The sequence below is a fragment of the Lissotriton vulgaris genome, unplaced genomic scaffold (assembly GCF_964263255.1).
Source record: "Lissotriton vulgaris unplaced genomic scaffold, aLisVul1.2 SCAFFOLD_1128, whole genome shotgun sequence".
Lineage (NCBI taxonomy): Eukaryota > Metazoa > Chordata > Amphibia > Caudata > Salamandridae > Lissotriton > Lissotriton vulgaris.
In genome coordinates, this window is record NW_028243812.1 from 4,356 (window position 1) to 76,444 (window position 72,089).

At 44.4% G+C, this 72,089-nt stretch overlaps 1 pseudogene; it reads right to left on the minus strand.

The window, feature by feature from the left end:
• Positions 1-31,803: 31,803 nt before the first annotated feature.
• Positions 31,804-58,028, minus strand: LOC147668226 (zinc transporter ZIP1 pseudogene; annotated as a pseudogene).
• Positions 58,029-72,089: the final 14,061 nt, after the last annotated feature.

Sequence of the window (72,089 nt, forward strand, 5' to 3'; positions counted from 1 at the left end):
TATAGATGGCACCAGTACACACACCAGATCCTCCTTTTGGTACTTGTCTGTCCAAGAAAGTCCTTTATGACCATAATCATTGATACAAGCTCTCAATGACTCAGGAGGAATACATTTATCCCCCTGCATGACCAATTCAACACCCGCCAAAGTAAGTTCATCCGCAATCTTAGCAAAAGGATGAAGATCATCATCCAAATGTTTTTCCTTAGGCCACCCGTACACAAAGACCCCCTTCCCTCTCTTAAGAGCAGAGTCTGAATCCATCCCACAGAACCTCTCACTTTTAGTAAAACAACCCACACTACAAGCATCCACTGCAGCAATGAGACATTCTTTATCAATATCAACATCATCATTATCACAAAGTTCTTGAACGAGTGGGTTTGTATCTCATCCTCGTCACCAATTTTGTAGTGATCACACTGGAGCAGGTGAGTGTAAGAGCACTTAGTTTATTGACTGTTCATCTCCACAGCTTCCAGGAACTAACAGGCTCCTGGGATTCAAGCAAACACATTCGATCACCATAACCGTGACATCATAATAGTAAAGAGTACAGCAATAACAAGTTCTTGAAAGAATCTTCTTCGCTGCAGGTACCTTCTAGCACACTAGCTCCTTTGTGCCTGTAATTGTAGAGTGATCTTCAAATCTTTCCAGTAACACTAGCTTGTCAACAATCATCAGAAGTTACATTTACTGCAGCAGAGTGGCCTCTACGTAAGATTTTAAAGAAGGAGAAATCAACTCCCTATTTGTGGAAGTTGGGGGTACTTTATGTTAATAAAAAGTACAATTTCCCTTTAAAATGTGTGCTTTTGGTGTAATTTGGTTGCAATGGTAACTTTGCTAGTTCTGGATTCTTCGTGTGATGAGATCAGTGCCATTCAAATCCTCCATGTTGCAACCAGTGGCAGCTCCTCTGCTAAGGTAGAGGAGTGGCACCTCACTGCTTTTTCTCAGTGACACAGGGAAAATTAAATGATAATAATTTGCGTTATTATTTTATTTTCTCCTACTTCCGCCCGCTTTGCGTTAGGGGGCGTGGGGAGGGGAGGAGTGGTAGCACACTCCTAAAGTGCGTATTGCCTGCTTGGCCGGCTCTCTCGGGCCACCCAAAACAGTCTGGCGCACTTCGCATGCTCTCCATGCAGGCTGCATTAAGCCCTACATGGAAAACATGCCCAGGCCCCCAGTCAGCGCCTAAGTGCCAAAACACAGCGCTCTGACAAATCGCAATGCTGCTAAAGCAGCGTTGTGAGTGGATGACTGGGAGCCTAAGTGGTTCCGGTAAGGCCGATTGAGGGAGGACTACGGAGGAGAGGAAGTAGCGAGAAGGTACGTTTTTTTTAAAATTCCAGCTTCCACCCATGTCCTCCCGCTCCACTACCCCCCACATCCTCCCCGCCACACTCCCGCCCCCACCCCCCTACCTCCAATCAGTGCCGGAAACAACTGGTTCCAACATCCAGGGTCACAAAAAACAGCCACTTTTGACCAAGGTTATAGTACAGTTGTTGATTATGACACCTAAAACTAAATTTTTTTCTCTATTGAAAGATTTCCAAGTTGAATCGGATCCCTATGACCCCCCCCCCCCCCCCCAACCCACTTCCCGCATCAGGAACAGACTCACATTAAATCATATTTTGGATTCATTTTTACCATTCTTTGTATCGTGTTCAGGATAAACTTGAGAGTAGGGATGTCCTCTTTAATTGGGATCTCTTAAGATGCCATGCTTTTCCACACCACGGTCAGCTTTGACACCACTATAGAAAGTTGGACTCAGATGGTCAACTTGGCCCTGGTCAGCTAAGAAATCAACTAAAATGAATGTTGTGTTCTAAGCATCTCCTATCACAGTTGCACTTTGAAATAACTGCAACATTATACACCTTTATTTCTATCCTTAGAATGTCTCCCCACACTTAAATCTTTAAACTGTTTAGTGCTAAATACAGGCTGTTAGACCTGACATCATTGGCGTGAGTCTCCCTTCCATTTTTGACGGATTGCCTCCTCTGTTTTGATATGTTTTTGCTGGTTAAATGCTTTGGGCACTGTGCCACTGCTAATCAGTGCCACAGTGCAAGTTTCCCTATGCTAAATTGATATACTGATTAGATTCCATGATTGGGTTATTTGATTTATCTGTCAGCCCCTAGTACAGTGCACCATGTGTGCCCAGGGCTTGTAAATCAAATGCTGCTGGTGGGCTTGCGGCACTGGTTGTGCCACCCACCCACGGAAGCATCTTGTAAAGTGTGTCTCAGGCCTGCCATTGCAAGGCCTATGTGCAGTCTAGCACTTCCACGTCGACTTGGCCAAGTGCACCCACTTGCCAGTCCCTAAACCTTCCCTTTGCTTCATATTAGACACCCGTATGGTAGGCCCAAGGTCAGGGTGCATTGTAAGTATAAGGTAGGACATGCTCTGATGTGTGTGCATGTTCTAATAGTGAATTACAGCCATTTTCGTTTTTCACTATTGAAGGCTACCTGTTCTCATAGGCCAAAATGGGCAGTTAGATGCTTACATTCTTATAATCCTAACTGACTCAGGGAACATGGTAGAAATTTGAATTTAGTATGCCTGAACTCAGAGTAATAAAATACATCTTTTAGTAAAGTTGGTTTTAATATTCTGTGTTTGAAAATACCACTTTTAGAAAGTAGGTATTTTCTTGCCTCACTATCCAGGCCTGCCTCTGCTTGGTTGTGTATTCCTTGTCTGGGTTTGTGAGTGACAGGGTTGGGGAATTCCAGGAGACAGGCTGGGGCAGCCCAGTGGTGAATATAGAGATCTGCATCTAGATGTGAGGGAGGAGCTATACCTGGGACCTGAATAGGGCTGGGCCTTCCCTCTACAATGCTGGCTCCACCCCCTGTGGCTTGTCTGATGTCTTTGCCCTGAACTGTGCAAGGAGAGGAGGAATCATGTCAACACAGTGCTCCAGAGCTGGATCTTCCCTCCCCTGGGCTGGCTCCACCTCCTGTGGGGCGGCTGATGTCTCTGCCCTGCACGGTGAAAGGAAGAAGAGAGTCATGTAAACAAAGTGCTCAGGAACTGATTTGGACCAGGCAGAGGCCTCTCTGCCTTCAGTAAACAAAGGATTTTGGGGTATAAATATTGGGACCCTGATCCCAAGAAATTAGATAACTTCTGGAACAAGAAACCTTTCTGCCAAGGAGAAGAATCAAGGAAGCTGCAGGAGTTTGGACTGCCCCTCTGCCAGTGTACTGGTTGATGGGTTGGCCTGCAGTGGTTCCTTCATTGCCAAGGGAAAGGAGAAGGAACTTTTTAAGGACTTTCATCATCTACAGAATATTCTCCAAGGGCTTGAACTATGCTTGCCTCCAGCTGAAGTCTCAGGGACAAAAGACTTCACCTCCAGCTCACCCTGTTAATTTCCCTGCTGGGAATTCTGACTCCAGACACTTGTGTGCCGCTGTGAGCTGGAAGCGCGACGCATCAAGAAGAAGCGTGTCGCCGCCGCAGCTGAAATCATCGCATCGCTGGAGAAGCGAGCCTTCGCCACATCTCCCTGAAAGCGTGTGTTCATCGAAACTGCCTGCTGTCGCATCGCCGGAGAAGCGTGAAGCCATCGAGAGAGTCGCCATCGCATCACCGGAGAATCGTGTTGCAGGGCCTGTCGCGGCTCCAAAGTACAGAGTCGTCGCAAGGCTGCCAGGGCGTCATCGCATCGTCATTGCATCGCCACATCAAGGGCGCCATCTTCTCGCATCGCAACCGGATCATCGCATCGCATCAATGCGCCATCTTGCGCACCACAACAGGCCCGCAGGCTGAGAATCTACGCCTCACCTCTGCACCGGTAAGGCTCACGATGAGTCCCCTACTCTGCGCAAGCATTGAGGCTGGACACAACCGTTCCCCCAGATCACAGAACCGACGCATCTCCCCTTTTGCAAGCCTTTTGTTTACTTTGCATTACGCATCCAGGAACTTTGCTAAGAACTTTGTCTCATTTGACAGCAACTTGAACTAAGCAACTTTAATCATCTTTTAAGTAATCTTAAGTGTAGTATTGTGGATTTTTGTCGTTCGTGGTCTTGTGTTTAAGTCTATATAAAGAATACTTATTTTTACAAAACCTGTGTTGTGTCCATCTGTAGTGTTTTCACTGTATTACTGTGTATATTCACAAATGCTTAACACACTGCCTCTGAGATAAGCCTGTCTGCTCGTGCCAAGCTACCAAGGGGTTGAGCAGGGGTTTTTAAGGAGTGTATTCCTGACTTAGAAGTAAGGGTCCCTATTTGGACACAGGTGAATACCATTGCCAACTGGAGACCCCCAGATCTAACACTGGCCAGTTAATAGCACCCAATAACAAAAAAACATAAGGTGTGTGTAAGGTTCCTCTGACATCCTCTCTTCTGAGCAGGCATATTTCAAAATTTTAATTAGCAAAAAGGATAAGTGGTTTTTGGTGAACCAATGATCAGCAAGTCAGAAAAAGGACACCCTGCATGGCATCTTTTTGGTACTTGTGGTAGTTTTGAAGGTAATACATCAAGACTACATTTTCAATGTAAAAAATTTCAGGTTATGACCATGGGATTGATGAACTAGTAAAATTACTCCATGACAATATCGACTGAGCATAAGGAGTGCTTTCTGGTGATAAAGAGTATGTTCCTTGTGAATATGTGATGGTACAACGCAATCATTTAGAAAGCGGTACGTTTCATCACGGCTATTACAACGTACGTCGTTACAACGACTTGCGATAGAGGTGATGGACTTAGGAATAGTATGATATACTATTCCAACTCCAGAGTGTGTAACAGTAGGGAAGGTGTTTGAATAGTAAATCATACCATTCCTTAGTGTAGAGCGCCATCCAGTGCAAGTCGTTATAATAACTTGCGTTGTAAGGACTGTAGGAGAGTAGGATCTGCCTCTTATGGTTACCTCCACTTTTTGCTGATGTATCACTGTTTTATAACCGGTTCCAGGAGCCATATGCTCCTGCTCTGGAACAAAACTGGACAAAGGACATGGGTGTAGCCATCCCTCCATCCTGTCCCTCTCCTAGGAGGCTCCCCAGTTTGTCCAAAACCTTTCTTGGGTATAAAGTAGGAAACTTGACTACAGGACTTTAGATTTGACCTGGACTAAGCCCTGAAAGCAGAAACCAAGTACTTTGATGGTCTACACTTGCAGTGAAGTAGTGTGGCTCACTGGTTAGAGGCGGCAGACCCGAGAGCAGAGGACGGCCCGGGACCAGGGTTCGAATCCCGGCGCGGCAGGTTTCTGGACCAGGGTCAGCGGACTCGATAATTCTCTCGCCTCGGTGCCCACTCTGATCAGCGATCACACTCGGCAACTCTGGGCATTAGCTTGCCTCATCTTCACTAACGGCCCCACCAGACCGCCGGGGATGCCTGGTCTCACCCTGGAGATACCCTTAAGGGACCATCTCTCAGGGAAGCCAGGAAGGGTTTCGCAGCGGTCGAAGCGCCTTGGGACCTTCCGGGTAAGTAGTGCGCTATATAAATGCCTATACATTTACATTTACACTTGGCTGGACAACATAAGAATCTCCCTTGGAGTAAAGAGGTTACTCCCCTACAGCAGCAGGCACCTTAACGCATGACAGGTTTGCATCTCTCAAGCTCCTGAGGACTCTGAAGATTTCTGCAACACAGGAGGTGAGTTTCCGAGTGGCCCTGAGGTCAATCTGCCCTCTCAGCAATCCTGAGACAAGCATGCCTTGTGGGGACCGTGCAACCCAAACTCATGTGCACGTGTACTTTTGCAGCAGCATATGCTTTTTGGCAAACCCTGAGGCTGTGCATTTGGGCTACATGTAGTCCTGACCCGAGCAGTACTTCCACCAAAGATTTCCAGCCACCACTCCACGAGTGCTTCGTGGGCTGGTAGTTCATAATTCAGCTTGAGGTCCCTAGGCGATCCCTGGTCTGTTGGCCTGTGAGTCCCAGCGAGGGTAACTTTGATTTATCGTGGGCTTCCCTGGTTGCTCCAGACGTGCCCTGACTCCCCATAGCTTGGAGAGTCTCCTGGACCTTGCTGGTCCTCACTGTAAATTGTTTCCTCTGCCTGCGTGGGTTGCATTTGCCAAGGTAACTAATTTATATAGGCGGTATGCAGGGTCCCTGTTGGGTGCATGGATCGAATGATTGATGACTGCTAATTGGGAGGCTCAATAGTATGCTTGAACCTTGGGTAGAGCTATGGCGCCATCATACCAGCTCCTAATCAATTCCCTGGCTGCTATTCTGGCTGGTTTGTCCTCCCAAAGTAGATTATTGACGTCTGATTGATTGCTTTAAAGTATGATGCAGGGACACAATAGGGAGTGTTCTGAAAGGCATATAGAAATCTGGGCAATTTTGAAGAGTGCTGCCCTTCCCAGTAGGGTGAGAGGAAGGGCCCTCCAGTGCTTGGCATCACGTTTCAGCCGTTGCAGTGGTTCATAGAGGTTTGTTGCTTGAAAGTCGTCTGGATCAGATGTTACATGTAGTCCCAGGTATTTAAAGCTGTTTGTTATTACCCTCACTGTGCAGCTGTTAGGTATTTAAGGTGCGGCCCATGAAGAATACATAGGACTGACTTTCCCCAATTAATCGTGTATCCGGAGACCGCCCCATACTCTTCGCAGGATCACTGACATAATATAGAATACCAAAATATAGACTTACCAAAGTATCGTTGACAAAATATAGATTGCAAAAATATCGAATTTGTATCTACAAACAGGTAAGTACAAAAATATTGAATCAAAAATATCATTGTAAAAAATATAGTTAGTCAAAATATCGCATTTTTTTAATGCCTTAAAAGTAATTTAAAATTAATGAAATATTAAATATAATTAACGAAAACATACTTAAAAATACTTAACCTTAAAATTAATAAATAATTAATTTAAGTAAAAAAATTAAACATACAATTTTATTTTTTAATACATATATATATTAACGTAATATTATTAAAAAATATACACTTTTTACCGTAGGATAACTGGAGGGTAAAATTTACTATTACCACTCCAGTGAGTGCAACAGTAGGGAAAGCGTTGGATAGCGGGAGAGTAAAAATTACTATTCCCACTCCAGAAAGTGCAACTGTAGGGAAAGCGTTGGATAGCGGGAGGGTAAAAATTACTATTCCCACTCCAGAGAGTGAAACAGTAGGGAAAGCGTTGGATAGCGGGAGGGTAAAAATTACTATTCCCACTCTAGAGAGTGCAACAGTAGGGAAAGCGTTGGATAGCGTAGGGGTAAAATTTACTATTCCCACTCCAGTGAGTGCAACAGTAGGGAAAGCGTTGGACAGCGGGAGGGTAAAAATGACTAATCCCACTCCAGAGAGTGCAACAAAACGGAAAGTGTTGGATAGCGTAGGGGTAAAAATTACTATTCCCACTCCAGTGAGTGCAACAGTAGGGAAAGCGTTGGACAGCGGGAGGGTAAAAATGACTAATCCCACTCCAGAGAGTGCAACAAAACGGAAAGTGTTGGATAGCGTAGGGGTAAAAATTACTATTCCCACTCCAGAGAGTGCTACAGTAGGTAAAGCGTTGGATAGCGGGAGGGTAAAAATTACTATTCCCACTCCAGAGAGTGCAATAGTAGGGAAAGCGTTGGATAGCGTAAGGGTAAACATTACTATTCCCTCTCCAGTGAGTTTAACAGTAGGGAGGGTAATGATTTAATATATTAATAAAAATAAATTTAATATCAATACCAATAAAACATTATTAAAATTAATTACCAATGTATTATTATGTAATAATTCATTAATTAGAAATACAAATAAATATTAGTTATTACACATTAATTACCTATTCATAATTAAATAACGAATTAATTGCCAATACAAAATACTAATTAATAATAAAAATGAATACCAATTAATAATTAACAGTAAATTATTTATCAATACTCAAAAAGTATTTTTAATATGTAATTAATTACAATTACATTACTTCCCACCCTATTTCCCTATAAACCCACAACCCGCTACAGAAAATAAATGAATAAAATTATCATAATTATCAAATAATAATAATTAATAAAAATGAATTACCAATTAATAAAAACTAATTACCAATTAAAAATTAATTCACAATAAATTAAAATCAATCCCAATAAATGTAAAAAATTTTTTTTACTTAATTACAATTAAATTACATCCCACACTATTCCCCTATAAATCCACAACCCGCTATGGAACTAAAAATCAAAATTAAATTAAAAATAATTAATATTTGCTAAAAATAATATTTAATTTAATATAATTAAATTACTTCCCACCCTATTCCCCTATAAACCCACAACCCGATACAGAATTAAATTACGCAAAAATTAAATCACATAAAATTCATTACTTAAAATAAATAAAACATGCATTACAAAAATAATATACACTTTTCACACATATACTAACATACAAAACACATTAAAAAATTTGATATCATTAAAAATGTTATATATTTTTATGCGTATATTATATACTTTGATTATTTTGACTTCTATATTTTGACAATCGATATTATATTAACTTACCTTCAATTCAATATTTTTAACCACTACATTGTGTCCATTCGATATTTTGTCCATTCTATATTTTTACTTCGATATTATGGCCATTCTATATATTTTTTTCGATAATATGTCTAGTTACCCCTTCGCATATGTTTAATAATCTATCAATGGATTGTGTTGGGGATGCAATTTATAACAGAATATCGTCTGCATAGAGGGAGATCCGATCTTTATTAAAAATTCGATATATTTTAATGCCTATATTATATACTTCGATTATTTTGACTTCTATATTTTGACAATCGATATTATATTACTTACCTTCAATTCGATATTTTTAACCACTACATTGTGTCCATTCGATATTTTGTCCATTCTATATTTTTACTTCGATATTATGGCCATTCTATATATTTTTTCGATATTATGTCTAGTTACCCCTTCGCATATGTTTAATAATCTATCAATGGATTGTGTGGGGGATGCAATATATAACAGAATATCGTCTACATAGAGGGATATCCGATCTTTCCATTCCTCCGTCCAGCGTAGGCGTCGGATTATGGGGTCTCCTCTGACCCAAGCAGCCAGTGGCTCCAGGACCAGCGCAAACAGGAGCGGTTACAGCCGACATCTGCCCCTTTGTTATATAAAACAAAATATACTACAAAAATACATTAGAGTTCCCCAATGAGTCATCGGGGTGCTCTCACCAATCTTCCAGATCGAGTAGAACAAGGTGTAGGAGTTGTACTGTCATCTCGCCTCGTAGATGCAGACTCAGATGCTTTATTTGGTCACTCAGGTAGACTTTTCTCACTCGTGAGGTCTGGAGACGACAAACATCAGGACAGATGCTTGGAATGAGACGAGTTTCTTGTAATGGACTTTCGACAACATTGAGTGGTCACCATATGCCTTTACTTGTCACAACTCTTAATCAAATGGAGCGTCAGTTTTGCATTTCTGTTTGACTAGGACCCGTCTCTGTCTTCAAAAACCGTGTTGTGAGCGCGTCACTGCTTATCTGGATAGAAATTCGTCTTACTTTTGCGAGTAGGGTCTATGACACGGATCTCAAAAGTGGATTGGTGTGGTGCAGGGGCCAAGGCAGTTGACTTCGGAGCACAAGGTTCAAGGTTCGATCCCTGGCTCCAGCGGCAGCTTAGCTCAGCACCAAGTGACTCACAGCAATAGCTCACCTAATTTCCACGATGGCCCCCAGCACCTTGAGACCAGTAAGGGTGAGTAGTTTGCGCTTTACTAATACGGATTTAAATTTACATTTTATCAGTGTATATTACTCAGCTTGTGGTCTATTTTGGTAACTTTGTCCCAATGGCTCTCAGAAACAGAAAGGTGGCAGGGTTTCACCTACTGTAGAATGAAGAGTTGACCGATCAGCACAATGGACTGACTTGAGATCGAATCCTTAGAGTGCCCTGAACCACTTTCTTCAGGGTGCCCTTAAATCATTCAACAATGCCATTTGCCTGTGGCCCGAGAGGCATGTGTTTCTGATGCTTGACAATCAAACGACTAAGACAGTCCTTAAATTCTCTGCTTTCGAAGGCTGGACCATTGTCAGATTTGAGGATAAATGGCACACCCGATGCTCGAAAAATATCTATCAGCCTCTCAATGGCTTTGTCATGGCTGGTCAATGATAAATCTTCCACTAAGGTAAAACGTGAGTACTCATCAATAACTACCAATAACTACTGCCCATTGGTTAAGGGTCCAAAGAAATCAACTGCAATTTTCTCCCACATCTGTTTAGGAAAATTAGACATATTTAACGGATGCTGTGTTGTCGTAGGCAATAGGCAGTAACACATGTGACATGATTTCAGTTCCTTCTCAACTCGTTCATAAAGGCGAGAAAGCCACACTTGGGAGGTCATTAGGATGACGGGCGGACTTTTTCCGCCTGCCATCCTCACGGGGATTGAGACCGCTCGCCATAAGTGCGGGGGTCCCGTGGTGGGGATTAGGATGCGCCCGCCACAGTGGCTGGTGCATCCCTCATTTTTAACATTGTGTCGGGCGGTGCTCTCTGCACCGCCCGCCACATTGCTAAAAATGCATGTATGCATTTGCATACACGAAGCGGCAGGCACAGCACGGTACCTGACGCTTCGTGTATGCAAATGCTGGGGGGTACCGCAGCACCCCCCACGTCTCCTAGAGTGAAGACTGCATGCCTTTCCGTGACAGCATCGCTGCCACGGAAAACCATCTAACTAAGCCCATTGTAATATGGCTGGCGGTGTCTAATAGACCTAAATCAAACAAAATAATAGACACCAACACCATATTAATCCTTTTCTGCCCCGGCCGCAAGGCGACGGCCTTTCCTTCTGCCGTGGTCCCCCCGCCATACTAATATGGCGAGGGGCATTTAGGTGCGGATGGCGGGCGGATTGCCCCCGCCAGGCCGGCGGTGGCTACCGTCAGCCTGACGGGGGCAATCCGCCTGCCATCCTAATGGGCCCCTAGATCTCTGAGGTCTCTCTTAGTGGTTAAAATGCTACGATGTCCTTTGTGTGCCAGTTTAATTACTTTTTGTCTCAAGCGCTCAGGTACGACAATCCCTGAATCTCTTAGTATAATACCTTCTTGAGGACAGACAGTCCCTCCTGAATTTTAGGGATTTTTTTATATCCAACATTATCTGTGAGAGGTCACTTATTCTTTCTCCATGATCGAATCGCAATGATATCCTTCAGTGTGAGCATGTCTCTGTCTGTGTTAGTAGCAGCAATGATCTGCTCATGGAAAGAGCAGCATGGGTGCTAGACTTTACTATGAAATTGATATATGCTTCAACACTTTAGACATTGCACTGTGACGTTGTAACAACACTCGTGAGAAGTAATCTATGCGTAATCTATGCGGTCTAGATCCCTCCCTGACTTATAAACAATCGTGTAATTATACTCTTGCAATATCAGCTCCTACCTCTCGATGCGAGGGGTGCATCTTGGCTTTCAGATTTCCGAAAATGGTGGGCAATGCCTGGTGGTCAGTAACAAGGGAGAAATGCTTTCCATACAGAAACGCATGCAAATGTTTACAAGCCCACACTACAGCCAGGATCTTCTTTTTTTGGCTGAGAATAGGCATGCTCAGTCTGCGATAGACTTCTGTTAGCATGGGCGAAAATGTGTCTCTGAGCATTTGGATGTCCATTGTGTTGAGCAAGGATCACGCCCAACCCCACCACAGTTGCATCTACAACCACCTCATTATGCAATTTTGGATTAAAGTAAGCCAGTTGCATTTTCAATTGCATGTTTGATTTTCCTGAAACTTCGATCACATTCAGATGACCATTGTAAAGGAGCATTCTTCTTTATCAACTCTCAATATGGGGAACTCACAATGGCAAAATCATAAATGCATCTGGAGCAGGGAGCAGGGTCAGGAGTCATTCCCACTTCAGAGAAACTATGCCCAAAGAATTTGAGTTTGGTTTTGTGAAACTCACTCTTTTCTACATTTGACATGAGACCTGCTTCAGCAAACACACTGCATACTTGTGTAAGAGATTTGCCATGTTCCTTTCTTGTGTCTCCAATGACTAATATGTCTTCACGGTAGTAAAAAGCATGTGCAACAGGTTGACACACTAAAACTGAGTCACCTGTTTCTGAACAATACATAATGAGTTAAAAAAGTAGTGGTGTACTTAGAGTTTTCTTCCAGCTTGAGTTGATGGTATTCTTTGTTCAAATCAAGGCGGGAGAAAACTTTGGAATCAGTCAGCTGTGTAATCATGTCCGCAATGTGTGTACCTGGATGTCTTTCTGTTTCAATTGCTTTGTTGGCCTGGTGCATAGCAAAACAAATGTGCACCGCACCTCCACTGTACTTTTTTGGCACTATCACTATAGCAATATCCATGGAATCAGACCAGTCGAGTACTCAATCATGTCATGCTTTAATAATGTATCTAGTTCTTTCTCAATGGGCTCCCATAAAAGAAACGCAATCTGACGATGTTGCTAAGCAACAGGACGAATGTTTCCCTATTCCATGAATTAAACAACGGGAATCGACTCACTTTTTCTGAATATGCATTGAGGCTGTAGTTAATAGACATCAGTCCCATGTCAGCAGCAGTCCTGAAACTGAGTAGACATGCACCCAATAAAGTACCTTGGAGAACATGCATTGGTGTGGTACAAGTGTTTTCTTATGCCTCATCGTCGCTACAAATGACCCTTGACTTTCCAATGACATAGATATAGCCCATGTGTACACCTTTGTTTTTGAAGGCATTAGACGTGTTACCGGAGACAGTTTGTTGTATTTTTCTGCCGGCATGATATTTCTTGAAGCACCACTGTCTATATTGAAAGCTGTAGGGCAGCCATTCACCTTCAGCCACATCCAAATGAGTTTGGCCACTTCACGTGGTAATCCCTCTTTGACTTGTTTTCTTCTTGGCAAGCTGCATATCCTACATGTGTATGTCTTTCTGCAGTCGACACCATTGAGCATCCATCTTTTTCACTGTTGCTTGATGATGACGCTAAAGAGCCTTTGGAAGATGAATTTGATGACAATTAACTTTGTGAGTCTCTACTTATCTCAACTGATGTTGCTGTTTGGCCTTGTGGGTGTGGTTAGAATGCTTTGGACACTTCTAGGTGCCAATTTTCTCTTCTCGTCGTGCCACACTTATTTTCTCTTTCACTTGGCAGACTTTTATGAAATTAGTTTTCTCTCCTACAGCCTTTACATATCTGCCCGATGGTGGGACATTTATCTTCATGTGGAATTGAGAATCCACATCAGAAACCCAATTTCTTATTCTTCTGAGACATCCTCTTCTGCACAGTCCACTTCGTATTTCCGCTTACTTTTCACGATCAACGCAGATTCATCCTGGATTGTTCCAGCTTGCCAATCTGCACAAACCTCAGCTCTCACGTCTATGAGTACCTTTTGTAGACTGAGTGTCTCTCTCAACATGCATCATTTGAATGATCTGAGATGCAACTATCGATGACTCTGAGACGCATTGCTTCTTCATCATTGAAATCACTGACCTTGCGTACTTGAGGGTATCAAGTCTTTCAACAAACTCACCCATTAATTCACCAGCTTGCTGTCTTGCCTGTTTGGAAATGTACCTTTCATAGTCAACATTCGGCATTGAATTGACCTTGGCCTCCAAGGTTTCTGATTTGATGGTACAACACTTCATCAGCTTGTGATAGTTTCTTTATCATATATTTCACTCCATCACCTGCACAATTATTGAGTACTTAATGATCTTTTTGTCATCTACTTCTTCTAGAGCATCTATGAAGTCATTGAACGTTTCAATCTAAGCAGTCTAGCTGGCACCAACCTTCTGTTTTCTGGTGGTGTTGAATGGTGGTGATGGTTTCAGGAATGCAGCTGAACTGTATTTGCTACTCTTTTCAGCAGCTATTGGACATCTTCATTATTTGGAAGACGTTTTGAACAGTGCTGAATACCACTAGATGTTTTTTTTACTCTTTCTGCAGGGACTAATGTCTTTGTAAACACAAGCCTGTGTTTGCGCTTGAGTCGCCTCGCTGGATTTTGAGGTTGTAAGACTATTTGTCAGTTTTTCGCCGGTGAGTAGACTTTCGTTTCTTATACCTGACTGTCACTGCCTTTAGCATTTCTTTGTACCTGGTTGGCTCTGCCTTTAGCATTTCTTTATATGGACGATGACTCAGTGTTACGCTGTGGAGCAGTATCTCTTCTTCTGCCCTTACCAGTAGGCTTCGGTGGTCATTCTGTGTTCCTCGATAGGGCCTTCACCTTATTCGAGGGCCTTGTACGAGCTAGAATGGTACTTTGACTCCACATACACCAACTTTAGCCACCTTTTTGGGGCACACCTGGGACGCACAAGCACTTTTAATGGAACACAGCCAACCCTACTAGTCACCAGTTGTAGCATAAACCCCAGCTCGGGATCACGCTAATGACTATGCCACAAGCAGAACTCTGTAATACATGTCTTTATTCTTTGGCATGCAACTGTAAACTGAATGTACTGTGTCATAAACGTTATTGACCACACCCAGACACATCCAAATACCCCCCAACTGACTACGTAACTTTGTAGGGAGTTCACCTAGGACCACAAGGGTGCTACAGCCCATGACCATAAAGCACTATAGCGTGCACTTTACGATTGCATGTGTTCTGGAGTATTTTTTCAGTTGTGGAAATGTTTTCAAATGCAATGTGAAATATCAATTCACGTTCCTGTTCAGACATGCAAGTGGACATAGACATGGCATTGTCAGTGTCTTTTTAAAGAATGACTTGCTATAAGATCCTGCATTTTCCTCATAAACTAGTCCACCTCGGCAGTTAGTTGCAAAACTTTAAAGAGCAACACTTCCAGGCAGCGGTGAGACAAGAGTCACAACAGTGAGTGCAGATGGTACTCAATATTAATATGTAGTTATTCACCACCAGGAGTTTTAAAAAACAAGGGCCCTTCACTCCCCTCACTGTATGTGGTGCTCTAGTGTTCCCAGTAAGTTGCACCCTAGCCTGCTGGTAGAATGCCTTGTTCAACAGGCCCTCGTTTTGAGTCATTATGGTGGAGCAAAAAGTTGAAAGCATTAATAGCGGTCGAAGATTGAAACTTTTTTTGCATCTGATAAGAAAACAGAATGTACACTAACAATTCTTCATTTAAGCACAGAATTGTTTTGTCTATCCGTGTTCACCTACATTGTCTTCTCCCTGTCTAGTATTAAAGCTTCCCATTTCCTACTTGTGTTTCTAGCAGAGGCGGCTGGTGACATTTGAAAGTGTAATGTAATGTAATGTAATGTATAGGCATTTATATAGCGCACTACTTACCCGTAGGGTCCCAAGGCGCTTCGACCGCTGCGAAACCCTTCCTGGCTTCCCTGAGAGATGGTCCCTTAATGGGTATCTCCAGGGTGAGACCAGGCATCCCCGGCAGTCTGGTGGGGCCGTTAGTGAAAATGAGGCAAGCTAATGCCCAGAGTTGCCGAGTGTGAACGCTGAACAGAGTGGGCACCGAGGCGAGAGAATTATCGAGTCCGCTGACCCTGGTCCAGAAACCTGCCGCGCTGGGAATCGAACCCTGGTCCCGGGCCGTCCTCTGCTCTCGGGTCTGCCGCCTCTAACCAGTGAGCCACACTACTTCACAAAGTGGTGAGGTGTAAAAGTTTGAGACAAATGTTCCGCAGCGATCGAGCAAAGCGAACGAGCCGGCCCATCATAAAGAGGGTTCAGTGGGTTTTCCCCTAGGAAAATTGTGAAAAATGAGTGAGGCAATGTGTATGTTAAAGCAAATCTTAGAAAGCAAGAAGGTTTATAAAGCACACAATGAGTTTAGAGCACTTTACAATAAAACAGATTTCATTACAAGAGATACCATTTTTACAAACAGTTGCTAGTATTTATGATCATCACAAAAGGCACAAAGAGGTGGGTAGATATTCTATAATTGCTTGCAAGTAAGATTACACTTCTGCACCTTATTTGACTGATAAGGTACATCAATGTAAGACTATAAGCTATAAGTTATCCAGATAAATGTATTTTGTCACTGTGTTTTGCAGATAAAGCTAACGGCACTGCACAACACGTCTAGTAACTTCCTGGCCTAGTGACAGGAACACAATAGCGTGCATGATCAAAGGCAACTGGATCCTCCAGGGATTTCCTTTCCCAAAGATTATTCTACAGCAGAGCAATCTACAGACCAAGGCGGTCTGATCTGTTGCCAGGCAGTCAGTGTTTTGGTTTATGCCCTGAAGAATTGGTTTGAATGTATTGCTTGCATTTAGAAGGGGTGGAAGTGCCTGCTTTTGGCAAACCAGCTTTATTATTTAGGCTACGAGCCATTTGTCAGGCCATAAATACAGGGCTCACAGGACCGGCTGTAAAACTATGTTGGTGAAGAAATACCAGGCTCTTGCCTTTTGATGTGCACATACAACAGTCCATTGTAAATGTTACTTGTTTTATTTCTTCATATGTGCATCTAGCAGATCACAAAGATCAAATAAATCGCAGCATATTGGCAACAATTTTGGAAACGTTAATAGGTCTTTCCTCTAATGAAAATCTTTTAAGCTTTAGGAATTATGACGGAGATGGTGCTTGGGGGCTTAGGGAGGAGGGGTTCTATCTATGTTCTGTGATGCTGGATCGGATCGTTTACATCGGTCGCTTTTTGCAATTTATTTAAAGAATTATAATAGCACGGTGACAGAACACCCAGCTGTGCGGGCAGTATAAAAGAGAAACTGTAGTGGAAAGTAGTAAGCTGTGAATAAATCAAAGCAAGCTTGACAGTCAGAAACACTACATCCTCTCTAATCGTCATTTTTATTATAGTTGGAAACAGCATTTTTTGACCAGTCTGTCTCTGAGCTGAAAGTAATGGCAATGACGTGTGCAGACATCTTGAAACTCACCTCAGCGGGCTGCAGTGCTGATTATAATTAGTAATGGCCATGTGTACCAGCGTCCGACCGGTAGATTATGATTTAAGCACAGTGTAGGTCGGAGAAGCTTAACTAAGGGCCCCATTAGGATGATGGACAGGTCGCCCCGCAGGGCCGGCGGTAGCCACTGCCGGCCCGGCGGGGGCGATCCGCCCGCCATCCCTGCAGAAATGACCCCCCCCTTCCATATTATAATGGCTGGGGGGTCCGCGGCGGACGGAAACACAGGGAAGGCGGGCGGACTTGTCGGCCCGCCATCCTAATTACCCCCTTAGTTTCCAGAATGTCAAATCACTCACAATGAATCAATTCATTTAGAATTAAGCTGCACACGTCAAATTGACAGCCAATATATCTCTCTCAGCCTATACCATAATTAATGAGCATTGCCAGCCATGATGCCACAATCTATCTACAGTTCCGTGGTTCTTGCCTCCACCACCATCACGGCCATGCACAGTCTGATGTGAGTGAGTCTCAGTGCAGAGCAGAGCGCCTTGATGTCCATGCACCATGGTCTTCAAAGTGCTGCACAGCCATTCACCGTAATTAGTTTAACATATTGTGTTTGAGTCATGGCCAGCACTGCGAGCTTACAGGTGCCCTCCTGCCTAGCAAAACACCAACCACTTTCAATGCTAGGGTGTAAGAAGGTATCGGAACGCTTGATAATTCTCTCGCCTCGGTGCCCACTCTGATCAGCGATCACACTCGGCAACTCTGGGCATTAGCTTGCCTCATCTTCACTAACGGCCCCACCAGACCGCCGGGGATGCCTGGTCTCACCCTGGAGATACCCATTAACACCTTCGCTGCTAAGGCAATTCCCCTCCTGTGCTGGAAATTGCTATATTTCATTGTTTTCTGACGAGCTGGGCTCGTCATCAGCACACGACCACTGTGCACCATGACGAGCCCAGCTCGTCATCAGCATCGAAAGGGTTAAGGGACCATCTCTCAGGGAAGCCAGGAAGGGTTTCGCAGCGGTCGAAGCGCCTTGGGACCCTACGGGTAAGTAGTGCGCTATATAAATGCCAATACATTTACATTTACATTTACATTTACATGAGTACCAGTTTTGTTACACAAGGACACATTCATTTATTTTTAGTCACGGGGAGAATAAGTGATTTGCCCAGGATCACAGGAGGTTGAGCTGAGGCCAAGACTCGAACCTGCTGTCCCTGGTCCAAAGTCAGAAGTTCTGGCCCTTACTGTTACACCACATGTAGGTTTGATTTGAACACAAAGATTTAAAAAAATGTAGGCTCTACAACCTAGCAGAACAAGCATTGGCATAGCCAATAGGTCTCGCCTTTGGGACCTTTTAAGTGTTTAATGAAGCACATGCGTACACAGTAAGAAGGACAGTGACACTGACAGCAATAGGGGTGGGGTGGAGGGAGAGAGCTGGAGGCAGAGAAAAATAAGGTGAGACAGAGGTAGAAAGAAGAGAGGAAAAAAAAGGGACCGATTGACAGAAATGGATACAACAGAAGAGAACAAGAGAACAGAGAGAACGAAGGCTAGTGAAAGACAAACGAAGGAATAAAAGGCAAAAGGAAATGGAGAAACGAAGTAAGCAAGGTGAGTAGAAGTAAATATAGGGCGGCGAAAAGAAACAAGAGGATAAAAATACACAGCACGAATGGGAGAGACAAAGAAATAAGAACTGTGGAAGAGTAGAGGGCATTAATGAATGAACACAAATGATTGAAAAAAAGGCAAAATCAAGGATTTCTGCGAAGGATAAAAATGAAGGAAAGAGTGATGAAAATATGAATAGTCCGAGGGACAAAGAAGAAGGAATGAGAGACAAAAAGCAGCAATAGTGTGGGGACGAATGTGGAAAATGAGGAAAAAATGCTAAAGAAAAAATTACCAAACTACATTAAATGGTATAAAGTGAAAGAAGGAGAAGATGTGTAGAGGCAATTCAGAGACGGGTAGGAAGGACATATCATTACTAGAGTACTAGAGTATATACTGCTCATGTGAGCAAGGATAAAAATATCTAACTAAATCAGCAGCAAGTAGCACACAGTGCAAGTATATTAAAAATGTTGTTAACAAGAAAGAGGAATCAAGTCAACATAGGGGATGGGAGCAGCGATACCAACTTTTACCAAAGTGCATTTTAAATAGGGAGAAATTAAGCTCCTTTTTGCATGGGAACATTCAAAAGGTTGAGGTGCGCAAGTCGTGTCTCGATGCCAACTGTTTATTAAAGCGAATGGTAAATTTCCAGTGCAACTGGGCGAGTGTGCACAAGCAGTACGTTGTTGTTTCTAAAAATCTACATAGCTGATAAATGTTGACATTTGAAATGCCACATACAGACTTGCCCGTCTCCACCCCACCCCCTACTCTATGCCAACTTGTAGAAAAGTAAAAGCTTCAACCCAGCATCATCTTCCCTAAAGGGCCACCCACAGCCCTCTCTCTCCAGAGTCTGGTACCTGTTGGATGGGGGGCTTGAGGGGGGGCAGCCGACCGCAGGGAGGTCCCCCCCCCGGGCGATTTGGGAGGGGCTGTGGGGGGGGGGAGGTATATGCAGGAGCATCGGCCATTTTAGGGTTTGGGCTTGTCCTAGTTTGTAGCCCAAATGGAGCCCAAGCATAAATGCTTTGGGCTCCTGCTCCCAGCCACCATTTTAGGTTTGGTGACCTAGTGGCTGGGAGCTTAGACAGGAATTTCTTGTCAGGAGAATTTTGTTGGGATTTATTAGCGCTGTTTTATTTCATTTGCCCGGAATTTTGCAGCGTTGTTCGTGGTGATTATGGAGGACCAGCGAGTGGTTGAAGCGCTTCGTTTGCTCGCTGAGGCGGGGAGGATGGACCTGGTTGTTGGAGGGGGCTTGCGCGCCCACCGCGCCAGGCCTCCGCCGGCGTCACGGCAGCCGTGGCGGCGTGTTCTTCTCCTAGGAAGCGGACAGAGTCGACGGTAAGCGAAAGGGGCCGGTCTCGTACTCGGAAACTGGACCCGTCTGAGGCAGCGTGTGTGGGGGGCGGGGATGTGGATCCCAGATTGCGCGACTCTCCGTGTGTGGTGGAGGAGGTCGTATGGTCGCACCCCTTAGCGGCGCGCGTTGGGAGCACGGCTCGCTTGGAGGAATCTGTGATGGTGCCCGATACTTCCCCGGCTGCTGGTAGCAGGCGGGGGGGGCGGAAAGTGGACAAGAAGCGCTCCGCTTCGCTCACGGCGTTAGAGAGAAGGAATGAGCTTGGTGCGGTTGCTCCTTCGCGTATGGCGCAAAGGGGCTCTGTTCAGTTGGGGGCTGGGCGGCTGGGTAGCGGGCGGGGAGCCGGATTTCGCCGCGCTAACGTCTGGGAGTGATTTGTTGCGAGGACCCAAGTGGGGGTCACTTTGGTTGCTGGCAAGGTTGGGGTAGAAGGATTTTTGGAGACAGGGGCTGCTGATTTGCAAGGGGGACAGGGTGAGTCAAGTATTTATTTGAGGACTGAACATTGGGTTTTTGGTCAGCCCTTTATTGTTCTCTACACCTGCCTCTTTACATGGGGATGTTTTGTCTGTGGTTGGGAGTTCTAAAGGCGAGGGAGAGTGGGCGCAAGTGGGGGAAGGGAGTTCCAGGAAGAGAGGTTTTTCTTTTTCTGGTGTGGGGCAGTCTGAGGTGTGGGAGACATTTGGGGGTACGTCAACCGGTGCGTGGTCCATTTCAGCGGGGAAGAGTGTGGGTAATTTGGTTCCCAGCTCTTTTCCACAGTTAGGTAGAGATTTGGAGCCAACAGGCAATTTCCAGGCTTTGGAGGGCTTAGATACATTTCCCCATTTGGTCAGAAGGATTGCGGAGCCGTAGGATGGATGGACAGTCATCTGGTAGGGGTTGCATGAGGAGCCTGAATGTTGATAGAGGTAGGGGTGAGACGCGAGGTGTAGGGACGGGAGTGGTAGACGGGGCAAGGAGTTGGGCTCCAGCCTCAGCAGTGGTGACGGCTATGCTAGATTGGAGCGAGGATGAGGAGGTAGGTGGTTCTTCCCCGTTAAATGCGGGCAGGGCTGTGCATTTTGGTTGGATAAGACGGCGGCCAGCGGGTGCAGTTTTGCCTAGATGGCAGGGGCTGAGGCAGCTTTGGTTCTTAGGGATCCCAGTACACCAGTCCAAACTTTTTCTTTCCAGGCCTTAGAGCGGCGCGGCGGCACGGACTCGGTAGGGCGTTGTTTGGCCCATTCTCGCCGAGGTGAAGTGAGGGTAGAGCCTGGCGCTGCACTTTCCGAACCACCGAGGGAGCCCATCGCGGTCAGTAAACGAGGGTCCGGCGCGACCTCAATGGCCCCAACGACTAGCAGGTCTAGGTGGTCAGGCTATGGAGCTACAGAGTCAGTGCATAGGGGAGTACCAGCGGGTACAGTCGGCTCCCCCCAAGGAGGACGTTCAGAACCTGTGAGAGCTAGCGTTGGTAATGCAGGGTCGGGTAGGACCCGCGGTGTTGATTTTGAGAATGCTGGGCTTCAGGTGGTGGAGCCGGTTTTGCTTGATTATGATGATGACAGCCCAGAAGAAGGTGAATGACAGGAGATGGAGGGGGGTGGACCCTCTCATATGTCGCATAGTGTTTTGCAGGTTCAAGAAGTGTCGCAGCAGGTTCGGGACGGATGAGAGTGCGGCCCATCAGCGAGGGCTCCTCGGAAAAGGAATATACAGAATGTGGCAGCGCGGCGGTCGGAGTCCGCTAGAGCACTTTCTTTAGAACCAGGTGAGAAGACGGTTACACAGGCCAAACCTAAAATGGTGTCTGTGGGGACAGCAATCGAAGGGGTTGGGGGAGTGGTAGAGGGGAGATTGCTTAAAGGAAAATATGTCAAAGATACGGGTGTGGGCACTGATGACAGAATTGGGGCAGCGGGGGTAAGGTGGAGAGTGGGACTAACACAGATGCTGCTGGGAGTGTTAAAGAGCCGCTGGATAGTAAGGAATTAAAGATTAAAAAGCTGCCCTACATGGGAGTCACCAAACCTTTAATGTTGGTAACAAAAGAGCGCATTTGGAAAGGTGAGTATGTGGAGATATTGAAGCTTTTACACCGGGAGGTCAGGTCAAAGGAATGTTCTAAGGAGGAGGAGTATGAACTGGCTAAGCGCCATAAAGTTCCATTAACTATTGAGAATTGGACAGCGGCTTTTTTGATACATGCAAGCGTATATTGTGAGAAATTCCCGGAGCGCAGCGTGTCTATGTTTAAATATATTGATGTGATTAGGAAAGCGCAACTTACTGGAGGAGGTTATGCATGGGCCCAATACGATGAAGAGTTTAGGGCCTGGATGGCATGGAATCCAGAAGCAAAATGGGGGTTAGATACAGATTTATGGCAGCATACATTGGGGGCAGCTTCAGGTGGCATGACCATTTTTACAGCTAGTGGTTTGCCGTTAATTTATCGGCCCTTTCAGGGCAAGCCCACCCAGGGTGGGGTGGGAAGCAGTTCAGCTACACAGTCTGGAAATGGAGCGTGCTGGGATTTCAACAAGGGTTAAGCACTAGAGAATATTGTAAGTATAGACACGAATGCTCTAGCTGCGGTAGGCGCCACCCCCTTGTTAAATGTTGGGGGCCCAAACCTCCAGCTAGCCAGCAAGGGACTCAGACAGGTGCAGGTACTTCCGCCCACCACAGCAGTTTCAAGGGGGTCGGGAGGTAGAGGGGCGCAGGGCTCTGGGCCAAAGGGCTCTTACACCAGTTAGGCTGTCACAGCTACAACAGGCTTTGCAGGAGTATGAGGATAAGGAAGTAAAACTTAAGCTTTTGGAAGGTTTTCAATATGGTTTTCATTTAGGTTATCTGGGTCCAAGGCAGAGACGATGGGTGGATAACTTGAAGTCAGCATCTGAGCATTGTGGGGTGGTGCGAGAAAAACTGAGCAAATAAGTGTGTGAAGGACGGATGGCAGGCCCTTTTGATGACTGGCCGATACACAATTTGATAATTTCACCTATTGGAGTGGTGCCTAAGAAAGAGCAAGCGCAGTACAGGCTAATTCAGCATTTGTCATGGCCTGAGGGGTCTTCAGTGAATCATTTCATTAATGAGGAGGCTGCCTCGGTTTCCTATTCCTCAGTTGACGTGGCCATGTCACTTGTACTGACCGCGGGCGCAACTGCAGAGATGGCAAAATGTGATATTAAGTCTGCATTTCGGTTGCTTCCAGTCCATCCAGATGATTGGGATCTTCTGGGTATCCATTTTGAGGGAAAATGGTACGTGGACAAATCATTACCGATGGGTTGCTTCATGTCGTGTGCTTTATTTGAATGTGTCAGCACCTTTTTGCAGTGGCATTTCACGCACCACTCGGGTCATACGCTGGTGACGCACTATTTAGATGATTTCTTTTTCGTGGGTTCCCCGGGCTCCGCGGAGTGCCAGACAGCTCTGGACACTTTCCATGGGCTCATGGAGGAGATGGGAGTGCCTTTGGCTCCGGAAAAAACAATGGGTCCTTCCACAGTGTTATCCTTTTTGGGTATTGAAATTGATTCCGTGGCAATACGGGCTCGCTTGCCAGATGACAAAAAAGTGAAAATGCTGGACTTGCTGGGCTGTATGCTATCAAAACAGAAAGTGAAGGTGAAGGAGATTCATGTGTTGGTGGGACAACTTAATTTCGCTTGCAGGGTGGTGAGAGCAGGGAGGACTTTTTGTAGAAGATTAGGCAGGGCTTTGGCTGGTCAGAATTTGCCTCACCACCATGTTCGCTTGTCAGCGAGTGTCAAGGAGAATTTGCGGATGTGGTCCTTTTTCCTCACTTCATTTAATGGTGTGCCACTAGTCAGAGACGAGGATTTTCAGTGGGATGTGAAAATGTTTTCGGATGCTGCGGGCAGTGACGGTTTTTGCTTGTACTGGAATGGAAGGTGGTGTGCTGAAAAATGGCCAGAAGATTGGTTGAATGGTGGGAGGAGCATACCATTTCTGGAGCTCTTTCCATTGTTGGTGGCATTGACCCTTTGGGGGGATGAGCTGGCACACAAAAAGGTCTTGTTTTGGGTTGACGACATGGCAGTGGTGGAGATAGTTAACCGACAGTCAGCTAGAGATGAGCAGATCTTGAAACTAATGAGAGTTTTTGTGCTTGGCTGCTTGAAGCATGACATTACCTTTCGAGCCTTGCACATTCCCGGTGTGGACAATGACATAGCTGATGCTTTGTCTTGTTCGCAGTGGGGGAGATTCCGTGAACTGGCCAAGGAGGCGGACAGGACACCGACACCAATGCCGACACATCTGTGGTATGTAGGTAACGTCGGGTGGTAGGTCCTTTGTCTGTGTCCACTCGTACAGCATATTCTCTGGCATGGAAGGAGTTTTTAGAATCTGGTGCGTGTAGGCGTGAAGAAGCTGTGCGTCGTTCCGAGGATGTGATACAGTTCATTCTAGATCTCATAGAGAAAGGCCTGTCTAAGGTGACCATTGCTGGGAAGTTGGCAGGTATCTCTTTTATGGGAAAACTCTTTTGGGGTTACTCTCCTTCGGCTGGCGAAATTGGCAAGAGAATGCTTGAAGGTTGGGAGAGGGAGCGGGGAGGTACTCAGTTGTCCCAGGCTCCCTTATCATGGCAGACCTTGGCCCGGTTAATGGAGGGTATTCCCTTAGTTTGCAGAGATGATTTTGAAGCTTGTTTGTTTTCCATGTTGATGGCTTTCAAGGTTTTCGGGGCCTTTAGGGTCTCGGAGTTGTTGGGTTCCAAATCTAGATAGGGGATTTACTGACGAGAAGTGTTTTTAGCAGATGAGGGTTTGCACGTTTGGCTTTCTAGTTCTAAGACCGATCAGAGGAAGTTGAGGAAAGGGGTGTGGTTGGAAGCTCGGCCCCTGAAGGTTACCTGTTCATTGCGTTTATCTCGCCGCTGACGAACACTGTCTGGGGGTGATGATTGCGACCCTGTTTTTTTGCACACCAACGGGTCGTTGGTTACAGCGTATCAGCTGCGCATGGTGTTGCGTAAAGCTCTGCAGCAGATTGGTTTGGATGGGGAGCGATATGGAACGCACTCTTTTAGGATTGGTGCAGCCACAGAAGCGCATAATAGAGGATGGTCTCAAAGGGACATGCGGCTAGGGCGCTGGTCTTCTAATTGTTTTCAGCGTTATGTGCTGGGCAACGCGGGGGAGGCGCATGCGTCATCCTCTTTGCTTTGAGTATTCATTGTTTTTTATTTTACAGGTTCAGTAGCTGGGCCCCAGTCTCGAGAAGTGACAGTTTGGATAGTGGGGCATTCGTTCGTCAAATGGGCTCGGGTTCAGGCGGCTCAAAGTTATTTTGGAAAGTTATTGGGATTTAATGATAAAATGTTTAATATTGGGAGGAAAGGAAAAGGGGGTATGCTTTGGAGGGAACTCATTCCATGTTTAAATAAGGCAATGGTGAGAGGTTGCTGCCCGGACATTCTAATTATACACCTTGGAGAGAATGATCTTCGTGGGGTAAAAGGAGTGGTTTTGTTGCGGGCAATTAAGAAGGATTTATCTTTGATTAAAGAGCGCTGGTCTGGTTGCCATGTTTTATGGACAAAATTGGTTCCGCGAAGGATCTGGAGAGGGGCAGTGAATCCTAGAGCAGTTGACAGGGCCAGGAAGAAGGTGAATTCTGAGATTTCAGGTTTTGCCGTCAATTGGGTTTTGGAAGAGTGTCCCACATGGATATCCGTTTTGAGTCTGTTGAGTTTTTACGGGATGATGGAGTCCATTTATCTAAATTTGGGATGGACCTGTATTTGTTGGAGTTAAGAGCAGTTTTGGCCAGATGTTTCAATGTGCAGAAGTGAAGAATTGTTCGGCCTTTTTTCCAACTGGGGGGGCAGAAAGGGGGGTAGTTTCCCTCCCCCGCCTTTCTGGGTGGCGGGGTCTATTGGTTTTTGGGCAGTTTTTGGCAGAGGTTTGTTGATTAATGGGTAAGTTGTGTTATCAACAGGGAAAGGATAGGTTGGTTGTTTTTAGTTTGGTTACACATTTTGGGGATTGACAGATGTGAAGGGGCAGGCATGGGAGTTGGTTAATGGAGGGCTTGTATTTATAGGTTATAATGGTTGATATGGTGATGTAATGTGTTTGTATTTATTATTATTATTATTTCTGATTTTGTATAGCGCCTGGTTACACTGTCAGTGTGTCCCCGCGCTGTCAGAAGAGTCAGTTGCTCCGACAGTCAGAACAGGACGGGTTAATCTTTAGGGAAGAGGAATGTTTTCAATTTCCTGCGAAAGATGAGCTCCGATGATTCCACTCTTAAGCTCAGGGGGAGAGAGTTCCATTTGTGTGCCACCAGAGTACGAAAGGATCTGCCTCCCATTCTGGCTTTCTTGTGTCTGGGGACGGCAAGAAGGCCTGCTCCTAATGAGCGGAGTTGACGGGAGGGCGTGTAGGGGCATAACAGGTTATGAAGGAAGGCCGGACCCTTGCCATGTACGATCCTGTGGCCAATACACAGGGCCTTAAAGTCGATCCTTTCGTTAATCGGGAGCCAGTGTAGTGTTTGTAGGGATTTTTTAGAGGAGGCTCTTCTAGGCAGCCGGAGGACCAGGCGAGCTGCAGCATTCTGGATTGTCTGCAGTCGCCGCCGACTGGAGACGTTGGCACCTAGATACAGGGCATTTCCGTAGTCCAATCTTGACGTGACAAGAGCATGGACCAGGGTCTTCCTTGAGGATTCTGGGAGCAGGTCGATGGTTTTGCGGAGTTTCCGTAGGGTCGAAAAGCAAGCACCAGCTACCCGTCTGGTGTGGTAGTCGTAACCAAGCTTTGAGTCCACCCATACTCCGAGATTTTTCACCTGATCACTGGGGGTAGGGAGGGGCCCCAAGGTCTGCGGCCACCAAGCAGATGTCCAGACTGAGGGGGGGTTTTCCCACAATCAGCACCTCAGTCTTGTCACCGTTAAGATGGAGGCAGTTCTTCGCCATCCATTCAGCCATCTCCTGGAGGCATGCTGAGAAGTTTGCAGTGGCTAGTTCAGAGGGTTGGGTCAGAGCGACCACCAGCTGGGTGTCGTCTGCGTATGTTACTACTTCCACCCCATAGCGTTCCGCAGTGATGGCCACGGGGTGACATATAAATTAAAAAGTGTTGGACTGAGGCTTGATCCCTGCGGCACTCCTTGACCGAGGTCAAAGGTGTCAGATCGTGCTCCTCCTTGCTGCACCGAGAAGCTGCGGTTGGTAAGAAAAGATTCCAGCCATAGCCAGGCCATGCCTGTCACTCCTCCTTTCTTCAGACACTGTAGCAACGTATGATGTGCCACAGTGTCGAAGGCTGCGCTGAGGTCCAGGAGCACCAGTGCCGCCACATGCCCTGCGTCCACGTGCTTCCTCAGTGCCTCAGTCGAAAAAAGGAGGGCTGTAATGTTTGAAATGTTGTATTGTATGGGTGGGGGCGGGGTCATGAAATTTTAGGGGAGGGGGCGGGGTTAGGGATGTTACGTATTTAGTGAGGTTTAGTTTTGGAAGGCTTTCTGCCAAGGTTTATTTAATATGTGATGCGCTCCTGTTCCAATAAAAAGCAGCCTTTTCCACATATTTCTTGTCATGGTGTGCTTTACCCCCCTCACCCCTCCCTCCCAAGGGGGGCTTGGGGGGGCAGCCGACCGCTGGGAGGTCCCCCCCCCCCGGATGATTTGGGAGAGGCTTTGGGGGGAGGTATATGCAGGAGCATCAGCCATTTTAGGATTTGAGCTTGTCCTAGTTTGTAGTCCAAATGGAGCCCAAGCATAAATGCTTTGGGCACCTGCTCCCAGCCACCATTTTAGGTTTGGTGACCTGGTGGCTGGGAGCTTAGGCAGGAATTTAAAACGAAGCCTGTCAGAAAGCTTTCCAGCTACTTCTGTCAACAAGCAGCAGCTGTTTCCGGGAGTGGTACGTGCGTGCACGCACAGTCTGTTTTCGGGAGTGGTGCGAGCGTGCGCACTCAGTCTTCACTTTTCAAGCACTGCACTTGTGCTTGTGGCGCGCCACTGCTCGCTCCTGCAAGGTGGATGCCACCACAAGCACAAGTGCAGTGCTTGAAAAGTGAAGACCGATTGCTAAAGGCCCTCCTAGGGTCTAGGCGAGACCTAAAAAAAGGCACTTTTTATGCCAGGGTGTGGCTTGACCAATTTAGAGGCCTGAAGTCCTCTAAGAGCACATGGATAATTAAGATTGCACCAGAATGTGGCTCATTCCATCTCTTTCAGCAAATGGATGAAAACCTCAAATGATGAACAAAGAAAAGCTGCTCCCACCCCTGTCTGACTAACTCTGAACCCTGACCATGGTAGATATGTACGCTCAGAATGCCCACTGCAGCCACCAACAATGTTGCCAATTAAAGTGTGAACATGTTACGGTACCGCTTAAATCTTTTTTAAGTGCCTTTTTTTTATAGCATCCATCATTTTTTTGTTGTACATTTTATCTGAATAAGTCACATTGACCAGTTCCATGTGCTCTCTTTATTTTTTGAGGTACAGGTTGATGACTATTGAGAGGGCCTTCTCAAGAAAGGTTGTGACCAAACTTTTTATATTGACAGGAGATGTGAAGTTTAGATGAGAACAAGAATAAGAAATGCTATGAACTGGCATGTAATTTAATATTTTGGCTCACACATGTATATTTAGCACAGTTAACATAAACACTAAGGGGCACATGTATCAATGAAGGCTTTTGCGATTCCTTAATTGGGATTATTAGGGACTCTCAATTAAGGAATTGCAAAAGCCTATGCATGTAGGAATCGCTATAAAATTTGCGATTCCTAAACATTCCTTAATTGCAAGTCACAATTTGCGAGTCGCAATTAAGGAATGCCTTCCCATTCATTCCTACGGGCCCACAGAGCCATAGGAATGAATGAGAAATTGCATGCGCAATTTGGGAGTACTCAATAGGTACTCGCACATTGTGCATGCAATTTCAAGGGTGTCAAAAGGGCACCCTGTAGCACCTCTGAAATTGATCTGTGCGCACATGTTGCACACACACATGCCCCAAGGGTATGTGTGTGTGTAACCTACAACTTTGAAAAATGCACTTTAGTGCATTTTTCAAGGTTTTTGCTAATTACCATCAAGTTCAAATTGATGGTAATTTGCAACTCCTATTAGCAAAATCGCTATTTGCGATTTCATCATGCATTGCATTTAAGGAATAGCAATTTGCGATTCCTTAAATGCAATCGCAATTTAGGAAATCACAATAAATTGCGATTTCTTAAATTGGGAGGGCCTTACAGTTTGATGCATCGCAGGAGCCCTTTTTGCCGGCGCAAACAGACGATTTTTGAGAATCGCACTGTTTGTGCTCGCAAAAAAGGTTGATGCATGTGCCTGTAAGAGTCTTAGCCAGTAGCCAAGTATTGGAACACTGGCCACCCTGCATACCATAGAAACACTAAATTCGGAACCACAACCATCAATACCCAACTAAACAGATTTTTATGTTTTATTTGTGTTTTTTACAGGGTGGCTGCATCTCGGAGAGTGCTTATAGTTTCATCCAGGCCAGGGAGTAGGACATTCAAGTCTGTGAGAGGTCTCACAAGGTGAGGACAGGTCTCATCTTCAGCGCTCCCTCATGTGCAATGCTGTCACTGGTAGCAATGCGCATGAAGAGGGAAGAGAGGGCAATTTCAGAAACGGCCAATCAATGCATGGCTTAATGGTAAAGCCATACAGTGATGGGTCATGACATGTGCACCTGAGCTCCCCACGTCTGAGCTGCCTCATGGTCAGTACCATGTGCAAGGCCAGCACATCAGAGCCAATTCAGACATTGTTACCTTGCTGTGTTATGCTACCACCCAATATTAGAACAGCACCACAATTGGCTTGAGCAGGAGAACTCAGCACTCATTGGGAGACCAGGGGATTGCGGCTGTGATTCCTGCGCATGTCAGGCTGGCTACAGAAAGGCAGCCGTCCAACCCAATATGTGCACAGAGGTATGACCAAGGTGAACTGGACTGGGCAGGTCTACTAGTGTCTATTACTGTCAATTATTTTGAAGCTCCACCCCGCAGGTCCGCATGCACTGCCGTTCTCACTCAGGATTCAGGAACTGTAAGCAAGTGGGCTGCAGCTCGGCTGAAAAAAGCGGACTGCTGCAGCCAGAAAAAAAAATGTATATTTATTACACATTTATTAATATTTAATACACGAGCCGGGAAGGCCACAAATATAGAGGGGCAATACCCCCATGTGGTATCTCCATTTCTATGCCATGCATTCTCTCCTGAGTTATATGTTTCCTGCTGCTCAACCAATGTGACTGTGAGGTAACAGAATGCTGATCTGTGCATGGTTTGAGTGAGTTTTGGTTGGATTGCATGGGCTGAGCGCCAAGGATGCTGCTCCCCGTGGGGCCTTACTGCTTCTTTACTACCATCTTTACCTGTAACCCAAGACTCTTATCCTAAAGAATAAAGTATCCTGTTATCACCTGTACTACTGGCTACTTTGTATCTTCATTTATCACACTGCATACCATAATAGATGAAACACCCCTGGTTTCTACATACTGTGTAAGCCAACCACGCTAGAGGAAGGTATGACAATTTGCAAAAGTGGCTGTGGGTCTTCATTTATAAAGCATTATAATAAGCACAAGGACCTTGAGCACTCCACAGCAGTACTGCATAGAGTATGACTGAAAGGAAAATATTTAGTTTGAACTTTTGGAACAAATGTAAATTGGATTGAATACATTCTCGAATAACTTGGGTTTTTTAGAACGTGGTGTCCTACAATATTTTTTTATAATATTTTTTTTCAGACACTTTTTTTGTAAGAATACGTTTTTATAATTATTTTTTCAGATATTATTTCTGTAAGAATACGTGTTTGTGCAAGGATTGAACAATTGAGGTATCAGTGCAAGCAGAAGGGACCTTAGTGCTGGGCATTTCTTGAGTTTACCCAGTTAACTTACACTGCACATACTTTTACTAGGCTGCATTGCAAGCTGCAAAATAGCAGGCTCCGACTCATTATAATCAAGGTAATCTTTAAACTACGTGTTCTAAGGGTGCAAAGCAGGTTTTTGCACAGAAGGCTCTAATTCCTTGTGATGAAGAACTCGATTGGAACCTCCCACTTACAGCTGTTCCTGTTGCTTATCCAGAACCATAACACATTCTGGAGGTTACAGGTAGCTGTGCTTAAGGTGCAAGGATGCCGTAGCATAATAGTCTCTGTTACCTTTGGCACTGTATGAAGGAGAAATACCCACTCTCACTTTAACCAACACATATCTACTCTTGAGCAGGCAGAAAAAAAAAAACGTCTACTCATACACAGGCTGAAAAATGCAAACTGTTCCTCTGACTGGATAACGTCTTCACATACATTGAGATACCCCCACTTTTATCCAAACTTTCTAGTCTAGACTAAAAAAGACTTTCTCACTTGCTGATAAATACCATCTTATTTAGCCCTCTTGTTCTCCAAGACTACTCTCGTTGTCACAACTTATTGAAAAATACTCCTGTCCCCCGAATTGGCAAATTAGTTCAACCATATGGACTGACAAAGAACATTCCGGCATCTTTTAAAAAAATATATAATACTAGCGGTTACTTGATTTCAGAGTGCCCCTAAAATTGGCGTATTTGCACAAGATTGTACAAACCTAGTCAAGTGTCAAAGTCCAGACTAGAACACAAGCTCCTGATTTTACGTGCAACAATTTACCCACTAGAACACATATGACTGGTGTACAGAGAGAAACCAAATGGAGGGAGCCTGTTTGACGGCAAACTTTACAATTGGTCTTATTCCAGCAGCATCATTCCTCGCCAGTGACCCGGATGCACAGCAGTGCTATGAACTTGATGAAAAGGACACCGGCTACCACAGAAAAGCCAAGGATGAGCACAATGAGCTTGGGGATGTGTTGCTTGCTAGAGTTTAGTTTGTGGGGCAGGATCTCAAGGAAAGTAATGTAGATGAAGGTGCCTGTGGCTATGCCCTTCATCACAGTGTGTGTCAGCTGGTTCACCGTGTCGCCTGACTCACTGAGGCTGACACCTATACCGGTTCCCAGTGGTGACATAATGACAAAGAGGATCAGACAGAACAGCACCACACGGTGACGCAGCCAGCTCTGTACCAACTTTAGGGTCAGGCTGAATGCAATGATGGACTTGTGCAGTAGAAGTGCCACACAGATCTCAAGCACCTTCTGTAGTCCAACAGCCAGGCCCTCGAAGACCGAGTGCAGAGAGAGCGAAAAGACCAGGATAAAGGAACGGAGGCCAGAGTGCGTGTTTAAGTCTATATGAACATGGACCTCACTGTGACGTCTGAATTAGGGTGCTGGTACATCGAGCCAGTGTGAAGGTGGGCCGTCTCCACTGAGAGCAGTCACACGGTGCGCGAGCCACTCGCAGCCCCGCAGCCACTGCGCGCGAGCCGCTGGAAGGCCCGCTCAAGCCCTGGGGCCACGAGCGCACCTCAGAGTCAAAGAGTGAGCAGAGGCCACGCATACTACTCAAGCACCCACCACGGTCCCCAAGTACACCGAGTTACTTAAAATGTGGGTGAAACAAGTCATGTAAGAGTAGGGCAATGTACATCTACTGTGGAAAATAAAATATGCGATAACAAATTATATTTGCAAGAGAACACCAATATATATTTGTATTATAAATGCTGTGCATAAAGCTAAAGATAAAACATTTTTACACAACAAAATGACTCAAAATCAAAAAACAATAGTAGTATACTGAGGCTTCCTATGTCTCTCCTTACATGGGTATGTGCTGAAAATGAATGCTTTGCAGCAGGCAACGGAGGTACTAATTGGCTCAGAGATACCAAGATGGATAATGTATGAAGATCGGCAGGGCTAATCTTCACAGAGGCTTACGGTAATAAGTATGGTGTTGTGTGGGAAAAGATGGATATACTGACATTTATGAGGCAGGGTGATGCTGTGGTGCAGGTATAGGGAGGAGAGATGATGTTATAGTTATAGACCGGTTGCATGATGTACTGAGAAGGGTTGGGACAGGTCAGTTATGCACTGGTGCAGGTATAGTAAGGATGACATATGCACCGGTACATGAGTTTGTGCTTTTCCGGTGCAGGAATGATCTTTGTTGGCCCGGGGATAATAGAGTAAAGATGAGTGTAGGACTGGAAGAAAAACAGAAGAATGATGTATGTACTGGTAGAGGATCGAAAAGGTGGCCTCAAGTGCATGAGTGATAAAAAAAACAAGCGCACGCGCCTCGCGCTAAAAGTAAAAAAAAAAAAAAGAAGGCACGTCCGGAAGCCATTACAAGCCTTGGTCGCGCGGCCTTGAAAGTGACGCGCCCGCACAACCGTGAAATTTAAACTGATCGCGATAGCGGGCTGTAAGGGTGCCTGCGAGCGATTCACTTAATGAGCCATGACGAGACAGGAAAGCCAGATGGCGCCTGTGCTCGTAACTGTGCGTGTAACCGCGCACTCTAGGCCACACAAAAAGCTGTGGTCGACTTTTTGAAACCCACTCACTAAAAGTCTCGCCAGACAGCTCATGCGCTGGCTCAGGCAAGAGCTAAAAAACAATCATGGTCACAAATATGGAGAGTAAGGCTCTAATAATGGAGCAAACAATGGTTGCACTCTCGCCCTTAATAAAGAAATTGGGCTCAAAACCCCTTGCCAGAATAAAAAATATTTACAGTGCCAAAATAATTTCGGCTACAACATATAGGGCAGGATTGTGGGGGACAGCACCAATAGTCGCCCTCCAAAAGATAGAAGATTCCTATTTTAAGCTTCCCTCCCTGGCTCATTTTCAAATGATGTTTCTCATCTTGAACTAGGTCTACCATATATAACTGATATTGTTAAATTTGTCCCAATTATGCTCTAGCATTCGATCTGGAAAAGGGACTCTGTGGACTTAACTCAAACTATCATAAATAATTGTTTGTTACTGCACAACATGCACAAAATCTCATGGTCGCTGTATGTGAAGTCAAATATGTTCTAATTGGGAGTACCTGAACTGTTTATAATTCCAAGTTCCTGTACCAGATTTCCAAAAACTCTCTTAAAGCATTATTTTGAGTAAGGGCTACTTACGAAATAAAAGAAAGGCACCATACAAAAACATTTGTAATACTGTACCACCTGCCCCCGAATTTAGCTGAGGGAGAGCACGCTTATCTAGAAAGTTTAAGAAACTTAAATCATAGATTTATTCTTCTGAGGCTTTGTGCTAATCTAATTCCATTGATGCTGGGTTTCTCTGCGAAAATGTATACTTTTAATGATCCGTCACAATGCCCATGCGATAACTCCTCTAAACAATCTGACCTCCATGTTTTCTTTTCTGCAATTTCTATAAAGAACAAAGAGAAAAATATATTGTACCGCTCTCAGGGCCATATGTATCAAGGCTTTTTCCCATTTGCAAACGTGCAGATTATCTGAATCGGCCCATTTGCGAATTGGAAAAAGCCTTTTGGGATGTATCATCCCAAAAGGCCATCGCAAAATAGAGAATTGCTAAAATAGCAATTCTCTATTTTGCGAATGCAATTAAGGAATTGAAAATTGCGATTCCTTAAATGCAATTCCGGCAGCACCAGGAATTTGCTATTTGGCCTTAAGGAATTACAAATTACCACCAACTTCAAGTTGGTGGTAATTCACAATTTTCTTCAAAAAAACACTTTTTTGATTTTTTAAAAGTGCCCCAAGGGCATGTATGTGTGCAAAATGTGCACACATGCATATTTCAGGGGTGCAACATGGTGTCATTTTGGCACCCTTGCAACCTTGAAATTGCCTTCTCAATTTGAGATCCTCTAATTGGTAATCACAAATTGAGAATGTCTTCCCATTAATTCCTATGGGCCTCCTATCCTAGCCTAGGAATGAAAGGGACGTCGGGCCAGATGCATCAAGCATCCATTTTGCGATTCCTTATTAGCGAAAAATAAGGAATCGCTAATAAGGAATAGCAAAATGGAATGCATCAAACAATCACTATAAAAATAGCGATTCCTTAGAATTCCTTAATTGCGACTCGCAAATTGCGAGTCGCAATTAATGAATACCTCCCTAGGCCCATAGGAATGAATGGGAAGACAATCTCAATTTGCGAATCGCAATTAGCGATTCGCAAATTGAGATTGCGAGTTCAAGGGTGCAGGGGTGTCCAAAGGACACCCTGTTACACCCCTGAATGTGATCTGTGCACATATGTTGCGCACACACATGCCCTTAGGGCATATGTTGCGCACACACATGCCCTTAGGGCATGTGTGTGCGCAACATGAAACTTTGAAAAATGCACAAAAGTGCATTTTTCAAAGTTTTTGCAAATTACCATGAAGTTGTACTTCGTGGTAATTTGCGTGCCCTATTAGCGAATTCGCTATTTTTGATACTTTCATGCATTGCATTTAAGGAATCTCAATTTGAGATTCCTTAAATGCAAACAATCGCAATTTAGCGAATTCTCTATTTGCGATTTTTGCATTTGGGATGATGCATCCCAAATGCAAAAATTGCACTCGCAAAGGGCCAGATTCTGAGAATCTGGCCCTTTTGCGAGCGCATTTCGCTTGATGCATCTGGCCCGTCATTCCTTAATTGCGAATCTCAATTTGCGATTCGCAAATAAGGAATATGTAGGATTCGTAAAATTTATAGCAAATCCTACATACATTTCAGTTTGCGATTCTCTAATTGCAATTTGCTAGAAATTGCAATTTGAGAATCGCAAAACTCTTTTTTGAAACATATGGCCCTTAAAGCGCTATAGTTTTGCTCAGTGTCGCCCAGCTCTGCATTTTTTGAAAAATCTAAATGTCCCTTTGTCTGCTATGCTGTAGCTTCATTTCTCTGAGCTTGCAAGAATAGGAGACAGTTCTTATAATTGGGACCTGTAGAAACGATTTCTTCTATTACCCTATCGCTGGTTATTCTTAGATTGAGGGTTATTCGTATATAAAACTAACTTCTAGTTGTGTGTATCCTGAATCTTCTGCATGGAAATGGGACGCTTGAAGTTTCACTGTGTCCTCTTTATTGGTGAGCTGTATGATTCACTTACACCCTGTGCTTGAAAGAACAGATAATAGAGTATTTAGTTGGGGGTTATTTATATTTAAACTTGTTTTTATTTCTTTTTAGTGGCTAAAGGATTAATTTACGTGCAAAATTATTTCCCCAGTTGTTTATTTCACGTTATCTTTTGTAAATAACTGGGGAATCTGAATTCGCACTGTGTCTATCTTATTGGATGGTGGCATTAACTACTTAATTTGTGTCTTATGAGGAATAGCCAAATGTAAATTACCACTGATAACAGTTCTAATATATATGTTTTGTACATTTACTTCCTCCCAGATTTTACTGTATGAAACATATGTTTAGCATGTATTTTTATGATCTATTTTTTTTTAAACAGATCGAATAAAGGTATTTGATTTGATTTGACTTGACTAACGAGCCTTGTTGGCTCCTATCTTTCCCTATTCAACCACATATCAGTCTTTAAGAACTGATTTTTTTACTTGAGAGTTCTACTTAGGATTCTTTCATTTCTTAGTTTTTCAATAAAATGCTTCCTGGGTCCCCATGTAGACTTTAGTACATTCATCTTCTTGGGGCTCTGCAATGCATACGAAATGCAGCGGTTGGAGTTCTCTTCAGCCTTAAAATATATAGAAATTGGTACTTTGAAATGAAATTAAATAGATCCGCGGGGATCTTGTGAGGAAGAGGGCCATTTTCAAATTCTTGTGGATTACACACGCAACTGCTACACACTTAGACCCAGCTATCTGGCATCTAGGGCCTTATTTATGAAGGCCTTGCATCAGTTTTGCGCCGCCGGTACGTCACTTTTTGTGACGCACCAGCGGTGTAAAAAATGCGCCTTGTTGCGCCATATTTAAAAAGTGACGCATCTAGGTAGATGCGTTATTTTTTAAACCCCTGCGCCACATTATACCTGCGTCAGGTATAATGTATGCAGAGGGGGCGTTCCCCCGCAAAAAGCCTCGTAATAGTGACGCAGTGAAATCTATGAGATTTCACTGCGTTAATTTTAGGATGCTGTTGAGTCAAAATCTTGCGCCTGCCTCACAGCAGGCGTAAGACTGACGGTGAAAGGACGCATTGCTGGAGTTGCGTCACTTTTGTGACACACTCCAGCAATGCGTCACTTTTGCGCTTACAGATACGTCAGAAATACTGACGTATCTGTAAGTCCTTGCGACATGATGCATACATTAAATATGACGCATCAGGAATGTCGCAAGGAGTGCGCAGTGAAGAGTGACGCATCGCTGTTTTCACGCAGCGATGCGTCACTTTTCATAAATGAGGCCCCTAGAATGCAACTCTGTCATCCTGGGTGCAGCCTGCAGTTCACGGTCACACATCTTTCTTCAGTTCCTCCATTCTTGCTTACCAGAGGAAAGGTGAGCTGGGATGTGGGGTACAGATTCCAGACCTGCCAACACACCCAGGAACACCGTGTGACACATGATATTGGCTCCCTTCACACGGTCACACGGTGAGGAGCGATATCACACTGTGGCAGAGAAAAGGAGCCCAAAGACACTGTAAACAGTGGATTTCCAGCACATATTTTGGAGCTTTTAAATACATATGCCGATTAAGGAGTGCAAAACATCATCCGGACATCGGCATAAGCCTCAGCAAGCCTTATTTTTCAGAGGAGGGATTTAGGGGTAGGGTGGGGCAAAAGTGCCCCCCGGGTACTTTTGGGCATGAGGCCTCACCCCCTCCAAGTCCCCAACATCTCCTCGCCTGGTGAAATGTTCCTTTTAGTTGGCAGGTCTGAGATCCCAAGGAACCAGACTATGGAATTCTCTGCCCTTCGACTTGAAAACGAAACAAAATCCTGTATCCTTCAGAAAGAAAGTTACAACTTGGCACTTTGAAAAATATTATGAGCGCTCAATAGTCCTTATTTCAATAAGCAATCAGCAGTGCTCATTGGGAGTATTTCACACTTTTATACATAAGCTTAATGGGTATATGGATTCAAAAGACATATATATTGGCCTTGCCAAATGGCGTTAGAGACCTGAAATGGTTGTAATATGTAGTGGCAATGTCTTTTCAAATTCACAAAAGAATAATTTTATCTACTGCAAGGATTCAAAGGTTTCCAGTGGCACAGCATTTGGACTTCAAATTGCTCCCCATGATATGATGTCTGTTTCAATCGTTGCCTCATGTTCTTAAAGAGAAAACACATTCAACATGCCCAAAGAGAAATATGTGCCCCTATATGACAATCTTCTTAAAAGATCCCATTTTGGAGAATAAGCGCTCGAAAATGTTCCCTTGGGGTCCTAAACACCCTGGGTCTGCCAGGTTCTGCTTCTGCTTCTCCATCTTACACCTATTCCCATTAGATACATTCAAGAAACAAGTACAACATTTATAATAGTCTATGAATGAAGGTCTAATTTTTATAATCTAATTTCCCTTATAAAGTCAAGAACCTCTAGGGCATAGGGGTGTTCAATAAAAGCATGTGTCATGACATAGAGAGCATACAAATTAATGTAGATAGAAAAATAAACACTCTGCAGAGACAGAGAAACCCCACTATGTAAATTTGAGAAATCCCACCTATAACATAGTTTAATAAATACCAGTTATCAGACAGATTGTACCCCTGCCTGCCCTATAGTATTCTAGTGTAATTGCATTTATATAGCGTTCACTGCCCTTGATGAGGGACTGAAGCACTCAACTCCAGGCAACATATTGCTCCAGGAACCAAAAGTTAGCAGTAAGTGCAGTGTTTATAGGTTATTAGTTACAATCTTTGAAATGAGGTGTGGGTAATTTGCAGAAGCAATAATGCAATAATAGAGACTGAGGCAAACACATGTAACTGAGTAGGCTGTGTTCAGAGAGAGGAGGCGTCCAGGGATGGAAAGTAGGAATGTATCATTCGAAGGAAAGAAGGAGAGGCAACAATCAGAATATTTTAGTCAAGGTCAGTTTTTCACACAGGATTTAGAAGGCATTTTTGAGATAGCATGGAATTTGAGAATGAAACACTGTTGAAATAAGCAACATTATTTGCCTCTGCTATAGCGCTGTAATAAATAATTTTGATAGGCACTTGATTCAGATGAACATTCTCCTCATATAGGAATTAGGAAGTAAGAGCCAGATGTACTAGTGATTTTTGTGATCAGAAACAGCCTGATTGGCAGAATCATACTGTTTGCAGCCGTAAATGGTTTTTCAAATGTACATAAGCACAAATTGTGATTCGGTAACATGTTAACGAAGCACAATTTGTGTTAGCAATCTGGTATTTGAAAGGGCTATGTTTAGGGCATCCCTTCCAAATACCGAATTGGTATGGTATGTATTACTGTTATGCCACTGAATTCCAACGGTAAGACAGTAATACTTTACCACCAGTTTAAAACCCATTAAGAATCTTAAAAAATATTTTAAGGGCAAACAATCATCCCATGGACCGCTGCATACTCTTAAAAAAATGAAACCTCAAAGTTTCCTTTTTCTTTTTAAACGCATCCCATTTTACTTTAAGGAAAACAGGCTGCATTTCAAAAAATATCTTTGCCTTATTTGAAGGCACTCAATACATTTAAATAAAACATTGATTTATTAGAAAGCAATCACAGGCATGCTACCCTACTGACCTCAGCAGGCCCCCATCCCTATTATGGCTGCAATAAATAATGGTTCACAAATTGTGACCTAACTCATTAATATTCATGAAATAGCTCGATTTGTGGCCTAGTAGGATGTAAGTTTTCTTTCTGCAGGAATTGAGATTTCCTAATTGCGCTTCATTAAGAATCACAATTTGGAAACCACAATTCTAGATTTTTGTACACCTGGCCCTAAATCTCACACAGATTCTGAAATACCTGACCTCACACAGACTAGGGAAACACTCACACAGATTGAGGACAACTTTATCAGAAGGGTTTAGAAATGTAAACTCTCTGAAAGAACAAGAAATACTTGCACTGAAACAGACTGAGAAATATTTCTCTTAAAAGCATTGAGATTGTCAACTGCCACAAAGAATATGAAATACTGACATTCACATTGATTGAGAATTACCCTTTCCCAAAAGAATTGAGAAATTAGAACTATCACAAAAAATGAGAAATACATCCACTTACATCTGTTAATATTGATGTCGATAAACGGAATGAAACGTATATGTACAGAAAAAAATCAAATCACGGTTGTCAAAATCTTCTGATATGACCTCTACATCAATCGCGAGTAAGAGATATGTGGTCATGCAGGCCCTGCACCCTAGGCCTGAGGCTATTGGTTGACAGATCACAGGTGGGGTGGCATGTAACCAGCAGGACAAACGCACAAATAGGAAACATCAAGATTAGTCCCACAGATCGGCAGCATCACCACAATGGTCTTGGGAGATTGGCCTCAATAAAACACACATGGCTGGAGTATCGCGTGTTCCCAAAACACCATAAAGTTAGATGCCACATGAAGTTAGGCACCCTCAGGACACAGTGCACACAACACACGCAGCGATCACTTGCTCCCTGTGCCGGACATGCGGACACATGGTTGGAAGGGAAGGGGTAACCCCTACTTCTGCAGAATCTTACACTGTATTCCTTGCATTTCAGAGGTAAAGGAACGCTTCAACTTGGTAGTAATGAGAACTGTGGTGCAACATTGCATGTACCAGACATGCAATGGGGCACCTCCACACTGAAGGATACCAACTGGCAACGCAGTGGATTTGCCTAAACACAATTTGTCCCCAGATGGCGAGGACTGTGCTCCCTGGTCACCATACACACCCCTACCCTAGTCATTCCTAGAGAAGATCTGTAGCAACATACACTACATATACTACAGGGAAAAATAACTCTATTGCATCAGGCTTGAGGAAGAAGAACTGCTGATTATTTTGGCTGGGCTCAGTTCAAGGACATTCTGGAAGAATTCAGACTGTTTTCTGACACAAGTTAATGTGGGATGGTCCGTACCCTTCTTCACCGTGCTGGTGAAAGCAAACACCCAGTGATTGCAAATAACCAGATGGAAGAAGATGAAAATGATGAACAATACTGAGCTCAGCCTTAATGCAATCAAGGAAGAAGAAAGAGTCATCTGCCTCATGGTGATGCAATATCGGTATGTGGTAGACTTGATGACCGCAATGGAGGGAGAGGTGTGTTCCAAGATTGGGGAGTCCTGTTGCATATTCATCCCAGGCAACAACATGATCAATGAGATTCCGACTCTCGCCATCCATGCACGGTATCATTTACATACTAAGGGTGGGCGTAAAATCCGTTTCGCAGGCGAATTTGCGGATTTTCTGCGATTTCGCAATCTGCGAATCTCGCGAAATCGCAGTAAAATCCGCAAATCAGCGGGGACGAATTTTCAGCCAAGCAAGGGTTACAGCAGCAGGTGCAAAAGTTGAACCTAATTTCTTTGTAACCTTTTACAAAAGGGTTACAAACAAATTAACTTCAACTTGGACACCTGCTGCTAATTGCTTCCTGGCGCCTCGTTGCCTACTTGCAACTATTCTCTGACCCTGCTCTGACCCTTGAAGCAGGGTCAGAGAATAGTTACAAGTAGGCAACGAGGCACCTGTCCAAGGAATTAAACCTCATCAGGAAGCACTTACAGATATAAAAAACAGGAAGAAGGGAGAGGATGGCAAATACACCCATTTTGAGTTGTCAGGAGGAGTTAAACTAAAAGAGACCTTTACAGCACAATTTTCATATGCATTTTGCTAAAAATAAAAAGCTGTATGTTCTGTAGGGGCAACTCAGGAATCTGGCCCTTCAGAGATCTGCCTCTCTTTCTTTCTCTCGTTCCCTCTCTCCCTCTCTCTTTCCCTCTCTTCCTCTCTTTTTCTATCTATCTATCTATCTATCTATCTATCTATCTATCTCTCTCTCCCTCTCCCATAAACGACTGCATGGGTAACTTCGCTATGCAAGCGGCTCGCGAAGACGCAAAAAGCCCCGCGAACACGCAAAAAACCCCGTGAACACGCAAAAAACCCTGCGAACACGCAAAAAGCCAAAAATTTGCACAAATTCGTGAATTTTGCGGATCGCGAATTCGCAAATCCGCAAATTTGCGGATCCCGAATTCGCAAAATTCGCCCATGTTTAATACTGACATGCATAAGGAGGGAGGTACCTCTGAGCAGGACTGGTACATCGGCTAGTTTTACTGGCTCCCCCGACGGGTGACAGGACTGTGCATGTCATTGCTGCATATGCTCATTTTTTTTACTGTTTTTGTGTGGTTTACTGCAGGTGGTGATTTCCTGTTGTAAAATTAAAGTCCTCAAGTTGGGTGGAATGGAAGTAAATAGGGAAGTGGTAATAGTTCAAACTGATACCCGACAAGCCTTTAACAATTTGACTGTCATGAAGTATGGGGTAAATGATGTCGTCGAAACTTCGACTTGAGAGGGGAATGTTAATATTGATGTATGCACTGATACATGTAAAAAAATGAAATCAAATCACTGTTGTTGAAATCTCCTGATATGACCTCTCCATCAACCCAGAGTAAGAAATACATGGTCAGGCAGGCCCGGCACCCTAGGCCTGAAGCTAGTGATTGACAGATCACAGGTAGAGTTGCATGTAACCAGCAGGACAAATGTGCTAATAGTAAAAACCCAGAATAGTACCACAGATAGGAAGCAACAACACAATGGTCCTGGAAGAATTTCCCCAAAAAAACACACATGGCCGGAGGGGCTTGTGTTCCCAAAACACCATATATTTAGATTCTACATGAGGTTATGAACACTCAGCCAATCAGGAGACAGCACACTCAACATGTGCAACAATCATGTGCTCCTCGTGCCGAACATCTGGATACATTACCCACTGGCCCCCATTGAGTCCACGCAAGATCGAGACCCACCTGTATATGCCATCAGGTGGGAGGAATTTATTGCTTCATGACTAGTCCCACATTCCACTCCCAAATCAGGATTCAAGAATTGTTTTATGATGCTTTGAGGAATGAATAAAAAGATGTTCAAAATGATTGAACATTGAGTCACTCTTCAGACCCGTTTCTGTATGCTGCGCTCCCGGCTGCAGTGTTTAATTAAACCAAGGGTTCCAGTTTTGTCAAGTGTCTCTATCTTTGAGTTTTCAAGGTAAATTCATATTTGAGCAACACACCAACTGAGAAACCTTCACTGGAACACACATACTGAGAATCACCCACTCCAATATTACAAATAAAGCCTAATGATTTTGATTTTAATCTATGATTCAAAGCCCAACAATTGTTGTCCAAGCAGTAAATCTGTCACTCACCCCGCTATGGATAGAGTTGCATATTAAGTAAATAAACCTGTTTTAATTTTGAAACTAATACACAAAGGTGATCTTGTAGTCAAAGCTGTACTGGCAACTCATTCCAAAACGTACAGGTCACCACTGGTCCCAGTCTTCTTCTTCTAGTAGTTGTTTTGATTTTTGCAACAAACAGTAACTCTTCAGTAGCACATCTTAGCTCTCTTCTTGAGGCATATGTAGTGACTTGGTAAGACAAAGAGGTACAAAGTTAGCAATTATGAAATATATCCTTGGCTCTATTGGTAATCAATGGTGTCTATTTTCCCCTGCTGGGAATTATTGAACTGTCCTGGCAGCAGATGTTGGTAACTCTTTCCAACATCTTTGTGGGCAACCCTACATACAGGGCCTTACAGCAGACGGATGGTTCTAGCCTGAGAAGTTCTGTATTCACTCCATTCTAGAATGCATTTTAAGGGAGTAAATACAGATTGTTGTCAATTGTTAAGCTATTTATTTACTGCTCCATGGAAAACTCCCATCTGGAATGTCTCAGAATTTGTTTTACTTTTAGAAGAGTACAGATTGGGCAGCCTGCCACACAAAAATGACCTTTTCCTGTGGAAGAACTATTACAGCACGGTTTTGCAGTCCTACTCCACACAGCCACAGCAGTCAGTGGAGAACATATTGTGTCAATACTTTACCATGCACTTAGCATGGGCTGTAGGTCTGCCCCTTGCTCAAGATTCGAAAGCTTTCTTGCCTCAGTATCCCTCTCCTTATGTAATGGCTTCCTCACTATTATTTTGTTTCTCCTAATTCTGGGGTAGTTTCATTTCACCATTATTTAATGGGATGAGTCGTAGCCTCCCATTGCATATAACAGCAAACTATTTTTCCTTTAGCACTTTTTAACATCATGACTATTATCAGTGCATTGGAGTGCATGGCCTTTCCTTTTTCCTCCCATGTGTATTGGCATCTGGTTTTTCCATCTTAGTCTTCCCTCTGTGTGTTTCTTTTCCCTCATGCTTTCCCCACACAGCTTTGCTCTGACCTCTCCCTCTAGCCATGATTTCTCCATCCATAACTTTTGGTCTCTCCACTCTGCTCCCATCATCACTCAACCCTATACCCCCGCTTAGTCACCACCCCTTGCTGTGTTCTCTGGCCATACCTGCACTCAGTGAATGGTTATCAGAATGATAGGAAAACATGATGTCGCCCAGAATCCTCAGTGCACCTTCTCCGTGTTTCAGAACCTGCAGATAAATATATTGTTTTTCAGTAGAGTCATGTCATTCATTAAGTTACAATGAAAGTACTCATGAAGCTTTTTGATATTGAGTGCACAGAGCCCACTCTAATAGAGAGAAAGGGGTTCAATATGAATCATGCTTGAAGTGCTGTGGCTAGAGTGACAACTTGACAGCTTGTTCTTATGTGAACTGAAAGACTATTTTTGATAGCTGTTTTTTAACAAAGGCGAATTGTCCAAGTACTTTCATTTCACTTGCACTTGCACTTGAATAATATGTTGGTAGCTGGGGCATGCACAGCTTCATCTTTTCATCGAGATTCTGCTTTGGTGCCCACACCTGGATCTTAGGGAACAATATAATCTATTAAACTGAGTTTGTCATTGTTTTAATATAAACAAGAAATAATAGAGATGCACTGCTTTGTCTCTGTTTGGGTGCTGATTATGGTCATCAAATTCCATACATAGGAGGTGCTGTCCAGATGTTGGACAGTTTTTATGGGTTAATCTCCATCAAGGAGTTTATATAGACATTGCCAGTGGTCAGACACTATTGTGGCAGTGGTCAGACACCGTGAGCCACAATCCAAATGCTGTTAAGGGCAAGGTCACACACCATTGGAGAAACTATGGCAGGCAAGCTTTCAGATTCACATGTTGAACTCCCAACATTTCGATCATTCACCATTGCTTACCGATACTGACACTATTTGTTGTTAATATCCATGCCTGCGGACATGGGCCTGACCCACAGGTGAAGACACATCAGGAACCAATGTTTAATTAATTGCTGCTATTCCTACACAGCTGTAGTATACAAAAAAGTGGTGGATGGAATGCTTGAATTAATCTCAGTCACCGGTAATCACTAGGTCTACACTCAAATTCATTGCTATTTTTCACACCGTGCCACCACAGTTTGGACTCAGCCATATGCAACTCAGCCTTGACCCTGCTCCAAGGGGAACAGTCCAACCCGGTCTGCCTGGCTAGGTCCTCCCTGAACTGGAGCACAAACAACCTAGGACCGGTCTCACCCTGGTTAAGTCTCATCAGCCAGGTATAGCTTGGCTCCAGTGACACAGTGTGCATGGGACCCACATCTGGGCATACCCATCTGACTTAGGATGACATACTGTAAAATACAAAAAAGTGATGGATGGAATGCTTGATTTATTCTGAGGCACTAGTAATCCCTCAGCCCCCATCCCAACCCATCAATATTTTACACACCATACAACCTCAGTCAGGGCCAGTCTGGGAACCCAAAGCAGCCCTGACAACTTTTGTCAGACCAGCCCCGTACAGTGCATTGCAAACAAGCACAGCGATGGAGCCTGATCAATTCAAAGGGGCTTGGGGGAGGGTTCTCCCCTCCTAGAATATTTGGGGGAAATTGTGGATTCTACAATACATTTGTCATCAATATGTATTCAATTGCAATCGTTTTTAAAGCATAGTAAATGATGACCTTACCATGCACCAGGATACAACAATCTTTTTGGGGACCTTCAATGATTCCCTCCCTATCATCCTCCAACAGTGCCTCTTATCTCTCCATAGCCCCTCTCTAACATGTATTTGTTTGTTTATAATATAGCGCTTCTCATACCAGTGTAGGGTGTCGGAGCTCTTTACCTTACAAATGCATACAGAGACAATAAATCAAACATATGTAAATCAGTGAATAGAAAATGTTACATAAGACAAAGGGAAGTACAAGGTGTGGAATTCACATGTCATCCATACTGGTAGGCATTTTTAAAGAGTCCTTCATCTGGGTAAGCGCAAACCAAGGATTCAGAGCATAGCACAGTGGTTGGGGTTGACTTTACTAATAAGAATGCATTTCTACACAAACAAACCTTTTTTGCAAAATGTGGGTAGTGAAAGACTGAGAAAAACACAACTTTCTAACCTAGATTACTATTGTAACCTGTGAACTCCACAGTGATAAAAAGAACTCTGTGGCAAAAGCAGTAACTCCCTGGGCTATGCATATAAAATACTATTCTGTGATCTGCAAACTACACTCTCGTTGCAGCAAGCATATTAACGCTCTGCGCTACCTTAGGTGAGTCAAAACTGTCGCTAGACAAAACTCAGATCTCTCTCCAGCATGTCCATTAGTCAGCAGAGCTATCTTGGCACTTTTTTTGTTGCCTGAAAATTGTTGAAAATACAAGGAACGCTGCAGTGCTTTAAAAACTGCTGTACTGCTAAAGAAATCGGCCCCTAGCAACAAAAGTGCCCCCCACCTTTCCAGCGTCCCAGGTAAATGTCTGATGCCTGGTACAGCCAGTCCGGCCTTGACCTCAGTTTGGACACCGTCGTATGCAAATCTGACTTGATCCTTCTCCAATGGGAACAGTCCAGCCTGAACTGTCAGGTCAGGTTCTCCCTGAACTGGAAGAGAAGCAACCCAGGAGCAGTTTGGCCCTGATTAGGGCTCATCAGCCGGATATAGCTTGTTTCCAGTGACAGATTGTGCCTGGGACCCACATCTAGGCATACCCATCCCACTTTTGGCAACATCTGCAGCATACAAAAAGTGATGGATAGAATGCTTGAATTAATCTCAGCCATTGGTAATCTCTCGGGCCACATCTCAATCCCATATTGCTAAGTAGCTAGGCACAAATAATCCATGAAGAAGCCCCACCAGCCAATTTCTAATACTGCCCGCTTATTTAAAAAAACTATCAGGTTTCAAGAAGTCCTTTATTATGGTAGCCAGTACTAAATATTTTCAAACAAAGTCGGCACTACTCCTGTATGTAATGAGTGGTTGATCAATTTGTCTACATATGGCACTGACTTTTGCTACACTCCTGGTGATAATTTTGAAACATTACGTGATAATATAAACTGGCAGCTTTAGTCTTTTTTTAGACGTGCTGAATTTGTGCGGATGACTTTTGGAAACTCAAAGAAAGTATCTAAACAGTTCACCTGAAACGAAGTTCATATCTCAGTTTCCCTCTCATCCAAAGCATTCATACAGACAACGGTAGGATGTTTCACTGGAACACATCTCAGATTTCAGGAACCTGCGACCTCTCTTAGAATAAGCATGAGTGCGACCGTGGTTAACTATTAAAATATCACCTAGAAAAGATTCTACCTGAATGAAGCCTTCGATCTGTGTGAAATGAATGTATGACTTTACAACGCATACATTTACAACGCATGCCTTTACAATGCAGTTTTTTACATCACAACATCCTTTACATCGCATGACACTACATAGCATTTTTAGAAACTACCTGTACAATGCATTCCATTCCATTGCATTATACCTTTACAACGCATACCATAGCATTGCATTTAAGGTAAGTATTGGATAGTATAGGGGTAAAAATTACTATTCTAACTCCAGGGGGTGCAACAGTAGGGTAAGTGTTGGATAGTGTAGGGGTAAAAATTACTATTCTAACTCCAGGGGGTGCAACAGTAGGGTAAGCGTTGGATATTGTAGGGGTAAAAATTACTATTCGAACTCCAGAGGGTGAAAAAGGAGGGTAAGTGTTGGATAGTGTAGGGGTACTATGTGTTGTAATGGTATGCATGTAATGGAATGCGATGTAATGCCTGCGTTGTAGTGACATGCAATGTAGTGTCATGCATTGTAATCGTATGCGTTGTAATGCCTGCGTTGTAGTGACATGCTTTGTAAAGGATGTTGCGATGTAATGACTGCGTTGTAAGGGTGGTGCAATGTAATGATTGCGCTGTAAAGGTTGTTTCCAGTGTGAAATCTGTGGGTCCTGGCCTCTGCCCATTCTCTCCTCCACTCGTGCACCCTCTCTCTCCAACCTCCTGCTTCCCACTGCCTGACAATATTTTCATCTCAGCACCAATTCAGGTGATGACACCAAGTACGCTTCAGTTCTGGATGGCACTGGAACATTCTGCATAGCAGCACTCATACAGTTATTTGGAACAAAGACCAAACTGAGCATGGCCCTGGCAAATGCAACTCCCAGTTGGTAAACAAACCAATACTGTACTAAAGGCTGCCCAGGCCAAATAACAGTGAAGCACCCGCTGGTGTACCAGCATTACTGCTGCTGTTAACCGTTAATCCTAATTAGCTAATAAAATTGTTCTCCTTCTAGGCGCCTCACTCAAAATATTCTCACTTTCTACACATACCCCTAAGCAGGAGAAAACAAGTTGGAGACCAGCTTCCCTTTGGTGTGACCTGATTTCAAGGCCATAAGAGCAGCTGAACATATTCTGGCTGGCTTCACTTATTCAGTGTTAAAGAGAGAAGGGACACTTACTTTAAAAAATAAATAACTTTACATCTGCATGTAATGCATTGCTGTCAGTCATATTGTGATTAAATACTTATTGATATGGCAAAATAGTCAGACCTGTTCGAGTCAACAAGGAGCCTTCTGTGGAAAATCCCCCCAAAGAATAACTGTGGCCAATGGCTTCATGCAGTTCCAAACAGACTATAGCTATTCTGCGTATATTGTCCTCCATTAAAATAAGAAAAATCCTGCTTCACGCAAAAAAAAAGAAAAAGACAAAAAGAAATCCAAATCTCCCGAGCGAAGTATTGTTTTCTAATTTGAAAAAAATGACTGTGCCAAATTACTAACGGCAGAAGAACTAGCTGCTTGCTGATAAAAGTGTACTAGACGTCCACTGGAGGTATGTGGGACAAAATAGTCCTAATAATAACTTGTTGGACTCATTGTTAAATTGATTGTACACCAAATCTAACTGCTTTTAAAGAACTCCATTTTGTATTGCAATAATAGTGCATAGTATGACATTCGTCACTATTAGAGGAAGAAATAAATGCAGAAGAGAAAGAGAGTATAATCCCAGCTGACACCCATTAAGGCTAGCTGTCCCTGTGTTCCAGGCACTGATTTTTCCATCCATGACGCCATGGGTTGCAAAGGCAAGGTCAGGTGTCGCAGGAGGCAAGCAAGGGGGTCACAGCTGCGACCCCTGGTGACCCCTAAATAACATTTATGTTTCTCGTGCCTATGCTGTCATAACTCTGCTGCACTATGTAGATGGTTTGATTAAAAGTTGTTCGATTGCACATAAGGAAGGCTTTGAGAAAAACCCAGAGTTATTAATGAAATTGTGGCTTGTCATAAGAAATTTAAAAAACTCTGACGGATAGGAAAAATTATATGGGAGAGGAAGCATGAGACCAGCTTTTGCACGCAAGCACTCACAAGCAAAGCGCTGTATTGTGGGAGAAAGTAAATCAACCAATTTTTGTTAAGGAGGAAGAGAACACTTTGTGCTCGCATATCACCCCGGATATTTCGGTCAAGCATTTCAAGGTGGTCTATGATTCATCTGCCCCAGTTAGCCCGAGATTCACCTTCCCATACAGCGTGTCATCAATATAATTTTTCAGATGGAGAAAGTTGTCGAAACTATTGTGTTTTTAACAAAGATTACATCTCTAGGTCCAGAAGGGATCTACTGTGATGAATACACAATGGAAATTAATTTATGGCCACCTCTAATAACACAGATACTAAATGCTGCTCTCAGAGAAGGGCTTTCACTTCCTGGTTTCATTCAATAATTATAATAGGCAAGATGACAAGAAAGACCCCTGATGCTACAGACTCATTTCACTCATAGATCAACACTTAAGGTTTAAGTGAACCATATTTGATTGCAGATTTACTGTCCATTGAAGAAAGGATGTTAATGTTGTCTCTGTAACTCTTAGTGCTTTGAGTAAACTTTAGCTGCTGCAATGAGTGGCTTAGTTGCTAACAATTTTTGCTCACAACATAGTATGAACTGAGTGTCAGAAATTCATAAATTACACTACTTTTTGTTGTTGCTAAAATTCTGAAAAAGTGAAACGCAGCAGAGAGATTAGCACTTAAGATTTGTGCGTTTTTTTACAAAATTTGTGAACATACCCCTATTGGAACTTGGTAGAAGATGGTGCTGAAGCTCTATCTATTTATTTTGGGGTCTGTCCAGTGCTTAATTTGAGCTGGTGGTTACAAGTGCTAGGCACCAGCACTTAGTTGTCAACACCAACACTTGTGACAGCCTGACACATGGTGGCACTGTGTGTCTAGTTAACGATGAGCACAATAACAGTTTATTAATTCAGTATAGATTATCAATGGCTAATGCTTGCAGCTAAGTCATTCTTATAGCTTTATGGGCCTGGAATTGAATGCATTTTCAAACTTGTATGAGTGTAATGCTAAGTTGTGTTGGAACTGTCATTGGCAATGCTAATAAGGTAAATGGGTGGTGCAAACTGCAGTGGCCTCCTGATGAGGGCCCTGGCACTTTTATTTTTTAACAAATTAGGCACGGGTCTGTCTATCAATATACCTCATTTTCATGTCACATATGAGTGAGTAAAAGAAACTGCCAAGAAGAGTTTTAAAGTAAATAGTTTCATTCTATTACAAACTGTATGTGTTCTCTTATAGGGTTGAGAGTATGCAATAAAACTTAATCGGGGGGTGATCTAGATTGGCAGATTTGATGGATAATTGAAGGTACAAATTTCTAGAGCTATAGGGAAAGAAGTGTATTTTTATTTATTTTCCTTAGACCAGAATGTAACTAGAAATTACATTGTAAGTCATTGCTGTCACTGCTGCATGAGGAGCAATATTCCCCCAAAATGTTAAAGAACGCACCACGATGGCCTCATTATGACTGCAAAAGCGATACTGGGTGCATGCTAGCCCCAGGTTCCCCCACCCCTAAATCCGACCAGCTCTTGTAAAAGGGACTTTGTGGTAAATCTAACCTTCAAGATATTGATTGTGATCAAGCATAATTGAGAAGGTGTGAGTACGTTGTTAGCATTCAATGTATGTATAACTTTATAAAAATCCCAAGTTGTTTTTCTTTATGTTCTTTACTTCAGGGTATCAGCTTGAAAATCATGAACTTTACCTCAATTTATGTTATGCATATCCTTGTTACCCTAACACAAAGTGCTCAACAACAGGTATACTTTAAAAAAAGAGAGAACTTTCCTTCTGCAAATGCATTGTGTGTAGAACAAAATTCAAATATGTGAACTATTCTACATTCTGCATAAATATTACCATATATGATGATGCCATAAATATGCAAGTAGCTTGAGTAGCACGACGTTGGTTGTTCATAGCTTGACTGGCTTCTATTAGCATGAAATGTATCTCTGCAAAATTTAGCAGGCGAAAAAAAAACTTTGAATCCCTATACAAATAGGCTACGTAGGAAACAGTATGCTTACATCTTTTACGGAGATAACATCACAATTCAGTTTGTAGTGGTAATTTAAAAAAAAATTGTAGTGAATAAACATGGATGATTTCTGTTACACAGGCTCTGAATCTCCTCGTGGGCCACAAATATGTGGGAGCGTGTTGCATTTTTAGGGGTAGATCTTCTATGCTCAGACCAACTCAACTAACATTTGGAAAAGTGTTGGATTTTGGGGAAGGCAGATTTCCCACTCCTGGGGAATCAAAGTCCAACACTTGCATGAAGACACCTTCCAATTCTTGCCTGAAAACTTCCCTCCCGAACTGTACCACCTGCTTCATCCTAAAGCCATCTCCACCTACTTAGTGCCCAAAATACAATGGGCCAGATGTATCAGAGGCTTGCATTGCTCTTGTGTCACGTGGGGTGTTGCAAGGGCAACACAATCCTTAAGTCAGATTTACCAAGCCACCCAAGGTCACCTTGCCTGGTCCAGAGTTGCTTGGTAAATCTGAAATAATGCAAGGATCGCCAGTCACTACCTTGCCTTACTCTGCCCTGGGGAGGCGTTCCATAGTTGGAGCATGCGTGTTCCCAAGCATCCACCCATGGACTTTGGCACATTCCCAGATTTGAACTGAGGTGGTGAAGTGAGCTAGAGAATGACGATGGATTCAACCCAGATCAGTGACTGGGGGTGAGTGTTTGAAACGTTTCAGCATTCCGTCCATCATCTCCTTGTGTTTACTTTACCAAGATAGGTAAACGTGGGAATGTATCAAAATTGTTTGTCTTTCCAATAGAGGGGCTACAAAGAGAAATATATTTATTTCTATTTGTATCCTCTTTCTAAGTGTGCTGCATTCTGCAACACACTTAGAAAGAGGAAAACGCCTCCTATAATTATTTTTGCGCAGGAAGATATCTCTTCCTGCACAAAAACAATCCTGCCTGCAATGCAAACACTCTTACACATAGCGCAAGGGTGCAGGCATTGGTAATAGGCAGTCAAAAGGGTGCAAGGAGAGAACCGAAATGTGTGATATCATGGTAAATATAGCGCATTCTTGCCCTTTCCATTTGATGCGGCTCATCAAGTTGTCTTGCTAATTGGAGTCAAAGTGTGATTAATCTGGTAGAATGTTTCCAACCACCAGCAATCCTCTTCCCACTAGCAAGTGTAACTGGGTCCCGAAGGACAATCTTCCCTTGTGGTTTCATTGTTTTCCTGGCTTGTGGCCCATCAAACCTCAACACTGGCCATGCAAACTACCGCAACCCTTTTCTTACCGTACCAAAAGGGAGTCACCCTTTCTCACGTAACCAAAGCTGTAAAGTCCCTCCCAACTATGACTCTGGCCAACAGGGGACTATCTCAAGTGACTGACTCCCTCCAAACACTCTAAATTGCCGTATAGAAGAGGGCTGCCTGCCTTCCTTCCATCGGAGGCCAACTTGTGGAAAACACCATGATGTCTCTGTATGTAAATCCGTCACATTTCTAGGGCTCACAAGCCTAGCACCAATCAATACCCTTCATGAATTATTAAGGCTGACTATTGGATCTCATTTGGCACATTGCCAACAGCAATTGGCACTGCTCGCACACCCATGCCCAACAGGTACGGCGGGCAGCCTCCTTGACAAGTGTCAGAATTCAAAATATTCTCAGTCAATCAGCGCTGCTTGTAATATGTCCATCTGCTTTTTTTGCAACCACATCGCTGAGAGACACGACCCACAACGCTGTCAACAATCGTCAATTTCAGCAACCTTGTCACCAGATGCCATTCAATCCTTTCCTTTTAGGAAGTCTCTTTTATAATTTATATCCATTACCTGTGAGTCTCTGTTACACTGTCTGTTTCTGTAGTGTACTCTGCTAATATTTCTAATGTCGGGCCCCTCTATTACTATTTGTCTTTGCGGGTCTTTCCTTTATTGTTTCCCTTTGTGAATCTCTCTACTTCTATCTAGTATCCACTTTCAAACATTCTCGTTCAGAATCTGGGTTTCTATATCATGTTTTTTTTCTGTTTGTGGTGGTGTACTTCTTTATGAAGACCTCTGAGCACTCCTCACAACGTTGTTTTCAGTTCAGTGCCTCCACACACCAGCTGTGCCATTCTTTCTCTCTCACATTGTCATCAACGTCATTGTTAACCCACTGCCCAACTCTCTTCCATCCAGACATTTGGTATTCTCATCTTCTTTCTTTCTCACTCAACCTTTTTCTTCCCTATGTCCTTTTTTTAACTTTTTCTTTTTATGGCCCTTTCATACGATCTTCGATTATCTTTTGTCCCCCAAGTCCTTTCTCTTCATCTCTCACATTCTTCTCCTTTTTACAAATCTCACTTTCTTTTCAACTTCCAGTCTCTCTTTCAGTTTCTCTCTCTCTCTCTCCCTCGCAGGTTCTCTCTCTTTTTCTTTCTCTCCCTCACTATCTTTCTTACCATTTTCTATTCTTCTCTCTTCCCATCTCCCTCTCGGGTCTATATTCATTTTGCCATGAATGAACAGGAACACATGCAAAAGAGCTCTTAAAGGGCCAGTCGAGGTTGATCTCCATGCCTCCCATGTCTCAGGAAGTGCACGGCATGCTACTGCAGCCTACCTCAGACTCTTATGGTCCACTAATGGAATTACACAAAAAGAAGACACAGCCGGTGGTGACTCAAGTACCGAGCATGCTCTAAAGATGAAGGCTTGAATTGAGTACGACTGGTCCTTCAGCATGGAAAAAGTCCAGTCCCCAAAATTGACGAAAAGTTAAGACTTGGTACGGACAACTCAAGAGTACTGGCTCATGTAAGACGTGCATTCCACAGCTCTTACGCAAAAACGAACTAATATGTACCCTAATCAGCAGGAAAGTGCTTACAAATTATATACAGACGTGTTAGAACACTAATGAAAAAACTGTAAATAAGTACCTCGACTGAGCAGCTTCTTTCACAGGCTTGAGTGGACACCCATCACCTCACTCAGCTCACAAACCAGCCAAGCATCAACAAAATGTGATTAATGCCTCAGCCAATGCTGGAAATGTTACTAGACTAACCCCCAGATGCATCAAGCATCCATCTTGCGATGCCTTATTAGCGAAAAATAAGGAATTGCTAATAAGGAATAGCAAAATGCTATGCAAGAGTAACTCGCTCAAAAAATAGCGAATTCTTAAAATTCCTTAACCTCATCCCTACTTGCGATATTCCCCTGCTGTGCTGGACAGCAATAAAAACTGGTGTGGTCATGACAAGCTCAGCTCGTCATGAGCACAGGAGCCCTGTACTGCAGAAGGGGTTAATTGCGATTCGCAAATTGTGAGTCGCAATTAAGGAATACCTCCCCATTCATTCCTATGGGCCTAGAGGCCCATAGGAATGAATGGGAAGACATTCTCAATTTGCGAATCGCAATTAGCGAATAGCAAATTGAGAATGCGATTTCAAGGGTGCAGGGGTGTCCAAAGGACACCCTGTTGCAACCCTGGAATTGATCTGTGCATATGTGTTTCGCACACACATGCCCTTAGGGCATGTGTGTGCGCAACATGAAACTTTGAAAAATGCACAAAAGTGCATTTTTCAAAGTTTTTGCAAATTACCATGAAGTTGAGCTTTATGATAATTTGCCACTCCTGTTAGCGAAATCCCTAATTTTTTTAACTTTGATGCATTGCATTTAAGGAATCTCAATTCGAGATTCCTTAAATGCAAGTAATCGCAATTTAACGAATTCTTAATTTGCGATTTTTGCATTTGGGATGATGCATCCCAAATGCAAAAATACCGGTCGCAAAGGGGCAGATTCTGAGAATCTACCCCTTTGCGAGCGGATTTTACCTTGATGCATCTGGGCCTATGTTGATAGCTGCTATTGCTGCTAAAATTCCATGTCTTCCACCATGTATTCTTTTTCTTCTTCATTTCTGACCCTCCCGGGTATTTTAGTATGCACATTTACTCTCCCAATCTTCAAGTGCCATTAGATCGAGAAAATATGCTTGTGAATAAAAAATAACACTTGCCGGTCGTTTAAAGAGATCTGTGATTACAGGGAAATTATTTAATCTGTTGAAAATGGTTTTGCAGATGCAAATTGTTTCAACTAATCACCAGCTCGCACTACCCTCGATAATAGAAGCAAATGACAATGTCCTTCACCAGCTCACCGACTAACAATGCCTGTGACCCTATCATTGTATAAAACTGGGTTAAAATGTTTGAAGGATGGGAATCCTTCTCAAGTAATAGGACCAAAATTGTCTCTTTACAGGGACCTAAGAACCACTTTGTAGAATTTGACTCTGTCAGAGTAGTGATGCAGAGCATTCCAAGTCCTACTCAGGAGAGGTGGTGTGGGCTAGTAATCTCAGTTCACTAGCACACAACAACACTCAAAAAATTATTATGCAGTCAGAGCTTTTTAAAGTACTTTTAAAACACACACACTACTAATACTACACATTAAATTACAAATATATACCTCAGGTAATGGTGACACCCTTATATCAGGTCACACTACACATGCAGTGCCAAGTAGAAGGTGGATTAATCTTTATGTAAAACACTCACAATCCTTGGTAGGGTTAATGTCCTCAGGATCTGTAAGACTGAATCGACCTCAGTGGTAGTTGTTGCAGTTTCCAAATTCTTTAATGTAGCATGGGCTATTAGAGAGAAAGAATCTTCGAAACTTTAATAACCCCACCCATTATTCCTTTTAATGATGTTGCCAATGTTTTTATTTGTTTTAAAACACAAATGTAATGTTTTAACAAATGCAACTTTGTTTTAATCTAAATTATTCACTTGCTATTTGTGAGCATTTATTAAGATTATTGCATTCAATATTATTTTATAATGAACACTGTTATTTTATGTGATGTATGAAGATGAAATATATTCTTTTATTTCGAACTGTCAATAAACAAACACACTACAAGGGGGTGTCATTATATATAAAGCAGGCCTACTGTTTTTTTCCAGGATGTCACCACATGAATAAAACAACTATAAGTAATGATTCCCCTTGGCATCACTAATAAAGCCAATGGGGACAATAAACAGATCTAAATGCATGCATTGTAGGCATACAAATTACAGGGCTTATCAAGAAGGCTGTCATTAAAGCATTCCAAATAAATAATTGATATTAAAAGCAATCATAAACAAGAATGTCAGAGTATTTCTTTTACTGTCTACAGGCTTCATAATGCAGCTATAGGACCAACCACAATCGAACCCACTGCAGAGCCCAAGAACAAAATCTATTGCTCTGTGAATGCATGAAAATTAGATAAACCTGTCTAAGGGGTGATTCTGTTTTCTACAGTTGAGAGCAGCGTTGCCCCAGTAAGTTTCTTTTCAGCAGTGCAAGGTGCCCGTGCCCCGTCGGGCATCTGATTACTTTTGAGGATATCCCCAGAGCCCCATAAGCCCTGCGAGCTCCCCCACCCACTGTGAGGGAAGTGGGCTGGAGCAAGCCGCTCTGTTCCCTCCTCCTGTGAGTCGGGATCCCCAATACCTTAGTTGACTCTCCCACAGGTGGGATCAAAGCAGACTCCTTCTTCTTGTGGTCTGGGGCATGGGATGCCAGGGTCTCTCTGATGTTCGACTAGCCTCTTTTCTGTTTTCTTTTGATCCATGGGGATGGGATCCCCCGGGACTTCATGACTCACGCTGTGCCCCAGGGGATGGGGTCCATGCAGCTGGATGAGGGCTCTAGGAAGGGCTGCTCTCACAAACCCTGCCCAGGGAAAATAATCCATAATGCTCCACAACACACCGACCCCTCCCCTCAGGCCTTGGCCCACCGGGGGGATTTTAAGCACCCGCTTTTCTAATTTTGGTTCTTTAAAAAGGCAAACCTTTAGTCCTGTGCAGCTCATACTGGGCCAATTTTGACTTTCTTGGATTTGTTTTGTTCCTGACAGCCAAGCTTGGTCATCAAGATCCTTTTCGTTAGGCCTCTTGGCTTCAAAAAAGAGCATTTTTCAGGAGCAGCTGCAATTTCAGGCTCCCTGTGCTAGACATTTCCTTTGCCTTGCTCCAGGTGCTTCTCTCCTTCTGGTGGCAGCTTCTTGCGCAGCGCCTCCACAACCTGCCAGTAGATCACTCTTCTTGCTTCACTCCCAATGCCCCAGAGCCCCCTGGCCTCTTGCCAGGCACCAGTGGTGGGCAGTGGAGTCCAGTTCATTTCCCCCAACTGCTCCTCCAGGGGTGTAAGGGGGCCAGCAGCCCTGGCCCTAGAGAGACCCACACTAGTACTAGAGGTCAGCTGGAGTAAACGTCTCTAGCCAATCCTTGTAGTGCATCAGGTGGCTTCTCTTTCCAACTGGGCATACTTTTGGCCGCCGGAACTGGGCTCCTGTCCTCCCCCTAAACCTGCAATCCGCAACCTGGGGATAACAATTGATCACTCCCTGTCCATGAAGAATCATGTCAGCCAGGTTATTGGCACCTGCTACGGGATTATGCGTAATCGCCGAAAGATCTTCAAATGGCTTCCCATTGAAACCAGGAAGCCTCTGGTGCAGGGCTTGGTCATCAGCCGGCTTGATTACGGCAACGCCCTGTTTTTCGGACTCAACGAAAATCTGCTCTCCAAACTGCAGTCCCTGCAGAATGCAGCGGCCAGATTGACCTTTGAAACTTCCACCCAGAACTCCTTCCTCCCCGTTGAAAAAACTTCATTGGCTTCCCATCCGCCAAAGAAGCCATTTTAAGTTTCTGAGTCTGACGTATGCTATCCTGTATAAATCTGGTCCTAACTACCTCGGAAAGAAGCTCAATTGGTATGCTCCAGCAAGATCACTCAGATCTAGCAACAAATCTCTCCTGATCCAGCCTCGTGTTCGTACCTCCCGAAATTGCCATCACTCTTTTTCCTATATCGCCCCTCGGCTGTGGAACAAACTGCCCTCTCACCTCTGATCCATCTCTGAACACAAACTCTTCCGGGCCAGTCTTAAAAGCTGGTTGTTCCCGAAATGAAGCCTGCCGCCGCCTGAATCATCTCCTTTTACAACAAGGGGTGGTGAGGGACAGAGTCTCTGAATTAAGCAGAAAGCTCTCACCCAGTCAAGAGATCAGGGCTAGATCCAACACCGTTTTTTAGCTCACTGCACCATCCCAGTTTCAGAACCTGGCTGTATGCAAATTAGTCTGTTCCTGTCCCAGTGCATGATGGGAACAGGGCAAACCAAACTACAAAAGCCAATTCTTACACTGGGAAGGAAACAAGCTCCCGGGGACCGGTTTCTGGCATTACAGCCGTCTTCGGCCCGGTTTGCTTGAATCCTGATGGTGCAATGAGCAAGGGTCTCACATCTGAGAATACCCTTCCACGCTTAGGGTGGACAAAAATATTTACAACAAGGGGTGGTGAGGGACAGAGTCTCTGAATTAAGAAGAAAGCTCTCAGCCAGTCAAGAGATCAGGGCTAGATCCAACACCGTTTTTTAGCTCACTGCACCATCCCAGTTTCAGAACCTGGCTGTATGCAAATTAGTCTGTTCCTGTCCCAGTGCATGATGGGAACAGGGCAAACCAAACTACAAAAGCCAATTCTTACACTGGGAAGGAAACAAGCTCCCGGGGACCGGTTTCTGGCATTACAGCCGTCTTCGGCCCGGTTTGCTTGAATCCTGATGGTGCAATGAGCAAGGGTCTCACATCTGAGAATACCCTTCCACGCTTAGGGTGGACAAAAATATTTACAACAAGGGGTGGTGAGGGACAGAGTCTCTGAATTAAGCAGAAAGCTCTCACCCAGTCAAGAGATCAGGGCTAGATCCAACACCGTTTTTTAGCTCACTGCACCATCCCAGTTTCAGAACCTGGCTGTATGCAAATTAGTCTGTTCCTGTCCCAGTGCATGATGGGAACAGGGCAAACCAAACTACAAAAGCCAATTCTTACACTGGGAAGGAAACAAGCTCCCGGGGACCGGTTTCTGGCATTACAGCCGTCTTCGGCCCGGTTTGCTTGAATCCTGATGGTGCAATGAGCAAGGGTCTCACATCTGAGAATACCCTTCCACGCTTAGGGTGGACAAAAATATTTACAACAAGGGGTGGTGAGGGACAGAGTCTCTGAATTAAGCAGAAAGCTCTCACCCAGTCAAGAGATCAGGGCTAGATCCAACACCGTTTTTTAGCTCACTGCACCATCCCAGTTTCAGAACCTGGCTGTATGCAAATTAGTCTGTTCCTGTCCCAGTGCATGATGGGAACAGGGCAAACCAAACTACAAAAGCCAATTCTTACACTGGGAAGGAAACAAGCTCCCGGGGACCGGTTTCTGGCATTACAGCCGTCTTCGGCCCGGTTTGCTTGAATCCTGATGGTGCAATGAGCAAGGGTCTCACATCTGAGAATACCCTTCCACGCTTAGGGACAGACTGATTTGCATATAGCCAGGTTCTGAGCTGGGATGGGGCAGTGAGATAAATAACGGTGATGGATCAAGCCCTGATCTTTGGACTGGGTAAGAGTGGTCTGCTCAATTCAGACACTCTGTTCATCACCACCCCCTTTTGTGAATCGATTTTGGCCACTATAGGTGTGGCAGGGTATACTCAGACATGAGTCCCTTTCTCACTGCTCCATCAGGATTCAAGCAAGCCGGGCCGAAGACGGCTGAAATGCCAGAAACCGGTCCCCGGTAGCTTGTCTCCTTTCTGGTGAAGAATTGGCTTGGTAGTTTAGTCTGCCCTGTTCCCATGATGCACTGGGCCAGGGACAGACTGATTTGCATATAGCCAGGTTCTGAGCTGGGATGGGGCAGTGAGATAAATAACGGTGATGGATCAAGCCCTGATCTTTGGACTGGGTAAGAGTGGTCTGCTCAATTCAGACACTCTGTTCATCACCACCCCCTTTTGTGAATCGATTTTGGCCACTATAGGTGTGGCAGGGTATACTCAGACATGAGTCCCTTTCTCACTGCTCCATCAGGATTCAAGCAAGCCGGGCCGAAGACGGCTGAAATGCCAGAAACCGGTCCCCGGTAGCTTGTCTCCTTTCTGGTGAAGAATTGGCTTGGTAGTTTAGTCTGCCCTGTTCCCATGATGCACTGGGCCAGGGACAGACTGATTTGCATATAGCCAGGTTCTGAGCTGGGATGGGGCAGTGAGATAAATAACGGTGATGGATCAAGCCCTGATCTTTGGACTGGGTAAGAGTGGTCTGCTCAATTCAGACACTCTGTTCATCACCACCCCCTTTTGTGAATCGATTTTGGCCACTATAGGTGTGGCAGGGTATACTCAGACATGAGTCCCTTTCTCACTGCTCCATCAGGATTCAAGCAAGCCGGGCCGAAGACGGCTGAAATGCCAGAAACCGGTCCCCGGTAGCTTGTCTCCTTTCTGGTGAAGAATTGGCTTGGTAGTTTAGTCTGCCCTGTTCCCATGATGCACTGGGCCAGGGACAGACCGATTTGCATATAGCCAGGTTCTGAGCTGGGATGGGGCAGTGAGATAAATAACGGTGATGGATCAAGCCCTGATCTTTGGACTGGGTAAGAGTGGTCTGCTCAATTCAGACACTCTGTTCATCACCACCCCCTTTTGTGAATTGAATCATCTCCTTGGCACTGTATCACCTGTTTTTCTCTGCCAAAAGTGCCTTGAGACCTTGCGGTGATAAGCGGCGCTCTAAAAAAACTTTTGACCTGACCTGACCTGACCTTTGCCATCTTCACCTCCCAGGTGAAGCAGACTTGCCAACTGCCTTTCCCTTGTGCATAGTGTTAGACTCGGGGTCTCTGGTTGGCACAGGTATGCACTTGTGACAAACACTCCTCTAGTCAGGGTAAGATAACTACTCCTTAGAAATAACCCTTGCTCACCCTCTAGGTAGTGTGGCTCGAGCAGACAAGGCTAATCTTCAATGCAATAGTTGGTTAAGCATTTATGATCACATACAGTAAACCCACTGACCCACCACAGACGGACACCAGTCGTAAGGTTGTATCAAAAATACGTAGACTTTATAGAAAAATACTTAGTTGCAGAATTATCACAAGACCATATATAACGTTTCGCGATTCAGGCCACCAGATTTAAATTGGCAATAGTTTTTAAGTGTTCTTTGTCAGCAAGGTACGCTGAGGGACGATGCGCACTCCACACTGGTGAAGCGACCCGTTGGTGAATGATGGACGACAAGGAAAACAAACGTTGCGGACCCTGGATCCGATGTGAACTCGGGATCGAGTTCAAGTATACCTTGTTGCGGGTGTCCGAGGCGTTTCAGATGCGGCCACAGGTGAGGGTGGACTCGGGACGAGGCCGGCGGTTCTCCGGGGGTTTATCTGGCTCGAAGCCCCGGTGAGGTGCGAGGCGGGTGAGCAGGACGGTGGAGGGTTGCGGCGATCCGGGGTCTGGAGCAACTCACGGGCGAGGTGCCATTCAGGCCTGCGGGACGTACTTCTTCTTAGTACGCCGGATCGTACCTGTGGATCTGTGTGGGTCGTCGCGTTCTCGGGCAGACGGGTGCAGCACCGGGCCTCCGGTACCAACGTATGGAAGGCCTTCTTGAGGTGTGGCACGGGCCTTGGTATGCAGGAGGGCAAAGCGAGACAGTCTGGTATGTTTCGACGTGCGGAGACCATCCGGGGCTATCAGATGCGCTCCATGCAGATTCCGTCGGGAGAAGATGAGAGGCACACAACAGAGCAGGCGGCCCAGCACTGAAGCGGAGACCGACTCAAGCTTGAGCTGGGCTCTCTACGGTGGGCGACCAGGCTCCGAGCTGTCAAGACCTTAGGAGGGCGAAGGCACCCGAGTCACAACTCCGGCAAAGGGAAAAGAACTTAAGGGCCCAGCAACAGTCAGGCACAGGCAGAATTGAACCCACTGGTCCTGGGGTTCAGTTCAGGGGGCAAGCTCAAGATCAAGCCCTTTGAGATCGTTTCTGGCACAAGTCTTCAGTCCTCTCTGGTCTTTTCCTCTCCGTTCTCAGCAAGGCACCACTGCAGGTTTCCTTCCTTCAGCTTCTCTTGGTCCTTCTAGTCAGGCAGAGGTTCGTCTTGGTCAAAACTGGATCTGATTTGGTAGAAGAGGAGCTCCTTTTTTTATACACCGTTTCTTTTGTCTTTCCCGGCCAGGGGGGCCTTTGCCAAGTCCATCTCAGCTCTTGAGTACTTTGTTTTGCGAAGCCTGGGTTTTTCTTTCAGTGAGCAGGGCAGGCCCCGCAGACGCTCCACAGGAGGTGGAGCCAGCATTTTGAAGACCAGTACAGTACAGGAGTACTCTGTTGACGATCTTCCCCTCTCTTCTTACAAGGTGTAGGGCAGAGTCTTCAGCCGCTCCCCAGGGGGCGTAGCCGGCATTGAGTGGAGAAGTGTGGCTCAGGGGTTAGAGGCGGCAGACCCGGAAGCTGAGATCGGTCCTGGACCAGGGTTCAATTCCCCGCCTCGGCGGGTCTTGGACTCAAAATTTCACGGACTCGATAATTCTCGTTCCGGTGCCTACTCGACTTACGGGTTCACACTCTGCGACTCTGGGCAATAGCTTGCTTAATCTCCACTATGGCCCCTCGCGGCGGGATGCCTGGCTTTCACCTTGTGGATACCCTGCTGGGGTTATCTCACAGGGGAATACCAGGACGGGTTCCCAAGGCAAGCGCCTTGATGCCTTCGGGTGATACGTGCGCTATATAAATCGCAATACATTTACATTTACATTTACATTTGAGGTGGCAGAGCACAGGCCTATTCGGAGTCAAGGGGCACTCCCCCCACCCATCCTGGTGTAATCTTTCTATTCACCACCAGTCTTCCCCCAGCCCTGTCACTCGCACAAACCAGACAGCAAATACACATAAGAGCAGGGGCGGGCCGAGATGGTTAGGCAAGCAAATGCTAACTTTCTAAAAGTAGCATTTGCAAACACAGGATATTAAAATAAACTTTATTAAAAGAAGTATTTTATTATTCTGAGTTCAGACATCCTAAACTTGACCCTGAGTCTACTGGGATTATAGAGTGTTATAATCCAGCAGCCCATTCTGGCCTACGAGAACAGGTAGCTTCGCAAAAGTGAAGAACGAGAATGGCTGTAATTCACTGTTAGGACATGCCATGCACATCAGGGCTTGTCCTACCTTATGCTTACAATGCACCCTGCCCGTGGGCCTACCAAAGGGGTGACTGATATGAAGTAAAGGGAAGGGTCAGAGGCTGGTAAGTGTGTGCACTTACCCAGCCAGCATGACAGTACCAGACTGCAGCAGGTTCTGCAATGGCAGATCTTAGACACATTTAACAAGGCAGCTCCTGTGGGTGGCGCCACCCGCGCTGCAGGCCCACGAGCCGTATCGGCACTTACAAGCCCTGGCACTCCTGGTGCACTTTACTGGGGACTGACAGTAAATCCAATAAGCCAATCATGGAAATCAATCACACTTATACACTTTACATTGGGAGCACTTGCACTGCGGCACTGATTGGCCGTGGCGCAGTGCCCTGAGCAGTGAACACCAGCAAAGTATCTGAGGCACATTAGCAAAACGTGGAAGGGAGACTCATGCCAAGGTGCCAGGTCTAACACATGGATTTTTAAGTGGTGGAAGAAAGTTCAAGATGCCAGTCATCCCTGGCCAATCCTAGAATGCCATATCCTCCCTCCCTCCCTTCTGCACAGCATTCTCGGACAAATCAACATGGTAACTTCAAGTTATCACTGGAAAGAGCTCCTATCTGGACTTCAATTGAACTGACAGCTGACATCAGTACCTGGCCCCTTCCAATCAAAATTTAAAGGCAAGTTCCTACTGTGTTATCTTCAGAGATCTGGCCCTATCATTTATTTCTAATTATTAGATGCACATTTCAGCCACGCTCTTTACTATCCAAGGAGCTGGGTTAATCAGTAATGATTGCTTCATAGTGTGTAGAGGCCTTTGTTTCGTCTTTGGGAAGTGGAGTAACTAACTTAGCCTAGTAGAGGGAACAAGGGCCTGGCATCTGATTATGAGCTGAGCCAGGGAAGTATGAGAAATCTTGAAGCCCCATAAAATGAATATGTAGGTGAATGGGGATGGCTACTTTAAATTTGGGCACATGTTTCCTGCAAAATTAGTACCTTGCTAGAACCTGTAGGCCTAAGTAGAGCACAACTGTACTTTCTGCGTAAGGCTACCTGTGCACAGATATAGGGCTGTGCATGACAGTACTCTCACATGTGCAGCATACATCCACGTGTGCACATGTGTTCACATGTAACCAGCCCAGTGCCTCTTATCCTAGCTGAGCTGCAGTGAGACTCTGGCGGTAAACAAGCTTGGTCCAATTAACATGAATTTGCCAAAGATAAGACTCAAGCAGTGAGAGTCACCCACATTAAAAGTCCTAAAACCAGGTAGTTAAAATCGAAAAATCCTGGTGGACAAAATGGTGAAACCAATTTGCTGCAACAGTGAGCTAACAATACTTATCACCCTATTAAGGAAAATGGCAAAATCCCTATCACAAACTTGGAGAGCACCAAACATATTAAGAGGTGACACTATCAACAATACCATTGCCAACTGAAATTGCTTGTACAATAGGTGCCTAGCTGCCTCTAACCACCAGTTGTTCTAATTGCTTAGTCCTGCCTGCATCCCCATCATAACCATCAGGGAGAGGCACAGTTTGCAACCCAATAATCTACTGGTACTGCTAACAACCCTTTCTGCTTGAGTTCAGTCCACATCAACACCAGAGAATACCAGCATCAGCAAAGTATTCTGCATCCATTGCAAATTTAAAATGCAGTGAAATTCCAAGCCTCGTGGTACTCAAAGTGGAACTTGAAGAGGCCACTCATCAATTAAGTCTACAGATTGCATCCTCAGATTGCTTATAATCTCAGAAAGCCTTCTTCTTCTGCATGAAAAAGTAAATTTGAGATACCTCTTATTGATTACTGTCCTTTCTTTTTTTAGACTGACTGTCTGAGGGATGGTCGGAAGCACAAGCGAGGAGGCCGTAGAGGTTGAATAGTGAGGTTTTATTTGGATATAAGAGTTATAGTCAGGAGGGTTATCAAGTTATAACTAGATTGAAGTTCAAGGTTTTGGAGGTTCTGGAGGGCCGCGAATGTCAGGAGGTCTTCTATGGTTCCTGGAGTCTTGTCTTTCGTCAGAAACCTATTACCGGGTTTCTGGGCGTCACCCGGTTCCAGGGGTACCTCAAACAGAAAGAGAGTGGCTTAGGAAACTATACTCTTAACTTAGTATTACCGCCACCGTAACCAGGAAGTGAGGGAGGATATGGGCTGTGAACGTTTTGTTGGACAACCGTCCAAAGTGAGTAGGGAAAAGAAAAAGGCAAACGTTTTACGCGTCGGGGTCAGATTCTAGTAATGCGGTGTCTTAAGGACTAATATTGCGGGTGTCAAGGTTTAGGAGTGAAGTAAAGGCGTAGTGGAGAATCGAATTCCACCCAACACCCGCCCTTCCTCTTGCAACACCCCCACCCCTTCCCTAAGCCCTTGTCCCGTACCGCTAGGAGCCACAACTCTCCTGAGTCGTGGCGGCTCGTACGTCCTCCGGGATCCACCACTCGTCCGTCCAGGTCTCTTCGTCTTCCCCAGGGTCGGCGTCTTCTCCGATCAACAGCTTCTGCGTCTGGTCGGCGTCCTCTTCCGGGTGCTTCTCCGTTGATGAGACCAATGAGCTCCCGCCCTGCTTTTCTACCGGTGCAGACGGAAGTCTGGAGTCATTCGATTGGTCGACCAAGACGTTGACTCCGCCTATCCACGATTGTTGCACTTCCGGGTGACCCTGGGAAGGCTGTGGGAGGAGGGCAGATTGACGGGTTAGCGAGACTGTTCCAGCTTCGGGGACCTCGTATTGGTAAGGTGTCCACGAGGTAGAGCTATCAGGGTTGTTAGGAACAAGGGGAGGGTCCTCCTCCTCACATTCCTTCTATTTCTGAGTATAGCTTCTCAGTCTCATGCCTGCCTGTCTTGACCTCTCGCGTGGTAGTTCTGCAAATGTCTCACATCTCATTTCATAGATCATAACCTCTCATCCTTTAAAACAATATCCCTGCAACCTAACTATCCCTAGCCTCTTAATCTATTGCACCAACCATTTTACTGAAACCCAAATGCCCTCACTAATAATCACACCTAAAAGGAATGTTGTCGTTTTTCTTGGAAGCTCATGAATAATCCCAATAACCAACAATGCCACTGGATTAACCATTAACACTGGGTCCTGTATTAGCGTGCTACTAGCTGTAAAGCACTTCAATGCCTCATCAGGGATAGTAAGCGCTATATAAAAACAATTAAAATCAGAGGAGGATTTGGGTTGAAAGAGTTTGAAGGGCGATAATATGGCACAGTAAGGGGCTAGTGAAGATATATTTAGATGCTAAGAGCTACAGAATTGTTCATCTACTATAAAGGAAGCAATTAGTTTACAAACATACCAATGAAAAGTGACGGCACAAGGATAAAGGCAGGCTTGGAATTTACTTCTAAAGAATATCAGAGAACGAGTTGGATGTGCATTTAAACTCTGTTAGTAAGGAGTTCTGCGTAAAATTCTGCTATTAATCCTTTTACCATTTAGGAAAACAGTAGTCGGAGCTCTGGTTCTTTCCAGAGTCGACTGCTGCAACGCTTTATATTTAGGAGCTGATAAAGGGCAGATCACCAAACTTCAGTCACTTCAAAATGCGGCTGCCCGAGTACTTCTTGATTTACCCAAACACCACCCCACATCTGCTAGTATTAAGGAGCTCCACTGGCTTCCAGTTCGGTGGATAATATTAATAATAATCCACATTTGTAAAGCGCGAACAATCACCCGTAAGGGTCTCTAGGCGCTGGGGGCCGTCAGGAAGATTAAGCAAGCTATTGCCCAGAGTCACATGGTGCTAGGCTAACCTGCCGCCGGAGCCGGGGATCGAACCGTGATCCCTAGATTCCAGCGTCAGTCACCCTGGCCAGTGGGTTTTAAGCCACTCTGTTTAGTGCATAAGACTCTGCATGGGGGAGGAGCCGCGGACATTCAAACCCTATTATACCGGTATCAGAAGCAACTCTGTCTCAGGTCCGCTAATCCAGGGCTGGTTCTGGTCCCTAAGATAAAAAGATCCAGATGGGGAGGAAAGGGCTTTTCGTATTAATCAGCCAAACTGTGGAACTCCCTCCCCTTGACGACCAGATTACAACCAAATAGAGATATTTTTAGGAAATCGATACAGACATGGCTCTTCCTTAAGCTCTAAGGTCTATCAGCGCTAGCTCGGCTTCTACTCACCTTAGCGCCAAGACGCCTCGGCAATAGTGCGCTTTATAAGCTATCAGTCAGTCAGTCAGGAGGGTCTGACTGGTGTGTGCGAAGATGAGAGATCTAAGAAACGTGTTATGACATAAAGATTTATTTCAGTGAGATATTAAGAGACGTGACCATTCCTGCTAGTGTGTAGGTACTACCAAGCCTGTCATTAGCAGTGGAAATAGTTGGTGTGAGAACAAGATATAGTTGAGCAGCCCAGTTCAAGATAGAAGTTGGGGTGGCTAGATCAGTGCAGAGAGATTTGTGCAGATTTGTCAGCATGGAAGGGGGGGAGGGGGGGGGTGACTGGCAGAACTATAGCCAGGGCCGGACTAGGAACCAGAACCGGCCCTGGCAAAGTGCTCGGCCGGCCCCCCTCTACTCCCGGAGGGAGGGGGGAGAGGTGCGACCGTGCTCTGTGACAGGGCTGGTTTTCGGCCGTTTTTGTTACAGGGCCGTTTTTGCAGCATAACGACCCTGTAACAAAAACGGCCCCCAGGGGCCCAAAACCGGCTCCCAACCATGCGGCCCACCGGGGGATTGCCCGGTGCCCTCAACGGCCAGTCCGGGCCTGACTATAGCAGTTTTTATCTCTGAAAACAGCCTCAGTTCCTTTTAGGAAAACAATAATGGTGGTCTTCTGTCCCTTGCAGGCCCCCTCCCTGTAGTTGTATACAATCACAAGGGGACGCAAATTGCGCCCAGCCTAATAAAATTATTTCGCCAAATTGATCTTAACTGCCTTCGAATCATTACACTGTTAAATAACCTATTGGTACATAGGCCAGTTTGCAACAATGTATTGCAGGAAAAAGCTGGCCTGCAATTTGGAACCACTTTTTGCAAATGCAATCTTTTTTTTTCATCTTGCCTTTAGCACGACAATAATATTTTATAAATTCTGCTTTGTCAGGAATTACACAGCATTCCTATTTATACAACAAAGGTTTTGTCACACCAAAGCAAAAGAACAAAAAAACACCAGTTTATGACGCATCAGGGAGTGGAAACATTTTACATTTCTGGGCAAAAAAGTTCGTTCCTTGCAATAACAAGCATAACATTGATCGTCAATTCATCAGAAATTGATGTTGTTTGACAAACGGCCATTCCTCTAATCAGGTCACCAATTCCTGTAATTGAAATTGGCCCGCATGTGCTCAACAGAAAATGTGCCTGAACATGCGCAAAGCACTTTACTTTGATGATAAAAATCATGACAGTAGAAATATGCTTTTAAAAAAATTATTTCCCGTCAGCGTTACTTGGCTTTATAAGAGTAGGAAGAGGGCCCCTCAGCGGCCCACGACTGAAAGTGCCACTTCATTAGAGACGACATAATTACCAAGGAGAGTGGGCTTTGAGTCTGGGGTTTCAAACCAGGGCATAATTAACCAATTACCTTCCAACATAAAGCAGCAGCAACACATTATCCTATTAATTAAAGCTTTCTCCGAGTCCGAATCGAGACATGCTGTCCTCGAGCCAGCTGTGAAATTGTGTCTGCTGCCTTATTAAGGTTTGCCTGGTAAATTAATGGCGTTAAATAGAAATGAGACAGGGGGAGCTCACGGTTAGTCACCTCTACAGGATTATCGTCTGCCTTTTGTAGAAAAAATGAATGAATGTATTACTTTGCTGTTACTGACGAGCAGCCAGCGGTCATGTTTCTATGGACAAGATATAAATTAGGCCAGGAAATGACATAACACCTTCATCCTGAGCAGGGACCACAAGTGTCATGGCTGCCATCTTCATAAAGAGAGCATCGACATAAATGTCTCGGCACAATAGGAGTTGGAGTCTACCACCAACCAATTAGCTAACAGAGGATGCTTGGAGTGTTACCAACATGTTATAGAGTTCATTAGTGATAGTCGAGCGGGCCTGCTCAAGGTAGCAACGCTGTCCTTAACTGAAACGCATTGCATCACTTGTGTCCTCTTTCTCTTTCTACGCGCCTCCATGATCTAGCTTGAAATTAATGTGAGGCAATTTGCGGACGGTGAGCTCTAGTGTGGTGTCTGGGATGTCAAAGCAGTTTGTGGCCCACGGCTGCTCAGCAAATCTTCTCCACTGGTTGACTCATTGTGTGACCTTTTATGAAACTAGTTTTATTTATCGAAGAGTGTACTAGCCTGTATCGCGCCTTGTGTGCTGGCTTACTGTTATTGATATAACACTGGTGCTGAAGATTAAAACTGACCTTTTATACACACAGACTTAAGCAACAAGAGAGAGACTAGAGAAGAAATCCATCAATTACTTACCGGTAATTGCATTACTCTGAGTCCTACTCCATTGTTTCTATTCATTACATATACGAGGCATCTCTGCCTCACCAGACAACCATCTATCACAAAAGACAAGGGAAACCCTACTCACAAGGAACCAGGGCAGACAGTTATATCAAGAACAATGGTTCCAGTGGTGCAATCGAAAATAATAACACTTAATTTGTATGGCTCAATGGCGATAAAAATTACTACTGAGGATTGAGGATGGCTAAGAGAAGAGGCATACCCGCAATTATTTATATTCCTCTCTCGTTTTTACTTTATAATACAATTGTCATATTAGATTATGTCATACAGAGTAGTTCATACAAAAAGACATAAACAATACATAAAAGTGCAATGTGTCCCAAGTGTATCAAAAACAACCAAACTAACAATACAAAACACATAAGTACTCTAAAGGCACAGTGGTTTCTTAAATAAATACATATACTGGAAAAAGACCCAAAATAGATATATAATTATTCTGAGTGAATCTACACAATCGTAGGCACTCTGTTTGGGGGTTCTATTCCACGTAGCGTCGACGGCGTTTCGACCCCTTAGGGTGGGGGTCTCGTCAGGACAGGAAAATGAAGGACATCTAAAATAAAATTACAAGGGGGCTGTGAATAAACTGTATGACAGTCGTATATATTTTGATAATTTAGGAATTTGGGACCTAATTACCTCGTTTCTGTTTGTATGATCACCCATGCGTGGTATAAAGAAGAAAAAAGTTCAAACACTTACAAGTGACCCAGCCGGGCACTGTTGGATTTATCAAAAGAGAAGACAAGAAGGCAATTAGTGAGAAATTACCATCTAGGTGATATAAGAGAAGGAGCACTGGATTTACGAGAAGGAGCACGAGATTTAGTACTTACCACTTGTAGTGGTCGGGGAAAGCGCAATATGTAGCGCAAGGCAATTGTGTTATGATCTGCAGTGATGTTGATTACACCTAATGGAGTAATGGACATCCTAGTTAAATTGCTTTCAAAAAACGTAATACTTGCAGCCCCCTACCATCACAAATATAATTGATTACCTGCAATGGGTGTATCATAGATCGAAAATTCGATTCTTTGTCCCAGTATTTATGACAGACGAGGGTAGTGTCTGTATCAATATATTAGTTGAGGATAATACCTATTTCAATCAAAAAAGAAGAAAGGGGGGAAACCTTGTTACTTATGGACTTATTTCCGCCATAAATCGCAATAAAACGGGACGGATTCAGGATGTACCTCACTGTTGCAGAGCTCGGTCGCGTCTCACAGCTTCCCGCTTCCGTGTCTCGCTCCTCCCGCTCACGCTCTATTAGTTACAATGAGACCTCACCGCGCGAGTTAAGAAAACTCGAGCGCGGTCAGGTCAGTGAATCGATAGCTGAGCACATGATTACTGAGGTCAATTTCATAAAGAACGGACTACAGGGAACAATCTACATTGACGCTGTACTGTTTGTAAACACTGTGATCTATGATACACCCATTGCAGGTAATCAATTATAATTGTGATGGTAGGGGGCTGCAAGTATTACGTTTTTTGAAAGCAATTTAACTAGGATGTCCATTACTCCATTAGGTGTAATCAACATCACTGCAGATCATAACACAATTGCCTTGCGCTACATATTGCGCTTTCCCCGACCACTACAAGTGGTAAGTACTAAATCTAGTGCTCCTTCTCGTA